We start from the raw sequence: 72,089 nt of genomic DNA, 5'->3' as shown, positions 1-72,089 counted from the left end.
CGCCACTACTGCCAGCTAAATGAAAGATTCAAACTACTGAAGGCACTAACTACTGATAGGGATAGTTAGCAAATGAAAGATATTAATAGAGAACTAACAATGTATTTACCTTGATATCATCATATATAAATATAGCAGTTCATGACAAATTTCAAAACTCCGCCATCTCTCTCCCCACATCCACCACTGCTGGCGGCTCACCTCCAACTGCACAACGCTACGCGCTGTTCACATCCAGCTGCCGCTGCCCAACACTACAATGGCAGACAACAATGCAAAACTAGCCACAGACTGCACACAGCACAGCCAGTGATTTTCATACAGAGGTGGCGTTACCAATAAAAAACTTAAACAGCGTACTTACATAGCCCCCATGCTCCCCACAAAAAATTTTACAAATTGGTTTGGGCAGTGGCCAATAATGATTTGATAAAATTTTTCATAATTACAATAACAAAGATATCAAATGCACACACTTATTGATACAATGTTGGTCAAAAGCTAAAATTTTCTCACAGTCCATAAAGACAGTCCTGATCATTCATCACGGTAAAATAGTAGTGTTTTTCTCAAAGTCTGAGCAGTAGAAGAAAATGCACACGGAAGTAGTGGATTTCCATGCAGTCTTGAAGAAGTACTGTTGTCCTTCCAACTGAAAGACAGTGCTGACTCTTGACATGCTGACAGGTAATGGGCCACAACAGAGCAAACCCACAGCAGAGTCATTCGACAGTTTGAAGAAGATTGGTAGGTAGGTCATCACAGAGCAGACCCACTGTAGTCCTGGTAGAGAGTATGGTATTGGTGGGCCACCAGAGGTGCAGACCCACTGCAGTCCTTGCAGAAATAATGGTATTGGTGGGCCATCAAAGATGTAGACCCACTGTAGTCCTTGTAGAGATTACGGTATTGGTGGGCCATCGAAGGTGCAGACCCACTGTAGTCCATGTAGAGACGGCCAGCAGCCATCTGTTGCGCCTGTGCAGGTGCACAATCACCATCGAAGAGTCTTGCGGAGAATATAGCAAGTCCATAACCACCACTTGTGCAGTCACAAAGTTTTTTGGAATTGTCCTTAGAACGAGCAATGCTTTTATCCAGTCCCTTGCTGAATTATCAACACACGTGCAAACACTAACAGTCCCTACTTCTCACATATTGTCCATATACTATGACCAACAGAAACATGTGCAGTGAAATGGAACTTACAAGTTATTTAATTTGATTAACTGGTGTCAATTACAATATTATAACACGAAAATATAATTACAAAGGTCAAAATACATCATTAAAAACATAACAATACAGATAACATTTGTAGTACAGGCTTTACAAAAGAATAGAAATAAACATATACATCAGTGTTACAGGAATTATGACATGAGTACAAAAATAAAAGATCAGAATCACTTTCGAAACATCAACTTCACACATGAGCATTAAAACAAAACAGAATAAATAATGTGTAAGCATATTTATAAGGTAAATAACATATTATTAATGCCAATTATATTTGAGGATAACAGTATTCCTCATCATAGTGAATGTAGCTTAGTACTAGAAAAATTCTACAATTCTTATCAGATAAACACATAAAGACAGGAAAAACACAAATACACAAGGGTACACAAACATATAGAGGGATGACACAAAAGGAAAGGACAAGGTTTGTTTTACTGCAGTATTTTGCATGGAGATCTCCCTTTGTTCATCATTATTCCCAACTGTACTATCTAAGCCTGCTGTCTGTATTCTGTTCACATCCTCTTTCAAAATAGTTTTTCTCCACTGCACAATACTCATTTTGGTCCAAATCTTTTTCATATAACTTCTCAAAGCATTTTTTTTCCTATTGTCCATAGTCAGTTTCTTATATAGTCTACCCCCTCTTAAGCTAACTTAAATCTACTGAGCTCAGATGCTAAACTAAGGGACGAGGCAATGCAGCATCACATAAAACAATTAATATAAACAGCAATGAAAAAAAACGCAGATTTGCGAAGCAAGCAGCATTAAGAAATTAGCAAAGCAATTGTAATATTACAACTAATGTAAGGCAATGTGCAGCAAACAATAAAAATAAATCATTAGTAAAACTGGCTTAACAGAATAATGTAAAGTCAAATTCAATAACACTATGCCTGGCAAACAGCAGCAACTTATACCTAAACATGACATAGCTCAAGCAGAAAAAATATTACAGTAAAAACAACAATGCAGATAAGGGAAATGTATATTCACATCTTAATGTCTATGTAATTAAAGTGGTGCACCACAACAACTTATTGTAAAAAAAATATTACCATGTACTTGAAAAGAAAATTATGTGTCCAGTTACTGTTACTAGTCCCTTCTTATTGTTCTTTCCTTTCCAAGTGCTCCTTTTTTTAAAGAATGTGGATTACAAAATTATCATTTAATAGATCTGTTGACAGAAAGTGTTCACATTAGCAAATGCATCTAAGTTTATTTTATAAAACTAATGCTGTAACACAGCTGGAAAACAGGTATCAAATTAAATAAGCAATTACGCAAACCAAAGCATACAAATATCATTCAATAGTCATGTGACATTTCATAAGTTAGTAGAAATTCTCTCAACTCTCGTAGAAAGACGCTTGTCGTAATCAGGTGTGCAGATGTAAAAATATTTATCGTCATTTCATTAGGCATTTCAGTAAATATCATAAATTACGAGCTCCACAGTATGGTTTCAACAAGGAAATGTCAATAGCGAAGATAATGGCCTCCCCTTTTTTTTTTCTACCTGTGCTTCCGGAAAGGCACACCCTAATGGCTTGTTCTCCAGGTGTCTGACACAGCGGTGTGCCGACGACGCACGTGCAGGTGGTCACTTAACTTTCTTACGGAAATATTTACGACAGCAGTTTCCGCTACAGTGACAGTCGCATATAAAAATTTCACAGGTCGAGAATTTACGTTGCAAATGTGTAGAAACAAAATCCTATGAATATAACAGTGTCCAAAAAAATTTTCGCCGGCATTGTGATACATTCACGCATTTACACACATTTCATAACTCTTAAAGTACGATTCTTGGTTTCCAACATCCTGTTTCACAAGTCAAGAGTCCCTAACTTCTATTCATTATTCATATACATATAAACACGTAATCACATTCGTCATATATGGTAGCATCATCTTATTGACATAAACATACCTCAACAGCATAATACACATCGTCGTCGTAAAAATAACGTCATAACACCGCAGTCAAATCTCAAAAAGGTTGTAGCTTTCTGCAATAATTTCAAACCATAAAAAATATTCTCTGCTCATTTCAATAGTGTCATCTGCCTCAAACGTACTTTAAAAATCATGATCTCATACCAAATACATCATTCAAAGCTCTCGTAGTATCACAATGGTTCCGAAAAATATGAGCAGTTCACAAAGTACAGACAAATACAATTTCATAAGTGTGAAGTTACCCAACTGAGTAATTGCGTAAACATGTGTCACTGATGTAGTAAAAAAAAAGTTTATCTCTCAGTTAAATGATCAGATAGCTGTGTAATTTATGTTTCAGAGAAATATGGTACCAATGTGTAAAGTTGTATAAGCAAATACCATATTAGCTAGGGTTCCTTGTGCTTGCCAAACACATGGTACACAAAGTAAGCATGTACCCCCCTGAGGATTAATGTAATTATACCCTCAGGTGTTACAGGTTACAGCAATGGAATGAAATGTATCACAGAAAACTTTCTTTGTAATTCAAAAATCTTTAAAAATAAATGTTTTAAGTACAAAATTAATCACTGAAATGCGTGTCCTGTAGCGCTAAATGTGCATCTTGTTGTAAGATAATCTTTGTGGAAGTGTCGTAGTTATTTTCCTCCGAAAGCTAAGTTCTGCAGAAGCCAATGTACTTACCTCACGATAAGCAAAAGTGAAATGCTTTGCGTAGAGATATCTTAGTTATTACGCTTATTGTTGTGATGATGAAAGTACTGTGCCGTAACGTATTGTTGTGCTATGGAAAAGGCTGTCTCCTTGTAGCTATACCACAAAAGTTACTAATAAAACATGTTTTGCTTTCCAGAAGAATTCAGAAAAACTGTGCAGATATAAAACAGATACACCACAAAAGCAACAATGTAAATTATGTCACACATTAGTAGTGTCGTAATATAACCGTGTAGCTGTCAAAGAAACCAAATACTAAGTCATCTTTAATCTCACAGAAAGTACTTTAAATCCCAAATGTATTTTCAAGTAAACCAAAATGTTGCATTAAAATCTCATTAGCAGTACTGGTAAATGTTCTAATGGTGCAATTAACAAGCAAGAATGTACACACACAATTACACTGTGTCGTCTGTTCGCAATAACAATGCATTCGTAATTTCTGTTTAAATAAGTTCTCTTGGTTCTTGACTGGATATTTAACTTCAAACATTGTTGCATGGTAACAGTTTCTGAAGCATACTAGTAACGTGAAGTGAAACGTTTTATGGCAAAGACAAAGTTAAAAAGCAGATTATCTTTCAATAAACGGTTTTACATGTGAAATGTGGTGTAAACCTTTACTCTTCCTAGTACGCAAAGTTTCAACTTCAACGCAATTATCATGTGGTATACGTCGGATTCTGAAAGGTCCATTGTAAACTAGAAAGAATTTGTGACTCAAGTGTTTCTTCTTATGTGACAATGAATGAGCTTTAATGAGAACTTTCTGACCAATATACAATTTCTTTGCATTTGCTTTACCGTGTAGTTTTCTCCTTTTGTCTGCTGCAGATTTTATATTCTTAAGAGCCAAATCAATTATGTCTTTGTGTCGAAGTTTACGTGTATTCGGGAAAGGTACAAGCTCTCTGATTCTGTTTGGTGGTTCTTCATTCTTCAGTACAAGAATAGGTGGTAAAGCAGTGGAATCATGAGGCATTTCATTAAGCACATTTTGAAATAAGTGTAAATATCTGTCCCAATGCTGATGCTTTCTGTGACAATAAAGTCTGCAAAGCTTATTGATTTCTTTCATAATCCTTTCAGACGGGTTGCAATGTAGTGAGTACAATGAAATAAAAACAGGTTTGATTTTATGATTCTGAAGCATGCGTGACCAAACAGCAGATCTGAATTGAGGTCCGTTATCTGAAATGACTTTACTAACGTGTCCAACTTCACGTAAGAAATTTTTAACAAAGGCGTTGGATACAGACCGTCGAGTGGCTTTACGTAACGGAGTGAAAGAAAGAAATTTTGAAGTAAGTTCAACAGCGACTAGAACGTACGAAAATCCATTCGATGTTCTGACAAGGGGTCCCAAGAGATCAACAGCAGCAAATTCTTTTAATTTAGAAGGAATAATAGGAAACAACGCAGCACGATGTGAGATAGTAGATGGTTTCGCCTTTTGACAAAGTTTACAAATAGAAAAGACTCTTAGAATTCGCTTTTCCATATTGTTAAAATAACAAGTCGTTCGAAGAATATGATAACATTTTCGTGGGCCAAAATGTGCGTAGCTGAAATGAATGTACCAAATGAGCTTATTAACAAAATCGTCTGGAATGCAAAGTACCCATAGCTTGTCATCAACAGTGCAGCGTTTGAAGAGTATGTTGTTTCTAACCAGGTAATAATGCCGAATCTGAGTGTATGTCTTTTCATGCCATTTACTTTTGATGTCTTTCCAAATCGGATCTTTATCTTGTTCATGAGCAATGTCCTTTAAAGATGTGGTGATGTAGTTTTCAAAGGCGACTTTCTGAATGTAAAGAATACTGAAATTTTTCTCGAGGTTGCCTTGTGTGTTACTTTTCTCAAGCCCAGCCGGTGCGCGTGACAGCGCGTCCACAACAATGTTCTCCTTGCCGGGAATGTAGACTATTGTAAAGTGGAATTCTTGCAGAAACAATGCCCAACGTTTTAACCTGTCATGATTTAATTTTGAAGACATAAGAAATTGTAATGCACGATGATCACTGTATACTTTTACGTGCTTACCAGAAAGAAAGAAACGGAATTTGTTAAATGCCCAAACGATAGCTAAAGCTTCTAATTCAGTAACGGAATAATTTTTTTCAGATTTTGTTAGCACTCGGCTAGCAAAAGCAATGGTTTTCTGAACAGTAATGTCATCTTCTATGGCTTCTTGAAATAAATGGGCACCAAGACCGACTTTGGAAGAATCCGTGCTAAGGCAGAAATCTTGTGACAGATCTGGATGAGCTAGTATTGGCGCGTTAAGTAGCGATTCTTTCAAAGAATTGAATTCCAACTGTGCTTGTTCGTCCCAGTTCCAAATAGTATTTTTTCCAGTGAGAGAACAAAGTTTTGGTGTTACAAGAATTTGCATATTCAGAAAACGACGGTAAAAATTTACGAGACCTAGAAAACTGCGGACTTGTTTTTTTGTGGATGGAACTGGAATGGCTCTGATTGCTTCTAACTTTTCAGGATCCGGCTGAATGCCTTCAGAAGAAATAATATGTCCCAAAAACTTCACCTTTGTCCCACCGAATTCAGACTTTTCCAAGTTAACTGTAATTCCAGATTCTGCAAAAATACGTAACAAACTGTTGAGGATGCGATTATGTAGTTCCCATGAAGCTTCTGCTATTAGAATATCGTCCACATATAAGGTGATGTGACGTTTTAAGAACTCAGGTAATATGGAATTTAGCCCGCGAATGAATGCTGCTGAAGAAATGTTCAAACCAAAGGGAAGTTTCCGAAACTGATAACAAACGCCGAAACAAAGGAAAGCTGTGTATTTTCTACATTCTGGATGAAGTTCGATCTGATAAAAGCTGGATCTGAGATCAATGGAAGACAACACTTTTACACCATTAAAATTTTGAAGAAGTTCTTCCAACGTTTGCGGCCTGTCTGTTTCAGGAATAATGATCGTATTGATTTGTCTCCAATCTAAGACAAGCCTGATCGATCCATTTTTCTTCTCAACAACATGTAATGGATTGTTGTATGAGCTTACTGCAGGCTCAATAATGCCCTCGTCGAGCATAGATTGTATTTCTGTTCTAACACGGTCCCTATAATGCGCCGGAATTACGTATGGTCTAACACAAAATTTAGTATGCTCACGAACACGAAATTGGTATTGAAATCCCTTGATTGTTCCTGTTTTGTGAGTAAAAACTGTGGAATGTGCTTGTAAAATCTCAAAAAGGTCCTGCCTATCAGTGTCATTACAATTCTCAATTGTTTGAATTTTATTCTGAATTAACTCATTAATTTCAAATATGCCGTCGATGTCATCCCTGTCAGTACTTGCAGAGTGATTGTTAGTGTCTAGTTCCGTAGAAAATTCCGAACTGTTGTCTAACAGAACGTAAAGCCGATTAATTTCCTCATCATGGTTTGAGAGCCAGTCTTCAAATTTCAAAGCTACTGACTTACCTTCTTTCTCTAAACTTATTTCAGCATCGTGAAAGCTTAAGACTGCTTTGTATTCATTCAAAAAGTCTACTCCCAGTATAATTTCCGTCGACAATAATGGAACAATAAGAAAGTTCATAGAGAAGCTGTGGCTTTGGCAAAAGAATTCTAAATTGGTTTGTTGGCGTACATCTACACTTTTTCCAAAGATTGCACCTTGTAATTTAATCTTACGTAACGGAAGTGTGGGGCAATCGTTCGATTTGTTGCATTTGCTAAAAGCTGTTTCACTAATTACTGAAATAGGACTGCCAGAGTCAAGTACTGCCGTAAATTTTACGTCATTTACTGTAATGTGAATCACAGGATATGCAATGTTGTTATGTTTTACGTCGTGTTCCTGCAGTAAGATGTCCCTAATGTCTTCCATTTTTACGTAATTACTAGCTACGGCAGCTGCGTCGTCAGTTTCATAAGTATGTTTTGTGGCTGCCAGCGGTGTGAATCATTGCCTATTGTCTCTTTGTTGGCGCGCGTCGTTATTGGGATTTGGAGACCTAACTTCTACAAATTCACCGTGACGAGAATCCCGCCAGTTCTGATATTTCAGGTCTGTCGTTACGATCATATCGTCTGTCGTCATGTCGGTAGATTCCATAGTTTCTTTCTTGTCGGTCACGTGGTGGAGAATTTCTCCCTGAGTCGTAACTGCGCGCTGGACCGTTGCGTCTAAAGTTATTCTGTCTCCCTTGATAATAATTGTTTTGGTTCCCATATTGTCTGTTTCTCTGATTGTCTCTGTGATAGTCATTACCGCGGAGAGGTGATCTTTCCCTGTAATTATTACTACTCTGCCAACGGTTGTCATACGGGTGGTGCCTGTTTTGGTCACGATTTGTGTTGTGAGAATAGCCTTGTCGCGTCCAGTTATTATCGAGGAATTGTGACGGATGTGACCTGTAATTGTTGTGTTCCTGTTTCCGCATTCCGCGATTGTCAGTGTCAATTTCCAATTCTTGTAACAGTCCCTGAAAAGCTTCAATGTCGTCTTTGCAACGTCCTGCCAAAATAATGTGTCGTAAATGTTCAGGCAATTTGATTAAGCAAATGCGGATAAGTTCTGAGGGGCTGTATGGGTTTGAAAGATACTGATTCTTATGCAACAAGTCTTCAAAATATTTCATAAGACTGGAAAATTCAGATTGTTCGAAACGTTTCATCATTATGATGCTATGTTTTACTCGGTCTTGTGTGGCTTGAGACCAATATGCTGAGAGGAAGGCATGGTAAAACTCTCCTTCACTGTGGCAATCGTGAATGACCGATCGCATTCTTACAGCTGGTTCATTCTCCAAGTAGCCACACATAAATTCTAATCTGTGTTCTAATGACCAGTTGGGAGGAAAACAATGAGAGAATTGATGGAGCCACGGTTGTGGATGAATGTCGTTGGCAGAATTCTTAAATGTTTTGAATTTACGTGTAGTAATGAACAGCTTATAATCAAAGTCATCGTGTCGGCGAGTAGCATATCGGTCATTGTTACGTCGTGTCGGCGGTTCCATCTCAAAATTCGGTCCACCTTGCCAATTCCTTTCATAATTACCGAAATGCCCTGTGTTATTATTTTGTGGCTTTTCCGTATTTCTAAGTTACTCTTCCCGTGTTGGAGCGCGAGTGTCCTCTGAAATATGTAATTCTTGTATCACCTGCGTCAACTGATCTTGTACTTCCGGGATTTCTCTTTTGTACTGTGTATTGATTTGATTTTGATTTTGTTTGAATTTTCTTATTTGTTCATACTCTTCTGTGTCAGTGAAGGCTACGGGTCTTGTGTCATTCAGATCATCATCTACATTTGTAGATAAGTTAGTGACCTGATCCGAAAGTTCGGCTACTTTCTCCGATAGTGAACACATTTCCTCAGTGTGTTTTTCTGAACCAAGTTTCAGAGTGTCCACTTGTGTTGAGATCGAATCTACTGTGTCCTTTAAGTTTTCCTGAGTTTTTGCAAGTTGTGTAACCGAATCGGTAGATGCAACTGAGTCAATTTTAGCCCACAAGGTCTCATGATTTTCATGAACAATGGTTTGCAGTTCTTTTATGGCTGCTTCGTGATTCTGTAATGCATTTTCATGCCGCGAAAAAATAGGTTGAAAATGCTAACAAATTTGTGTTTTTACGTCATTACAGACTTTTTGACATTTCGATTCAATGTTATGTAACTCAGTAGTTAAATCTTCACGTGTTTGTTCAAGCGTGGTGTGAAGATTTTGTTCCATTGCGTCTAACTGTTGCTGTGTTTGTCTCTGGTGTTGTTCCATTGTGTCTAACTTTTGAAGATTTTGTTCCACTGTGTCCAACTTTTGCTGTGTTTGTCTCTGATTTTGTTCCATTGTGTCTAACTTTTCAAGCTTTTGTCCCATTTGTTGCATTAATTGTAATAACAATAGACTGGTGTCTGAAACATGTTCCTCAGTGCTTTTCGGCAGTGAATTTGCACCGGCAACATTCACATTTTGACAAGCGGAAAATGTGTCTTGACTCATTTGAGAAAACGGTGAGGACGCAAAACCTGAATCTACAGTATTTGCAAAATTGTGTCCTGTCATTTCGGATTCCTGAGGCGAGCTGTTGCCGACCGATCGATCGATAATGCTTCCCTGTTCACTAATTGTTTCACTGTCTACACCATTGTTTGCAGCCCGCTCCATTTCCCTATGTACAGTTACCAAATTACTACTTTGAACATCAGTTAATTTATTACTCGGTGGCGCTAACACACTGCTTTCATTTTCACTGTCATTTCTCAGTTTACTTTGGAGCCTAGTATTACGTTTTTCACACGCCATTATTGTCACAGTATTTCACACGACAACACAGAAAAGCACAATTTTAAGAGCAAAAATAAGAGAACACATTAACATAGAACTGAAAATAATATCTAGTTAATTGCAGCTGCGAAATACTTGGTGCAAATCTACATGCATGTCACAACTGTTTTACTGTGCAACAATGAAAAACCACAACTACCAAGGAGATTCTCTCTACAATTACGCAATAGCAATAAACAAAATCTACACTAATTACACAAACTACAAGAAAAAAATCAGAAGATTTCAGTGAGGTATCCTGGCAGGGTCGCCATATGAAACTTCCCTTTTGAACAATTATACAAGACTGTGCTTAACCTGACACACAATATTTTTTAGCGCAACGCAATCTGACTTTCAAAAAATCCCTACGAAAAAATGGCCCTGACTAACATTAACCTATACGTTTCACAAATCACTTACCTCACAAAAATCTTCGCTACTCAAGCTACTGCAATACAGCGAGCGCCACTACTGCCAGCTAAATAAAAGATTCAAACTACTGAAGGCACTAACTACTGATAGGGATAGTTAGCAAATGAAAGATATTAATAAAGAACAAACAATGTATTTACCTTGATATCATCATATATAAATATAGCAGTTCATGACAAATTTCAAAACTCCGCCATCTCTCTCCCCACATCAACCACTGCTGGCGGCTCACCTCCAACTGCACAACGCTACGCGCTGTTCACATCCAGCTGCCGCTGCCTAACACTACAATGGCAGACAACAATGCAAAACTAGCCACAGACTGCACACAGCACAGCCAGTGATTTTCATACAGAGGTGGCGTTACCAATAAAAAAACTTAAACAGCCTACTTACAACGTGAAAGCGCGTCCTCATTATCATGTTGAGCTGTCGGACGATAGACAATCTCGTACTTGTATTAAGACAACAACAAAGCCCATCTTTGCAACTTTTGGGCAATTCGTACAGAAACCGGTTTTGTCGGATGAAACAAGGACTGCAAAGGCTTGTGATCCGTTACTAAGTAGAATTTTCTGCCATACAAATAGTGGTGGAATTTGGTGACACCATACACAATAGCCAAAGCCTCTTTTTCAATTTGTGAGTGGTGACACTGAGCCTTGGACAACACTTTCGATGCGAAAGCAATAGGCCTGTCCTTACCACCAATTCTGTGCGAAAGCACTGCACCGATGCCGCAAGAGGAAGCGTCAACTTGTAGTACAACTGTTTTTTCAGAATCAGAGTTAACTAAGCATCGATCACTGAGAAATGCATCTTTAAGTTTTTGAAAAGCTACTTGACACTCATCTGTCCAAACAAAGGGGACATTCTTGAGACGCAAGCGATGCAAAGGAACTGCTATTTGCGCAGCATTCGGTATGAACCGAATATAATAGTTCATTTTCCCTAAAACTGACTGCAATTCTGTGACATTGCGAGTGACCGGCAAATCTCGTATGGCTAACAAATGCGACTGGAGGGGATGTACACCTTGACTGTTTATGACATGACCAAGATACTGCAGCTCAGGTTTAAAAAAATCACACTTGTCCAGTCTACACTTTAGTCCTGCCTCAGAAACACACAAAGCAAAGCACGTAAATTTTGCAATATGTTCTTCAGGTGTACGACCTGCTACTATAGTTTGAGCAGTTTGGCATTTGTGCAGTCAACTGTTCCAAATACTGCTGGAAAATGGCGGCTGCGGAAGCACTGCCATAAGGCAAACGCAAATATTTAAACATTTTGAGATTCTTCATCGAGCGGTATTTGAAGATAAGCGTCGCGCAAATCAATTTTTGAAAAGTAGCGTCCAGCGCCTAATCTGTCCATGAGATCCTCTGTGCGTGGCAATGGGTAAGTATCAATCACAGTTTGTGGGTTGACTGTAGACTTAAAGTCAACACAGAGGTGAATGCGACCTGAAGATTTGAGGAGCAAAACCAGTGGACTTGCCAATTGACTAACTGATATGGTCGCAATTACTTCTTTATCTTGTAATTGTTTACGTTCAGCCGCGACTTTGCAATGCAACGGGAACAGTTCTGGCCCGGCAAAATTTCGGCGGAGCACTGTTTTCCAGCGTATTGTGTGCAACAAAATTGTTAGCTTTGCCTAAACCTTCAACAAAGAGTGCCGGGAATTCTTTCAGCAAGCTTACGACACTGTCTTTTTCATTGAATGTAGATACTGACAACACATTGTCCTGAATGTTAAAGCCAAACAAATCAAAAGAATCAACTCCAAATACGTTCTCACATTCGCGTCATTGGAGCACTGTAACAGTCACGTTCGCGCATGTGAGCGATAAATGGCTGGCAAAGTCAAACGAATTTGAAAGTAAAAATTTTATCTCCCAACTTGAAAGGAAATCCGAAGAAGACTTGGTCTTACGTTAAGCAAACGGGCCAAAGCCATCTGATCAGACACCCTGATCATTATGGCACCGAAGCGGAGGATGACCCAGATAAGGCTGAAATACTAAACGTCTTTTTCCAAATCCTTTTCACAGACGGAGGTCGCACTGTATTTCCTGCTCTAAATCGTCGCACCAGCAACAAAATGACATACTGAAATAAGCAACCATGAGACAGAAAAGTAACTGAAGATGTTCAACACAGCGAAGGCCATTGGACCTGAAGGAATACCAACACGATTTTACATAGAGTATGTGGGAGAACTTGCCCTCTGCTAGCAGCAGTGTACCATAGGTCTCTCTGGTGGAGCCAAGTGTTCTTAATGATTGGAAAAAGCCCCGATCTTTCCCATTTTCAAGAAGGGTCGTCGAACAGAAGCGCAAAACTACATGCCTATATCTCTGATGTCGATCTGTTGTACAACGTGGGTATAATTAAACTTTCGCTACTTGAGCAAGTGTAAACGGAAAACTATTTACCGTATGGGTGCCCAACTTTATAGGAATGATGTTTTCACTGTGTGCTGTAGGATTTGCGGTGGTGGTAGTGTTAGTGTAATGAGTTTTCATTAGGCGCCGATTCTAGTACGGCGACGTAGGGCTTGAAACAACCCGTGTGCACTACAGTTGCATACAGTCAACATGTGTCTGAACAAGGTGAGCAGGGTTTTATTTGTAAAGCTGTTTTATCAAAACTACAGAAATAGTGCTGCTCTCCGCAAGCGCCGACGCGTTAAAGGAATACAGAGAGGTGCTCTTTCCACACAGGGGTTGAAGAACATCATTCGGAAATTCGAATCAACTGGCGATTTGGGAATTGCTCCTGGGAGAGGCCGACGGCCAATAGCTCCGCGAATTGTTTAAGACGTTACTGTTTTCATGCCTGAGAATGCTGGACGTAATTTGTTATCTTCAAGCACTACGCAAGCTGTGTGATGGAAGTTGAACATTCCATGGTCCACCGTTCGAAAAGTGCTGCAAACAATTGTGGAATGGTATCTCTAATGCGGTTCCAGGCTGTCGTGAATGCCGATGGTCGGCACATTGAGGAACATTTGTAGCTTGGAACGAAAACATGGTACGCAAATAACAAGTGTTAACCTCCCATGTGGAAATTAAGATGTGTTTCTTTCAATGTTTTATTCGTTATTTCTCTTCCGCATGTCCTTACGAATGTCTCCACAAAGTTTCAGTATCCTATGATCAGTTGCGGGAAGTTTAAATACAGGGTGATTCAAAAAGAATACCACAACTTTAGGAATTTAAAACTCTGCAACGACAAAAGGCAGAGCTAAGCACTATCTGTCGGCGAATTAAGGGAGCTATAAAGTTTCATTTAGTTGTACATTTGTTCGCTTGAGGCGCTGTTGACTAGGCGTCAGCGTCAGTTGATGCTAAGATGGCGACCGCTCAACAGAAAGCTTTTTGTGTTATTGAGTACGGCAGAAGTGAATCGACGACAGTTGCTCAGCGTGCATTTCGAACGAAGTATGGTGTTAAACCTCCTGATAGGTGGTGTATTAAACGTTGGTATAAACAGTTTACAGAGAATGGGTGTTTGTGCAAAGGGAAAAGTTCTTGACGGCCGAGAACGAGTGATGAAAATGTAGCACGCATCCAGCAAGCATTTGTTCACAGCCCATGGGGCACTGAGAATCCGCGGGAAACAACTCAGTATGAACGTGACTCGCCTAAGGTGAACGTTTTCTGTGCCATTTCAGCCAATAAAGTTTTTGGTCCCTTTTTCTTCGAAGGTGCTACTGTAACTGGACTACAGTATCTGGAGATGTTAGAGAATTGGCTGTTCCCTCAGCTCGAACAAGAAGCACAACAATTCATATTTCAGCAGGATGGAACGCCACTACATTGGCACTTATCTGTCCGTAACTACCTGAACGTCAACTACCCGAGGCGATGGATCGGCCGCCAGGCAGCCCGTGACAAAGCACTTCATCACTGGCCTCCAAGAAGCCCTGATCTTACCCCCTGCGATTTTTGCTTATGGGGGTATGTTAAGGATATGGTGTTTCGGCCACCTCTCCCAGCCACCATTGATGATTTGAAACGAGAAATAACAGCAGCTATCCAAACTGTTACGCCTGATATGCTACAGAGAGTGTGGAACGAGTTGGAGTATCGGGTTGATATTGCTCGAGTGTCTGGAGGGGGCCATATTGAACATGTCTGAACTTGTTTTTGAGTGAAAAAAAACCTTTTTAAATACTCTTTGTAATGATGTATAACAGAAGGTTATATTATGTTTCTTTCATTAAATACACATTTTTAAAGCTGTGGTATTCTTTTTGAATCACCCTGTATAACCATCCAGCAGAATTTTGGAACTTGTTTTACTACTCTCTCCTCTCTCTTAAAAAAAAAAAAAAAAAAAAAAAAAACTCTACGTGGAGAAGATGATGTTGCAATTGTGAAGGGTGAGAATTCTTGCTAAGTTCATGGAGAAGCAGGGAAAAGAGCATATAATTTCCCTCCTTTTGTGTACAAGATGTACACTTGTGAACACAAAGTTGGCATCGGCCGGAGTGGTGTCTTTGTGATTGGTCGACATTGTGCACTAGTCCTGGCGAAGGTTCGACTCCTCCTTCGGGCATGGGTGTGTGTGTTTGTCCTTAGGATAATTTAAGTTAAGTAGTGTGTAAGCTTAGGGACTGTTGACCTTAGCAGTTAAGTCTCATAAGATTACACACACATTTGAACATTTTTTTGACATTGTGCACCAAGAACTCCGTCCAGTGACTCAATACTATTAATTAAACCAAATGTTTAGAGCAAACGCAACAGACTCTCCCACGGTAGCAAGTTGGTAAAGCAGCATCTGAACCCTTGAAGTCACGCAGAAAAGAATTAAAGTGGCGCTCCATTATTCTCTGGGGGTTGTGGGACAGCTATGGTGTACACTGACCCTACTGGTGCAGGCACCAGCGTCTCTTTCAGTCGCTCTGAACCAGGTCATTGTTCAAGTTCCACGATCTGTCCATTCCCACGCCCCTCCCCCCTCCACCCTCCCCAAAGTAGGCCCACTCGACCTAGTGAGATTCAACGATTGAACACTGTTAGGTCCTCCGCCAAAATTTCGGCTTAACTTATCCGCGGCTTTAGACACATTTCAGCGCCTATAACGATTTGAGCATCAGTGCTTTCTATTAGTGCTTGGAGCTCTGGTACTTTCCCGACACAGCTATGACAATTTACACTTGTTATACCGATGGTTCCAGATCTAAGTTCTTTCTGTGTTTGCCGGCCGCGGTGGTCTCGCGGTTCTAGGCGCGCAGTCCGGAACCGTGCGACTGCTACGGTCGCAGGTTCGAATCCTGCCTCGGGCATGGATGTGTGTGATGTCCTTAGGTTAGTTAGGTTTAAGTAGTTCTAAGTTCTAGGGGACTGATGACCAAAGCAGTTGAGTCCCATAGTGCTCAGAGCCATTTCTTCCTGTGTTTGATCTGCACCCTTTGAGACTGAAGTCCTTTTTGTATTTTCCAGAGACCCTCTAACCTAAAAAACCATCGAGTCAACGCCACGCAGTCCCATCAATTGTCTACCCACCTCCTGCGTGTTATGGACTGCTGATCTATTTAGCGGAACCCCAGATCCCATGTTTAACTTTTTACCGTCCTCTAGTTCGGTTTTAGGAAATCAAACGGAGAAAACGTTTGGCGACATCGTCTCTGGTGTGCCGCTTGAATTTGCGCGCTCTGCGTCCTCATTGGCTAACTTCAATGCTAATTAGCTCGGAAACGGGACAACGTATCGAATCTCTTTCTTAACAGTTATTTCTGAGCACAACCTACCCTGCAACACCCTTACAAGTTTTTCAGACTGTTTCTGGCCACCCTGTAGACGGTATGAACCGGAACTCAACCGACAAACTTTCAAAGATCGTGGTATGGACCAAAAGAAGAAAAAAGTCTAGCAATCGCGTACCTTAAGAGCTGTGAGCACTTGTTCAATTTCAATACTGTGAGACACAGCTCTTCTATCGCAAGTTCTTTGCTTTCCATATTTTGGGAGGAGGTATTATGGACCAGAACAAGGAAAAAATGTCCAGAAACATGCGCTCTAAAATGTATACCTTACGAGCTATGAGCACTTCTGCTGCAGAAGAGATGTGTTTCACAGCAGCGAAGATGAGAAAACTGTCATATATCTTAAGGTATGCAGTTTAGAGCATTTGTTTAGTGGACTTTTTTTTCTTGTTTTAGTCCATACTGCCAATTTTCAAAATATGGAAGTATGGAGAGCAAAGAGCTTTCAATAGAAGAGATGTCTCTCACAGAAGCGAATATGAACAAGTGTTTGTATCTCTTAAGGTATGCATTTTAGAGCCTATGTTCAACAGACATTTTTTCTTCTTTTGGTCAGCACTACCACCTCTGAATTTTTGTCGCTGGAGTTCACGTTCACCCGGTATATATTGTAAACTGTAACTCTCCTATCACAGTCCTTTGAGGTACTACTGAAATTATCCTTACGTCTGTCGATTTTGTTCCGTTAATAACGGCGTGTTGTGCTATATCTGCGAGGGTGTCCTGAGTCCCATCAAATATCTGCTCCGATACACGGTAAGATCGTAGTTTTTTCACTAAACGACAGTGTTTAAATGTTTGGAATGCCTTCATAGAGTGCAGGAACACTGTAGCAACGTGTGTGCCGATGTCCATGGATCTCTGGATTTCTTTAACGAACAGAGCGAGCTGAGTTTCGCAAGATCTCTGTCTGGAGAATCCATGTTGATTTTTTAGAGACTTTTCGCGTTCTCGAACATCGTCGTAGCATATGAACACAAAATATATTCCAATTCATATATAAGGCAGGATCAAGAAGTTTCCGTTCGAAGCCCGTACAATCCAGATTCGACATGCCGATCAGACAAAATCGCCGTGAACATTGAGGCAATTATCCTACCGAACCAACCAGTTCAGTACACCCGTTTGGTGAAACACTGTGTTCTGTTGCGTGAAGAAGTCTATAACTGTCCGGTGCACGTCCTCGTTTGATAGAAATCGTTGATCCTTCAAGCCCTCTGGGGTAGGTTCTCGATTGTCTCCCACCTGAGTTGGTGTAGCTTCTGCGTTAGGGCATTTGGAAATGGTGACGTGAATTATCATGAAACAGCGGCACCCCTTGGCACTCCATTCCACGACGGTGATTTTCGACAGACATACTGCCCCGTACACATTGTTAATTCTCGGAGCCGGCCGCGGTAGCCGAGCGGTTCTAGGCGCTACAGCCTGTAACCGCGAGACCGCTACGGTCGCAGGTTCGAATCCTGCCTCGGGCATAGATGTGTGTGATGTCCTTAGGTTATTTAGGTTTAAGTAGTTCTAAGATCTAGGGGACTGATGACCTCAGAAGTTAAGTCCCATAGTGCTCAGAGCCATTTGAACCATTTTTAATTCTCCGATAAATTCCTGCATGTGTTAGTTCTTCGGCAGCCAAGAAGAGAATAACAGCACGTAGATCCTGTTTGGGCGCATTTGGTAATAATGTCGCTGTAGTTGTCGTTTCCGCATTCACCGCACACTCTTCAGAAAGGCATGACTGCCACACTGATACTTTGTCTACGTTTCGGTGCATGTACGCCCATATCAGAGTCGCGCTAAATTGCATATACGCTGTAGCAACGCACTCAAACGTAACCTGTTTGTCTGCCCCTTATAAATACAACAGGTCGAGAACAATTATCTTGTGATTTATGTGGACAAAGCAAAATCAGTGTATTCTTAGATACATAAATATTTTGGAGACAGTTGTCCATAAACTCAATATAAAAGGAGTAGGAAGAAAGAAAGAACACGATTTAAGATTCCGTCAATAGCGAAGTCCTTGGAGATGGAGCACAAGATGTTCAGGACCAGTAGAAGGAAGGTAAGCTGCTGTGTTCTTTCAGGGAAACCCTCTGGTCTTCACTATGAAATGTTAAATTATTTTAACTTTGTACTGATGTAACTATTGCTGGTTGTATGGTCAATGTTTCCTAAAGCCAAACTAAATAAATAAATAAAAAATTTAAAAACTGCGTTTTGTCTTAAGGACTGAGGGAAATCACCGCATAATTTAATGTGGGTCGCTGTATCGTATCCGAAATAGTGGAATGAGGAGAGAGAAGAAAATAAGACAGTAACCGCATTTTGAGAAAAGGAGTGTGAATATTTGTACCTCTGTGACATGTAAGATATGCGAATATTTACCGATTGAAGTTTAAGAAAGTATATTTAAGATCTTTCTCAATTACGGGTGAAAAATTTCTTTTTCCTTCAATCAAATTGCGTGCCTAAGGAGTACCGTCTCAGCTATACGAATTGATTCGTGGTTTCCTGTCATAAAAGTTACAATTCGTAGTAACTGACGGGAAGCCGTAGTATGGGTGTGTGAAATCTTATGGGACTTAACTGCTAAGGTTATCGGTTCCTAAGTTTACACACTACTTAACCTAAATTATCCTAAGGACAAACACACACACCCATGCCCGAGGGAGGACTCGAACCTCCACCGGGACCAGCCGGGGAGTCGTTCACTAAATCCGAAGTTATACCTAGGGTTTACCAAGGAACCGTTACAGGCCCTTTGCTGTTCTTAATCTACACACGAAATCACAAGCACCAGTCTTTTCCTCCGAATGCCAAAATATATTTGTGACCCCCATTGTGATAAAATAAGAGAAATCAGAGCTCACACGAAAATATTTAGGTACCTGTCCATCTTTCCCACGTGCTATTCGAGAGTGGAACGGTCGATAAATAGGCTGAAAGTAGTCCTGTGAACCCTGTACCAAACTGTGAATTGCAGAGCAATCATGTAGATATTGTTGTGGATCGGCCCTTAAGGTAACAACATTGTATTCTAAAAGCGAGGTCAGGAGACCGCTATCTCTAATAGGCAGTTAAAATCCTCCTCGATGGAAGTTGTGAGACAGAGATGAGAGCCGTAGTTCGCTCCAGAAACTTTCCGTCCACATCCGGCTCTGACTCCGCGTCTAGATCTGCAATCTCAGCCTTGAGTGTTGACCTGCTTCGCGCGTCATCCGTGTTATTTGCACTGCCCGCTGGGCGTGTCATTTGGACATGTGTCAATCAGACTTTGAGCCTTTAAGGCGCTGCGAACATTCATCTCCTTAAATAACTTCAATTCTGGAAATAAAAGCATTTCGACATGCACAAGACAAGATATTTGGCAGGAGATAAACGGGGCGTGGTGTTGCCCTCGCAGAAAGGACTTTGAATTTCCGTTTCGCGGATCGCAGTAAACTTGGCAGCAGGCTATATGTGCGTAGGTATTGCTCGGCTGGACAAACCGTTACAGATGAATCAAAGACACTGGAGATAAGATTCACTTTCTACTCAAATCGGAACCTGAAAACTTTAAATCATTTTGAAGAGTTGCATGTATGTCGTGGGTCAGGCACCGGGGTCAATCAGTTATCACTTTCGTACCAAACGCTTGTTCTGTGGTTCTTGTTTCGAATAGAAGGTACTGCACGAGGTTGTTATTGTTGTTGTTATTATGTTCAGTCAGAATACTGGTTTAATGCAGATGACCACGCTACTCTATCATGTGCAAACCTCATAATCTCTGTGTAGTTACTGCAACGAACACCCATTTGCAGCTGCCTACTGTAATCATCCCTTCGTTTCTCTCTGCTATTTTTACCACCCACAATTCCCTCCGCTGACAAATTGACGTTACCTTGATACCTCAGGATGCCTCCCGTCAACCGGATCCTTCTTTTAGTTGAGTTGTGCCATATTTTTTTTCACACTTAGTTTCAGCACCTCCTCATTAGTTGCTCGATCTACCCATTAAATCTTCAGTGATCTTCTGTAGTACCACATTTCAAAAGCTTCTATTCGCTTCCCATCTGAACCGCTTATCGTCCACGTTTCACATCCGTACAAGGCTACATTCCAGACAAAGACCTACAGAATAAACTTCCTAACATCTAAATTTATATTCAGAGTTAATCAACTACTTTTTTTTAGAAATGCTTTCATTGCAAACTGCATTTTGTATCGTCTCTGCTTCGACCAACATCAGTTATTTTGCTACATAGCAAAACGCCTCTGCGCCTTTAAATATGTCATTTCCTAGTCTAATTGCCTCAGCATCGTCTGATTTAGTTCAATTGCATTCCGTTCCCCTTATTTTACTTTTGATGATGCTCATGTTACAACTTCTTTTCAAGACGTTTTCCATTCCGTCCAGTTGCCCTTCCAAGTCCTTGGCGTCTTTGAGTGGATTACAACGTCATCACCAAACCTCAAGGTTTAATTTCCTCTCCCTGAACTTTTATTCAATTTACATATTTTTCTTGACTTCCTTTACTGACTAGTCAATGTACAGATTGGATAACATTGCGAATAGTCTAACATTCTGGTTCACATGGTTCAAATGGCTCTGAGCACTATGCGACTTAATTTCTGAGGTCATCAGTCGCCTAGAACTTAGTACTAATTAAACCTAACTAACCTAAGGACATCACACACATCCATGCCCGAGGCAGGATTCGAACCTGAGGCCGTAGCGGTCTCTCGGTTCCAGACTGTAGCGCCTAGAACCGCACGGCCACTCCGGCCGGCTCTAACATTCTGTCTCACTCCCTTTTGTATCACTGTTTCCCTTTCAACAGCACGATGTATACCTACACAACGCAACTTGGTAGATAATATTAACCTTCCAACCACAGGTAAGTGTCGGATCCCACACATCTTGTTTGTTTTCGTTTGCACAGGAAACATAGTGTACGCTAGTGTGTGATATTTATGTAAACCAAATGAATCTGCTTTATAAGGGGAAAACTGTTTTTTAACTGAGTGTCGTATACAACACGGCCTTGTGACATGTGTCCCGATATTCCACCTTGTGGCAGGAAGGTTAATAAAAACCTCAGACTTTACGCAGATGAGGGAGCTATCTATAATGAAGTACCGTCTGAAAAAAAGCTACACAAATGTTAAGTCTCATCTTGATGAAACTGAAAGTGGTGTAAGGACGGCAACTTGCTGTAGATGGTCAGAAATGTAAAACTGCGCGCAAAACACATTAACGTAGTTATCCTATGCTACAACATCAATGGGGCACATTTGGTGTTAGTTGGCTAGTAAAAATACATGGGTGCAGTAATTTGTAGGGATACAAAATGGAATGATCACGCAGACTCATTTGCAGGTATGGTAGATGGCAAAAAAGGCGGGTGTGAATTCGTAAGGGACTGATCTGATGGGGTCATCGGTTCCTCGACTTACACACTACTTAAACTAACTTATGCTAAGAACAACACACACACCCATGCCCGAGGGAGGACTCGAACTTCCGACGGGAGGGGCCGCCGAATCAATGACATAGCGCCTCTAACCTCGCGGCTACCACGCGCGACGTAGATCACAAACTTTGGCTCATTTCCAGGATACTTGGAAAATGCAATCAGTTTTTATAAAATAGTTGTTCTGCTTCAATAACTTTATACTAACATTTGTTAGCTCGACGCGCTTCGGCTTCATGCTGTCACCATCAAGCGCTTTAAGTTACACGTACAAAACAGTAATTTTTAATTATAGAGTCTTTTAAAGTATATTGAGGTCTATTTGCTGGGTATGCCAGTGACGTCATGTACAGGAATTATGGCACCATGCTGACTAAAGGCGCCGTGCTAGTAAATATTGCTAAAAATTAGCTGAATCAGAAGCATTATTTTATAAATTTTATAATGCAGATGCTGACCTCAACAAATTCCATTTAACGAAGATGAAGTTAAGGGCAATCTGTCTACCAGAGAGACTGCTTACAAATTACTCATGCGATCCATCCTAGAATATTACTCACTTGTGTGGAACCAGTGCCAGGCAGGACCAACAAGGAAGGGCAGCGCAAATGGTCACATGATTGTTCGACCTAAGGGAAAAAGTCACAGTGATGCTCAAAACCCTGAACTGGCAGAGCCTTTGAATCGATACAGTTGTAGCAACAAGATAGGAAAGCTGGAGGGAAGTCGCTCTGTGTTGAGCAGGCAAACGCGAGCTAATGGAAAGGATGGAAGTTATGTGGGAAGCTCATCTCGGATCTTACACAAAGCTAGAATCTGTACAACTCCATGGAAATATCGCCTCGAATGGTCGTTGATTCCGATAGTAAAGATATGGTGTTCCACGGCAGCTGTTAATTAGCAGATCCATTCAGCAGAGGCTGAAAATACACAGTATTCGACGAAGCTGACGTAGTGCTTCGCATCGATTCCCCCAAAAATTAACAGAGTTCCTTAGTATTGTAAATCACATGGGGCCAGTATTTATTGTGTGTTCCTGTATCATTTTAGTTTAACTTATGTGTGCGTGCAGACTGTTATTGGCCCATGTCATGCTACTTGTAATTGGTTCCTAGCCCTACTCCTTAAAGTTATCTTAGCGTCATAATTTTAAAGAGAAAACCGTCTTATTTTCTTAACGAAGACTGTTGTAGATTAGTGTTGTTTTGAACAACTTCTTAAAGATTCAGTCTCGTTTGAAAAAAAAAAAAAAAAGGCAACAGATGTTGCCTGTTGTGCAATGTTGCGGTAGCATCAGATTTTCATGAGAGACGACAGAGTAATCTAAAAGTAAATGAATTCTGAAAGTATTATTCATTGCCGCGCAGGATTAGTTGAGCGGTCTGAGGCGCTGCAGTCATGGACTGTGCTGCTGGTCCCGGCGGAGGTTCGAGTCCTCCCTTGGGCATGTGTGTGTGTGTTTGTCCTTAGGATAATTTAGGTTAAGTAGTGTGTAATCTTAGGGACTGATGACCTTAGTAGTTAAGTCCCATAAGATTTCACACACATTTGAACACTTTTATTATTCTATAAAACACTCAAGCTAAAAAGTTAATTCGTTTTTAAGTGTGGTGAATATATTTGTTCATTTATGTGCACGTGTAACTATGGGATATACATCTAAAGAAAATAGAGCTGCAGATTAATTTCTTCGGTTACTTTAGTTGATGCTTTGTTCAGACCATATAGGATATTTTTGTAGCCGTTAATGTGAGAGAGGGATTTGCTGATGAATTAGAGTCTACAGTAAAGTACATAGTCAATACAACACGTAAAATTTGGTTCAATAGCTTTTTCACGAAATAGTTAATAGACACAGTTAATTAGTAATTGAAATTTTGGGTTGAATTGCTCCATTGTCTTTACCCATTAAAAAGTATGATCGAATGGGACTGGTGACCGTAATTTTACCTTGCTATAAAAAACGATTTGCAACCTTCATTGTTTTGTACACTAATTACGGAATGTTTTGGAGAAGAGACATTAATTTTGTGTCCTACTGCCTAAATTAAACATTACTGAGACGATCATGCCCAAACTTTTAGTAACATAACAACTCACACGGCTTGTATAGTGTCTTCTAAAGGAGAGTATCACATGCACATTGTTAGCTCGCAATGCATGTACGGAAAACGATCGGGGAAAACGCCTTCGCAAAAAGCGGCGACGCTTTTCTGTTAAGAGCATTATATTTATCGACGGTGATAAGAAGAAAGGAAGGGCAGTGCTGCCGGAAAAAGCGGCGGTACGCGCAAGGAAAATATTAAAGTTGAGACAGTCGATAGTGTGCAAATTACGTCAGGGAGACGCGATTCTGAGCGGAGTGGCGTTCTGTTATCTACCCCAAAGAAAAAGAAAAGAAGTGCATTAGATAAATGTCTTAGGCAGCAATTATTGCGTTATTATGAAAGTTAGTTAGACAGTTACATGTTCCAGAGACAGTTTGAACGATTATTTTGTCGTAATGATGTGGAACGAGTCAGTTTACAGGATATTTTTGTTCCTACTCATGCGGCTACGCTTTATTCATTTATGTATTTGTTTTACTGGCTACCAGCTTTAAAGTAACAGTTTATCGATGGAATAGAAAGAGATACTCAGTAGAAATTATTTTAAACTAGATTTAAAACTGCGTCGCCACCTGTCAGATATTTTATTTTATTGGGCAAATGATCAAAAGTTATGGTTGTTGCTTACGGGGCTCCTTTTTGAGCCACTAACAGCTTTAACAATGATTGATAACGGTCATTTTTCTTTCTAGTGTTGTAGGTATGTACGTCAGTGTTATTGAAAAAATGTTCAGATATGTGCAAATTCCTAAGGGACCAAACTGCTCAAGTCATCGGTCCCCAGACTTACACACTGCTTAAACTAGCTTATGCTAAGAACAACACACACACCCATGACCGAGGAAGGACTCGAACCTCCGGCGGGAGGCACCGCGCAATCCGTAACATGGCTCCTTAAACCACGCGGCCACTCCTCGCGGCTGTTACTGAACCTTACGTCGGTTCTTGGTAAAACAACAGGATAATAAATAAAAAGCGCTAGTTTCCTTTTGTTCTACAATACTACTTTTATTGTGTCAACCGGTTTTTGGCTTACAAGGCCGCTTTCAACTACCAGCCAGAACCCTTTGCCCTTCACTTAGCAAACATAGGCCAAAAACTCAACCTGCTGGAAGCCCTGGATATTAACCAACATCTAGCTCATAGTCCAGATCTAATCTTAAATGACCAGACACAGCTTAGGGCTTCGCTTTCCTATACTTCACAGCCGGCCTGTGTGGCCGAGCGGTTCTAGGCGCTGCATTCTGGAACCGCGCGATCGCTACGGTCGCAGGTTCGAATCCTGCTTCGGGAATGGGTGTGTGTGATGTCCTTAGGTTATTTAGGTTTAAGTAGTTCTAAGTTCTAGGGGACTGATGATCTCAGATGTTAAGTCCCATAGTGCTCAGAGCCATTTATACTTCACGCAATCCTCTGTGTTTTTCATTACTTTCCTCACTGTCTGTGCCTACACTTTACCCCATTTTGCTCTATTCAATGAGTTCTTTTATTCTATTGAAATAGTCTATGTAATCCGTACGGACTGCAATTCAGTCTTTCTTTTAACTGGTACTTGTACTATTTCCATGGTTAATGTCTCTTTTTGTTGTCTGATCAAATACTGGTTTTAATTTACTTGGTTAATTTATTTAATGTAAACTGTTACATCGGCACAATTTTGAGTATAGTGTTAATGTTTTTCCTGTTCGCTCCTTTTATATTTGTACTCTGTTCAATTTTTTACTTTTTAAAATACAGTAGCACAACACTCTCAAAGATGGCGTTTACTGTATGTTCCCTCAGACTCTTCCATTTTCCCGAATTTATTCATTTCTGTTTATCTTATTCGTATTGCTGCAGTTCCTTATATATTCTGTAGTTACATTGATAATTCTTTCTTCTTTTTATTGGTTTCTGTATCACTCTCCATGTTTTATACGTCCTTATGTAGCGTTGACAAGTTCTAATTTTATTTTATTTTAATGGTTTTGTTTAATAATATAAACTATAATGTGGGTTGCTGTTCCAGTTTTGCGTTAAATTTTTCCCTGCTTACTCCGTTTAATTTATTTACGGGTCAATGTTTCACTTTTTACATTGCATTACCAGCACACAGTCAAAGAGGTTATTTACTGTGCGTTTCTGCTTCAGTCTAAATGTGTAGCTTCTTTTCCAATGTCGTGTGCAAACATTTTAACTTCTTTGGCGACAATAGTCAATAAAAGTCTGAAGATGACCTTGTAAGCTGAAAACCGGTTAACGAAATAAAAGTAATACTGTAGAACAAAAGCAGGCTAGTGTTTTCCATTTATTACATCACTGTGCTTCTCAAAGTGCGGTGTATTATTTATGACGAATTTCATTAGCGAATATATGTATTGTGACGTAGCAGTCATAACGCCTAGCTCCTTGAAGACGTATCTACATGACGTTCGCGGGTGAATTCTACATATTATTCTTCCTGCTCGCTTTTGTGCAATCAGTTCTTTCTTTCTGAGTGATGAGTTACCCCAGAAAATAATACCGTACTAATTATTGAGTGGAAATATACAAAATATATCAGGAGGTTGATACGTTTGTTTCCAAGATTAGCCATTGTACTAAGAGCAAAAGTGAGTGATCTTAATTCTTTGAGAAGGTCGGTAATAAGCTTCCGGTTCAAGTTTTCATCAGTATATACACCCAAAAATTTGAAGCACTGTACCCTATTTACTGACTCCTGCTCATGTGCTACATGAGTTGTTGGTATGACTATTTGTTGCACAGAAATGAATGTAATGTGTTTCTTTTTTTCAAAATATTGGGACAGTCCATTTTCAGAGAACCACTTAATAATCCTTTGGATAATATTATTCGCCATCTCTTCTGCTGCTTCATCTCTAAAGATATTTTCTCTAACACTAGTCTCGTCTGCAAAAAGCATCAATTTTGCTTCTTGAATGTTAAGTGTAAAGCCATTCACATATATAAGGAATAGGAGAGGACCAAGACTGAACCCTGTGGGATTTCTTTGTGATGCAACGAAATGCTAACGCTGCTACAACTTCACAGCTTTTTTCTCCCGGAACTGAACTTCAAGGTTATCAAGGAAACTCCGGGAAAAATTTTTCTATGTGTGTCCTATGGTTTTAAAAGGTGCCACAGAAAACGAATCTTCATATACAAGCGGGATGACGCAGTTACAAAGAAGGCATACTGCGTCAGATATTTACGACAAAACGAATCTTGCACGCTTCACTAGCATAAATACGAATTCCAGGGACAAAACGTTACTCATTTGTTTCCGGAATTTTGAGAATAAAAGTGTGAATGAATCGATGTCAGTGTTTGCCGGTGTCGTAAAAAGTAAGTAACTGCGTATTTGTATTTCATATTTTTATTTTGTGTTATAATCATGTTATATTCGTTGTATTTTCATGTAGTAGTTACGCAACAAAAATTAAATACTGAGAGGAGCCATTATTCGATACTTCTGTTAAAGAACAAAAAGCCAAGAACGATTGAATTTTTAGTAGTTTTCATTATAAAAATATTTGTTTACTCCACAGTGGCGAGTCATTAAAAGAGAGATGTATGACTGATCTGCATATTTGTAGATATTTCAGTGTCCTCGTAGCTGCTGATGCTAAACGACAAAAAACATTTGGAAATGTATTAAAACATAATTAATTAAAAAACATTTTATAATACAATAAAATAGGTTCAGCCTTTTTGTGAAAGCCTCTATATGGGTGTTAAAGCACAAGTGCAGCGTAACACATGTTCCCGCTGTTAGCAGACACAAAGACTAAGCCACCAGTTTATTGTAATACTGGCTTGTTTATAAATTTAGCTATATACTAAATTTATAATAAATAGCTTTCCAAGCTTCTCAGTCTTATTGTTTGTATTAACAATAAGAATAAGTACTAATCAATAAGTCGTTGCTCTTATTGAGTGCAGTACAACTAAATAATAATACAGTCCACTAATAAAGAGAATCTATGCTGATGAAACGAGGCATTGGTCTCCTGAATTAGGTATATATTTTCTTTAATCATTAATTAAAAACTGGCTATTTAATCTCGTGGCCGATAAAGCTTCGACGATTAAACAATGAGTCTTAGCAGTTTTAAAAACAGTTTTTACGCTGGCATTTTGGTTTTTTCATTGCAGTAATTAATTCTCTTCTATTCTGTTTAAACAGACATAGCCTGTTAAAATCGCCTGATGATTCCTAAAACAAACATTTTTTTCTTTACAGGTTACAACTGATACGAAAAATGGCTGAATCTAAGAAGAAATGTCGACAATACAGTGTTGATTATTTGAAATTTGGTTTTCCTCCATCAAAGGCAGACAAACGATTGCCCATCTGTCTTTTATGCAACAAAGTTTCGAGCAATAACTCTATGAAACCATGGAAGCTCGAAGATCATCTAAGATAGTGTCATCCTGATGAAATAGGTTAAGATTTGAAATACTTTCTTACATTGGCTGAAAAATATGAAAGGAGACCCACGGTGGACAGTATGTTCGCTTCAACATCTCAAAATGACGATGATGGCTTGCGGGTATCTTACAATATCTCATTGCATATAGCGAAATCTGGAAAAACGCACACCTTCCGAGAACAGTTAATTTTACCCGCTATTGAATATGTTTTAAAAACTGTTCGGCACAAAGCTCCATTTGACGTACTCAAAAGAATTCCTTTAAGTAACAAAACTGAACAAAGACGTATTGTTGAAATGAGCTCTGATATTAAAAGCATCTTATGTAATTATCTGCAAACCACTCATTTTTCTATTCAACTGGACGAGTCGACTTTACTTGATAATGAAGCATTATTACTTGCATATGTTCGATTTTTTATGGACGAAGAAATCCATGAAGAGGTGCTATCCGCGAAAACTTTGAAAACGGACACTAAAGGCGAATCAATATTGAATGTCCTGAGTAACTTTTTAAGGAAAATCGATTCCATTTAAAAACTTTATTTCGGTGACAGCAGATGAAGCTGCTGCCATGTTTGGGCGATATCGTGAGTTTATAAGCCATCTTAAAAGAATGATATTAGAACTAACTGCAGTTCACTGTGTCATCCACCGACAACATCTTGTAGCGAAAAATTTGGGTGATAAATTGCACCAATCGCTGCAATGTGTGATTAACGCAGTTAACAAAATAAGAAGCAATGCATTGAATACCCGTTTCTTTGTACTATTGTGCGATGAAAATGATGAAGATTTCCAACGAATGCTCTTACATACTGAAGTATGCTGGTTGTTATGGATGCATGTTTACCAAGATTTTACTCACTTTTCGAATCAGTTATAGAATTTCTGGAAACTAAAGATCCAGATTTAAAAGAAAATCTGATCAGATTTACAGCAGACATTGCTTGACAGATTTGTTCAACAAATTTAATGACGTTAACTTGCAGTTACAAGGGGACAGCCTAAATATAATAAAAACAGAGGGTGTAACTTCGGCTTTTCTTGGTAAATGGAAATTTATGAAGTAAAATGTTAGTCGGCTCGAATTCTCCCAGTTTCCAAACATGTCACAGGCAGAATGTCTTGATGAGGATATTCAGACGTACATTACATTACTCATATTAAGTATATATCATATTAAGTATATAATCATAGGTATTATTTTAATAAATAGGACACAAGAACATGTGCTATTTCTATTTTTATTTTTACCACTCCGAATTTAGGGTTGGGACTCGACTGTGACATTTTTTAAGAGTTTTGGTAATATAGTAGAAATGCAGCAGCTGGGGTCTACCGAAAAAAGTAAAACTCTGAAAATGGTCTACGAGAGAGAAAGGTTTGGAAACCTCTGCCCTAGCTGATCCGAGATACAATGTCACTACATGTAACACAGTACTCTGTTGGGAGTTGACTCACCCACCTAAACAGTGGGGTGCTGCTGAAGAGAAAAGCCTGCACTACATCTGAGGGTGATAATGGCACTCTTGGAGCACATCATTCGCTGAGTGGTATCGTGAATATCCCTTGTGTGCTACACTGGCACGGTTTTCCGAGATGGAAGTAAGATGGTCATCTACAGCACTCAGCCAAATACAACACCTTGACATCCAATTCATGTCTACGATCCGATAAATGGAGGCTCCAGTTATATCAAACTCTCTGAGGATATTAAGAACAAGCGGGCTTGTATTAACGTTCAAAATGAACAGGATAACGCTTGTTTTGCATGGTCAACCCTGGATTGCGAGAGAAATCACAATATACATCCACAAGACACATCTCGATATGAAATAGGTCGTAACATCTGTGGATGCTATAACCTTGACAGTATCGAGTTCCCTGTAAAGATTCAGGACATACCTAAATCTGTAGCACAAAATCCCAGGATATCAGTTTATATTTATGGCCTGGAGAAAAAAGCAAGCCAGATGAATAAGACCAGAATACTGTAGTTGGACCACTCCATTTTTCAAAATATGCAGGTAAGTGTCATTTTCATGCAAAAATGCTGCTCTTCTCTGAAGGTCATAATATTCATTACGTATGGATCAAAGACATGTCCCACCTTCTCACCTTGCAGATGAGTAAACACAACGGCAAACAGCATATTTGCTTCAGGTGTCTAAATACCTTTTCGTAAGAAAAGTATTTAAAAAGGCATTTGAAGGACTGTGAACCCAACGAACCGGTACGTGTTGTGACTTCAGAAGAAAACAAGATCATTAAATTCCAGAATGCTCGCCACTGGGAGCGATGTCCGTTTGTTGAATACACTGACTTCGAATGTCTCCTTGCCCCTATCGCCCAATGTGAAGGAAGCCCCTTAGCCTCCCATACCACCTTCACACAAAAATATGATTCAAGCCCTAACCGCCATGAATCGTATTTCAGGGATAATCTTGCAGTTTGGTTGCTCACTGAGCTTGAAAAACTCCCATGGGATGTTGATAGGATTTCAGCACCAACATCCCCATGACCAAATTGAAGGAGGATAAAAAATTATACGATGATACGGTTAACTGCCATATTTGTGGGCTGCCATTAGATAGATATGCTGAAACTCGCCATAGAGATCATTGTCATCTTACAGGGAAGTTCCTAGTGCAGTTCACAACACATGCACTCTGAGGTATAAGTTACCACAACACATACGCGTTTGTTTCTATAATTTAAGCAGGTATGACGCTCACTTTCTAGTTGAGTGGATACTTGATTTCAGTATGAAGAAAGATCAGATCAGTGTCCTGCCTGAGAGTGTAGAGAAGTGTATTTCTTTCTCGAAACAAACGACGCCAAAAGTTATGCTCTGCGTCCTTGTCGCTTTTCGTTTCATGCCGACTTCGCTTCAGAAACTTATTGATATTCTACCTCTGGAGGATATGCACATCACCCGATCTGCATACCCCGATGGTGGGAGTTTCAACTTGTGACTAGGAAAGGAGTTTTCCCTTGTGAGTATCTGGATAGTAAGGCGAAACTTGACGAAACCAAGCTACCCGACCTATTTGAACTGATCAGTACTCTCACAGGCGATGCCATAACTAGTGCAGATTATGAGCATGTCGTGAATGTCTGGCGGGAATTCCACATTCCCAAATTTGGATGAATACGCAAGACTATACATGGACACCAACGTGAGCTTGCTTGTGGATGTTTTCGAAAAATTGCAGAGTGCATGCATCGCCACGAATTCTGTGGACTCAGCCTCACATTACACGACACCTGGGTTTCCATGTGTCGCAATGCTCAAGAAAACGAGGTCCAGCATCGAACTTTTGGCTGATGCTGATATGCTTCTTTTCTTTGAGCGAGGCATTTGTGGGGTACCTTGCCAGTGTATCCATAGATACGCCAAGGCAAATATTCCTCATATGGGTGTGGGTTTCAATGCATTCCTCAAGTTATATCCTGTATTTGAATGTGAATAATCAATATAGGCACACTGATTGTTGGGTTTCAATGCGTGCCCAGAAACGAATTAGAGGTATCAGGTGGAAAAATAACACTAGTCAACAGCAATTTTGCATCTGGGATGTGATACATCAACTAGTATGTATTTTGGTGTGTAGAATCCGAATATACCCTTCAAAATGTTCTAGCAGGTATCATTTTTGTGTTTTTAAAGGTTTTTTTTATTTTTCGTATTCAGTATTTCGCTTTTTGCTGTTCTTCTGTTTTGATGTTTAATTGTTTGTTTTTGATTTTCAGAGGAGAGCTAGAAGATCTACAAATCGTCAGTAAATGGTTAGTGTGGTAATCCAGTGGTGTGAAAGAGATCCTCGGTGAGTGTTTCCTGTGAAAGATACTGCAAACATTTTGTGTTTAAAACTTACACTAAGAAAAATGGCAACTAGTAAATCTCGTTGCTGTCTAAACCACACCGACAGCTTTTGTTATGTGTGTGGGAAATTCACTCCAAAAGCCCAAAGAAAACCAATCACTGATTTGGTTAAGAAGGCATATAAATTTTATTTTGATTGTCCTGTTGGTGACCAAGATAAAAGTTTTGCGCCTCATATTGCCTGCATAAGCTGTACTACAACCTTAACCAAGTGGTTGAAAGGAAAACCCCGAGCCATGCCATTCGCTGTTCTGGTGGTGTGGTGTAAACCTAATGACCATTATTCAGACTGTTACTTCTGTCTTACAAGTATTTCGGGACATTCAAGCAAAACTAGACATAAAATAAAGTATCCAAATGTATCTTCAGTACATTTGCCTGTGCCCCATGATGAGGGGTTGCTTGTTCCTGTCTGTAACTTGAAAGCCACGGTACCAGACACTACGTCAAGTGAATCAGAAAGTATTGAACATACAGAAGAGTACGGCTCTCAATATCATGACACTTCGTCTCAGCTCTTTAATCAAGAGGAATTGAACGATTTGGTTCGCGATCTAAAATTTTCTAAACAGCAAGTTGAAATCTTGGGGTCGATACTGCAAGAACGAAACCTTCCAGGAACAAAAATTTCTAGTTTCAGATCAAGAGGTGCTTCCTTCGCTCAATATTTCGATATGCAGAATTCATTGTGTGTATGTAGAGATGTCAATGGTGTACAACGTAATCCACAGGAGTTGCGACTATTTATTAACTACAGTAAAACCAGCTTGAAAGCAGTACTACTGCATAACGGTAATGCATTTCCATCGGTACCTTTGGCTTTCGCAGTAGAAATTAAAGAAACTTATGAAACCATGGCTTTGCTGCTAGAGGCAGTCAAATATAGGGATCAAGAATGACAGCTTTGCTGTGATTTAACAGAAATACTGCTGCTTTTTGTGTCTTTGGGACAGACGTGACACCAAGAACCACTATACATTCAAGGAATGGCCTGTAAGTCATATGTTCCTGGAAACGTAAATGTGAACAATACCCCATTGGGTGATCCCGATAAAATCATTTTGCATCCCCTTCATATCAAGTTGGGCCTTAACAAGATCTTTGCAAAAGCTCTGGATAAAGAAGGTGAGGCCTTCAACCACTTAAAAGAAAAGTTTCCCAAATCAAGTGAGGCAAAGCTGAAAGAGGGTATATTTGTTGGACCACAAATAAGAAAATTGCTGAAAGATCCAACCTTAGATATCAAACTCACAGATGTCCTGTTGCCTGCTTTGTCTTCTTTTAAAGCAATTGTGAAGGGCTTTTTGGGTAACAGAAAAGACAAAAACCATGTTACCACCGTGAATGGCCTGTTGGACAACTATAATAACATGAGGTGCAAAATATCGTTTAAAATTCACTTTTTACTTTCTTACCTTGATTTCTTCCCGGTAAATTTGGGAGCCGTAAGCGATGAGCATGGTGAACGCCTTCACCAAGACATTCTTACCATGGAACACCGTTACCAAAGCCATTGGAATCTTTCGATGATGGTTGTACTGCTGGGGTCTTGTTAGGGAGAGTGATGAAATGGCAAACAAAAGAAGAGCTCTGTCGTCGCATTTTTCAAAAACCAAAGACGATTAAAGGTGAAAATATCTTCTGAACTAATGTGGACTTATTATTGGCATCATGCCCATGTATACATACAAAATAGTATTGATCCATTTTTTATTCTGTTGCATATCTAGGAAATGTGACGTCATGGAGAAAAACTGACTTTACCAGTGTATTACGCGCCCCAAAATTAGGTAAATCCACCCATTTACAAATAAGATCCAGAAAAAAGTTTAAATCTGTTAAGTAGTGTAATGGGCCTGGCAGCTGATTCTGTTGTAGGATATGTGGTGGAGGCACATGTCATATACCCTGTTACTGTGCATGAAATGACAAACGACTTGCATTTTTATCCAGTGCAACAAGTCCCTAAACTAATTACCACTGTTGAACACAAGCAGAGATCTATAGTTCATTATTGTAATCTGCAGCAGTGTCTTAGCTTAGAGATGGAGCTAAATAGGATCGTCTGAGGTATCTGTTTCAAGCAGTCCTCTTGGTTGAAGGAGTATATTGAATCAAATTTAGGTAAGAGGGCGGGCCGACTAGTGATTTAAAAAAAGATTTTTGTAAATTATTAAATAATTCCATTTTCGATCAAACCACGTAGAATATACGAAATGTACGCGGTATTTTGATTAGGACCGAGTGGTGTAAGAAATTGATTCGCCAGACCAAATTTTAAGCGAGTCACTATTTTCAGTGAGAATTTCGTTGGTTCGGAGACGTTGAAGGTTTCAGCAGAGTTTATGAAACCTATCTATTTGGGGATGTGTATACTGGACATCTCCAAATTCCATACATACCGGTTCAACTATGATTTTGCTAAAACTCATCTCGTGGAACCAAAGTTACTTACAGATAGCTTCATCTATTGGGTGGAGAACTGCAACCGATATGAAGTAATGAGGTGTCACGGTAATGAATTCGACACTTCTGGATACTCAGCCGATAATCATTATGGTATGGTTCCTCAGAACAGGAAGGTTATCGGATTAATGAAAGATGAGTCGAATGGATTGCAATTGTGGAGTTTGTGGGTCCAAGATCACAAATGTATGAATATCATGCAATAGATGGGGCCACCCAGAGGTGGGCTAAGGGTCTGCAATGTGCAATGTCATGTGTCTTCGCGGGAGAAGAGTACTTGCATTGCCTGTACAGTGGTGTTCATGGTGATCCACTGCAACCTCTGCATATGGTATAGCAAACTAGCATTCGATCACGAGGTCACAAGATGTAAACTGTACTGCAGTCTATAGTCAGATTGTCACCTCTTGATGATAAAAGAGCCATTTGTGATAACGGGATCCAAATCCTCCCATACTCACACTATTTACGGGAGTGCGAGACTCCAATGGTGTGAATGATAGAGAGGGCGAGAGAGTGAGTGACTGGCTGAGTGAGAGCTTGTGCTGAATAGTATGGCTCTTTTATCATAGCATAAATATTGCATATGTGTAATGTATGGTGTGCCTGCACATGTGATGATTTGTGTCTGTGTGTATGCATGTGAGTGCATCTGAGTGTGGAAGCCTGTGTAAATATGTATGCCTGCGTGTAAATACATTCCTTTTTTTCTTAATAAATAGCATACTATGTTTTCAAGAATATACACTCCTGGAAATTGAAATAAAAACACCGTGAATTCATTGTCCCAGGAAGGGGAAACTTTATTGACACATTCCTGGGGTCAGATACATCACATGATCACACTGACAGAACCACAGGCACATAGACACAGGCAACAGGGCATGCACAATGTCGGCACTAGTACAGTGTATATCCACCTTTCGCAGCAATGCAGGCTGCTATTCTCCCATGGAGACGATCGTAGAGATGCTGGATGTAGTCCTGTGGAACGGCTTGCCATCCATTTCCACCTGGCGCCTCAGTTGGACCAGTGTTCGTGCTGGACGTGCAGACCGCGTGAGACGACGCTTCATCCAGTCCCAAACATGCTCAATGGGGGACAGATCCGGAGATCTTGCTGGCCAGGGTAGTTGACTTACACCTTCTAGAGCACGTTGGGTGGCACGGGATACATGCGGACGTGCATTGTCCTGTTGGAACAGCAAGTTCCCTTGCCGGTCTAGGAATGGTAGAACGATGGGTTCGATGACGGTTTGGATGTACCGTGCACTATTCAGTGTCCCCTCGACGATCACCAGTGGTGTACGGCCAGTGTAGGAGATCGCTCCCCACATCATGATGCCGGGTGTTGGCTCTGTGTGCCTCGGTCGATGCAGTCCTGATTGTGGCGCTCACCTGGACGGCGCCAAACACGCATACGACCATCATTGGCACCAAGGCAAAAGCGACTCTCATCGCTGAAGACGACACGTCTCCATTCGTCCCTCCATTCACGCCTGTCGCGACACCACTGGAGGCGGGCTGCACGATGTTGGGGCGTGAGCGGAAGACGGCCTAACGATGTGCGGGACTGTAGCCCAGCTTCATGGAGACGGTTGCGAATGGTCCTCGCCGATACCCCAGGAGCAACAGTGTCCCTAATTTGCTGGGAAGTGGCGGTGCGGTCCCCTACGGCACTGCGTAGGATCCTACGGTCTTGGCGTGCATCTGTGCGTCGCTGCGGTCCGGTCCCAGGTCGACGGGCACGTGCACCTTCCGCCGACCACTGGCGACAACATCGATGTACTGTGGAGACCTCACGCCCCACGTGTTGAGCAATTCGGCGGTACGTCCACCCGGCCTCCCGCATGCCCACTATACGCCCTCGCTCAAAGTCCGTCAACTGCACATACGGTTCACGTCCACGCTGTCGCGGCATGCTACCAGTGTTAAAGACTGCGATGGAGCTCCGTATGCCACGGCATACTGGCTGACACTGACGGCGGCGGTGCACAAATGCTGCGCAGCTAGCGCCATTCGACGGCCAACACCGCGGTTCCTGGTGTGTCCGCTGTGCCGTGTGTGTGATCATTGCTTGTACAGCCCTCTCGCAGTGTCCGGAGCAAGTATGGTGGGTCTGACACACCGGTGTCAATGTGTTCTTTTTTCCATTTCCAGGAGTGTATAATACAAGCACCACATGCTAGAAAAAGTTTAAAAAATACAAACATTATAAAAAAGTTAAAAATGTGCAGTGTATATACAAAAAGTTTAAAAAGTGTCGAAAAATCATCAAAAAGGTTAAAAATTGTAAATGGAGAAAAAATATAGTTCTACAGTATTTCTCTCTTTTGCACTTCATGTGTATGTGTGACTGTGTGAGTGCATGTGCAAATAGAATAGTTTTTAATTTTCACCTATCGCTAGCTGTCCAAGTCATACTAGTTTCAAGTGTGAGCTCTACCCAGTTCATATTGGTGCGGCTGTTTGGGATGGAGGTTTTGCAGCCACCCATTTCATTCCATAACTAAATTATTTCAGCTGCTTGAGGTGGAAAATATTTAGAGCCACCTACTTCAACGTATAAATTAAGTCTTCTGTTTGGATAGAATTTCATTAGTAATAGTAATAGTATTAGTACAAGAGAAACTGAACCTCTGCAATGGCTGTAATCAGTACAGAGTTGTAATGTGTACATTTTCACCAAGTATCATTAGCGATGCAGTAATATTCAATCAGTTCTTCGAAGTTAAGTAAAAAAAACTTTTCAACCAGTACTATTATTTGTAAAACCTAGAACAGTGAATGTGTGTGTGTGTGTGTGTGTGTGTGTGTGTGTGTGTGTGTGTGTGCATAGGAAAAAATTCAAACAGCAACAAGAACTGTGAATTTAAAAGCAGTGTTAATTCATGTGTTGTAAAAACAAGATGATTTGTGAATGTAAAGCAATATTACTATTGTGAATATTTATGTCTGAATAAATAAAAATTGCTATTCGCTGCCATATGTCTTTGTTGTTATTTCACAAATCGGTACCCTCACAAAGGTATATAGAGGCTGTGCAAGATGCACAAGGAATTAGTTTGAAGCATGAGGAAGATGATGGTTAAAATGGAGAAAAACAAAATATATAAAATTTTGACATGGGACTTTGCCTATTGTATTGCCTGTATTTGGCTATGCAAGCAAATAGTAAGTGACGGTGTCCACTTTGAAAGAAATATAGGAAACATGTCTGCAACCATATTTCCAGAGCTTGAGGAAAATCACAGACTCAATATCTGGGCTAAACTACATGGCTCAGGGTGAAATCAACAAAAAAAAAAAGTTCACACACATTATGAGGTAAAAATTCATTTATTTCTCATCCAACTTAAAAGCAATTTTACATTTTCATAAACAGACACAGTAACAATATTTTCACACATCTTCTTCTTGAGTTGATGGAGAGTGGGACACCTGTAGAATTCCAATTATTGAACAGCTGCATACTTGAAGATTCAATTCATCCATGAGATCTTCTCCTTCCCCTTCATGTAGATGATTGTATCCATGTCGTTGTATAATCAAAGTGATGACACCATATCTTTATAGCGTATGCCACGATCATCCCAGTGAATTTGATGGTAGAAATGTGTTAACCACTTTCCACTCTTCTGTGTTCTAGCACACTTCATATCCTTGAAAGACATCAGAGACACAATATTTCCTGAGAATATCTCTATTATTCTGCCATCTTCTTATGATACAACTGCAACATCTTTAAATATGAGCTGTCTACACTCATCATCATAGAAACCCTGATGGTCTGCAGTGATGTTCACACTCTGAGATACGATTGTGGAATGCTCTGGGTATGGTGTGGCACCTTTCATTTACACAGCTCGTTACACAACACCGGTGAGTGGGCAGTAGTTAATCACATGGTCATGTAGAACTGGAGCATACACTGCAGTGTGTTCTAGAAAATTTGATGAAGATTCAAATTCAGTTTGTACAACTTTACGTTCTGATTTAATTATCTCATTCTGTTTTGAGCAGTCTGTTTCAATGATTAGTGGTAGCTCCTTGAATTTCTGTGGACTGAGTAGATATCCTTCTCCTTCTAATGCTAGACTGTAGACATTACAAAACTAAGTTGTCATATGGGTAGAATTCTGAATTCAGGTAGACTCTGTCATTAGTTAAGTTGCAGTTGTCGAATACAGTGGAATCGTTTGCTATATTCCCTCTTCAGTCAGTCTGAAATGCAAGAATGATGAATCTTGGAGTCTCCAGCTGAGAGGAATTTTTAATAGCCCACATTTGCCTGCTTGCAGTAGGCAGCACTGGGTACTTGAACACCTCCTAAGTGCAGAATGTTAGTGATAGATATGTACCAGCATTCAGAACATTTAAAAATTTCAAATGTTCCTTGTCTGATACACAGGTGTAAGGTATTTTCCATATTATCTTGTTGATCGTCATCATATTCTTCTCTTGAACTCCTTGAATGCATGAGTTATTATCTGTCGCACTCTGTATCAGAATAAGTTCCTGTTTAGCATTCATAATAATCTGCTTTATGTCCTCAAAGTAGCCCATAACCATTTTTAGAAGTATGAATGCAGTAAATCGTTTGTACTCTGCAACTGCTCTATCCACCAGATCATCTATGAACCATCCTGCATTTTCTAAACCATTCAAATCCGTGTTTGGTGCAGAGATGTATGTTTGAGGGTTGATGTTATGCCAACAGTGTTTGTGTGGTCAATCTCTGGTCCATTGTGTTCACAACATATCTTTTGCAACAGGAATGCTAAAGCACTATGTATAAATTTTCTTCTTTAGGGCGAGCAGTGTAATACACTCCCGGAAATTGAAATAAGAACACCGTGAATTCATTGTCCCAGGAAGGGGAAACTTTATTGACACATTCCTGGGGTCAGATACATCACATGATCACACTGACAGAACCACAGGCACATAGACACAAGCAACAGAGCATGCACAATGTCGGCACTAGTACAGTGTATATCCACCTTTCGCAGCAATGCAGGCTGCTATTCTCCCATGGAAACGATCGTAGAGATGCTGGATGTAGTCCTGTGGAACGGCTTGCCATGCCATTTCCACCTGGCGCCTCAGTTGGACCAGCGTTCGTGCTGGACGTGCAGACCGCGTGAGACGACGCTTCATCCAGTCCCAAACATGCTCAATGGGGGACAGATCCGGAGATCTTGCTGGCCAGGGTAGTTGACTTACACCTTATAGAGCACGTTGGGTGGCACGGGATACATGCGGACATGCATTGTCCTGTTGGAACAGCAAGTTCCCTTGCCGGTCTAGGAATGGTAGAACGATGGGTTCGATGACGGTTTGGATGTACCGTGCACTATTCAGTGTCCCCTCGACGATCACCAGTGGTGTACGGCCAGTGTAGGAGATCGCTCCCCACACCATGATGCCGGGTGTTGGCCCTGTGTGCCTCGGTCGTATGCAGTCCTGATTGTGGCGCTCACCTGCACGGCGCCAAACACGCATACAACCATCATTGGCACCAAGGCAGAAGCGACTCTCGTCGCTGAAGACGACACGTCTCCATTCGTCCCTCCATTCACGCCTGTCGCGACACCACTGGAGGCGGGCTGCACGATGTTGGGGCGTGAGCGGAAGACGGCCTAACGGTGTGCGGGACCGTAGCCCAGCTTCATGGAGACGGTTGCGAATGGTCCTTGCCGATACCCCAGGAGCAACAGTGTCCCTAATTTGCTGGGAAGTGGCGGTGCGGTCCCCTACGGCACTGCGTAGGATCCTACGGTCTTGGCATGCATCCGTGCGTCGCTGCAGTCCGATCCCAGGTCGACGGGCACGTGCACCTTCCGCCGACCACTGGCGACAACATCGATGTACTGTGGAGACCTCACGCCCCACGTGTTGAGCAATTCGGCGGTACGTCCACCCGGCCTCCCGCATGCCCACTATACGCCCTCGCTCAAAGTCCGTCAACTGCACATACGGTTCACGTCCACGCTGTCGCGGCATGCTACCAGTGTTAAAGACTGCGATGGAGGCCGTATACCACGGCAAACTGGCTGACACTGACGGCGGCGGTGCACAAATGCTGCGCAGCTAACGCCATTCGACGGCCAACACCGTGGTTCCTGGTGTGTCCGCTGTGCCGTGCGTGTGATCATTGCTTGTACAGCCCTCTTGCAGTGTCCGGAGCAAGTATGGTGGGTCTGACACACTGGTGTCAATGTGTTCTTTTTTCCATTTCCAGGAGTGTATATGTCTTATAACAGCATTATTATTAGAATAGATGCACCAAATAGCTGCTTATAATAAGTAATCCTTATTCACAATAGACTATTTTGGCCATTGTCAAGTACATCTACATTCATGTGATGTCCATATTATGTCGTTAGCGAACTGTCTGCCCCAGAATGTATGCAACCCGCAGTAACAAACTGGTGTAGAACGCAGGTTTACCTACTACTCACTTAGTGTATAGCACCCCACACAGCAAAATGTTTTGCACATAGGGCAATTGTATGCTGCTGCATGATTATAGACACAGCATTGAAAATTATAAGTGTAATACTTGGACTATAATGAGAGAGGTATAAGATAAAACGGAAACACAGTTTGAGATTACATGTACACATTATTTATTTAATCACCGTACATTGGATGCAATATTTCAAAGCAGTCATCAGTCTCTTTCACTTTCCTTATCTTTTTTGCACCTGTACAGTATTTCCCAAATAAATAGGACGTTTTATAATTCATGTTCCCTACTTCCAGAGCTTCATAGGGTTGATTTATGACTCCTGGCAGTAATCGGTCCTTCAGAGAAACCCTTCCCCTCCTCCTCCCCTCATCCTCATCGAGACAAGTACATTTTTAGGCCTGAGTTATTCGAATAGCCTCTTCTCAGACTATAGATTTGATTGACTAATTAATTAAATCGCTAAATTAATTAACCCCTCCCCCTCTGGGAGGTGGTTCACATGATCTTCTGGCCATAGATTCTAAACTAGGTCGTATTTGCAATGCAATTGTAAACTCCTAGCCCAATTGTGTGGAAGGTGCCCATCGGGGGGGGGGGGGGGGGGGGGGAGACTGCCCTTCACGAGTACCACCCTGTCCCACAGTGCACAATCCCGTTATCACGCTCGGATACAACACTACACTGCTCCATCCATCTACTGCCTTGTACCACCCCACCTGAACTCATGCCCAGGTACAGTGCTATACTCTGGTGTATGAACACTGTGCTGTACCACCCTGTCCTAAACCACGTACAGGTACAGCTCCATACTCGACTGTGTGGATATTTCGCCGTAGTATACTCTTCAAAAACACTTGCAAGTACAGTGCTGTACTATACATTCCTGGTTAATGCGTTGGTTATATCCCATACATAATGGTGATACTTGTGAGGGGCAGTCTTCCTCCCTCCCACAGACACCCTGCACACAAAATAGCACAATTGGGTTAGGAGTTTACAATTGTATTGCAGTTGCAACCAAATGTAGAATGTATGACCGTACAATCACGTGACCAGACGTGGCAGCATCTTGGATCTTTAGAGTATAAAAGAAGACCTGACAGCCGCAATTGTCTGTCTTCTGTGGTAGTTGAAAGTATCTACAAGGATTCCTCCAAAGTGCTTAACATGCCCCAGCTGTTAGTGAGGTGGAAGAGACCAACCGCCAAATGCTTTGGTTTACTGTGACTCCTGTTGAACCTAGGCAATTTTGTTTCTGACGATGGCAACATAAATGACACAGAAAATGGTACGCTCCTTAGCAAGAAGAATTTAAATGTGCCTACTCCTATTGCGAGATTCTGGGGTGGAGAAGAGCTTGTACCTCTTTAATTCCGGCAAATTTTGCATGAGAACTAGACATGCACTCGACCACCTCATTACCTACCACCTAATTAATTATGTGCACAACGATAACGAAAGGAATTGATGGTGGACGCTGCTAGTTGGTAAAATAAGGAGTGCACACTCACAATAATTTAATAAAAATCGTTATCTACTCAGTTAAAAGAAAGGGAATTTCATCGTAATAAACGACAGGAAATGGGATTCTGCATTTATCTACGAAATAGTATGCGTATTAAATATTACAATGAGAATTATTATAAATCAGAGCACAAAGGTACTTGATTGTCTATACAAACAGTAAGCTAAAAGATAGGATATACTGAACTATTACGAGAATAAGAGTTGGCTCGAGAACAAAGGCCTCCTTCTCTCTGTGATACAATAGATTGACGATAATGAACGGAAGTCCTAATGAATCAAATATTACTCCCGCGACTATAATGCAGTATCGCTATTAGTAGTGAGAGCTCAAATGAGAACACATGGAGAAACACAGAAGGTGGACTTGTAGCAAAGCGAGCGCGCGTGTTGCTGAGGACTTCAGTATAAAAATGATAGGTCCCACAATGCCGGAGCCGCAAAATACTTTACCAGTCCTGAAACCTGCATCACGTCGTCGGTAGGCAGTGTTCTGATGATGTAGGTGCGGACTCCTGCTGTGCAGCAACTCTCTTTCAACCCGTGGCCTCGAATGCCGTCCGAGAATACCAAGTTCTGCTCGCGTGGCCGAAGCAGACAAACTCTTGGATGCACAAGGATGCATCTCTAGGAAGAGACACAGCAAAGCCGCCTAAACTCGCCCTGTCGGTACAGTTGCGAAAACACAGAGCAAGATTCCGGGTCTTAAGTCGCAGAATGAAACTGGAGTATGACCAATGCCACGCTCCACAACGATTCTGGGAAAGTGCGACTAAGTCACAAGACCGTCCGATTGCGACGAAGATCAGATCCTGAATGCCCTACGGCCGCGCAGTGCAACGAAGCCAACGTTATTTAACTCCCCACTACCTCGAAAAGCCGCGAGTCAGCATTCAGTGCTGATTCCAGAATTCCCCCACACTGTCTTAGATCATCATTCGCGCCAGTAGCGACCGTTCCCTCCAACTTCGTACAGGGCTTTATGACGTCAGCTAGCCTCAGTTTAAGTTGACTAATCGTGCCTCAGCTATTTAGGTAGGAGCACTGAACTTGTCATTTGACCGGCTACGAAAAAGCATTCCAAGACCATCGGCCATCCAGCGCCAGATAGTCGCAACGAGCAGGCCACCGTCCACAAGAATTCTCAGAATCATGAAGACAATACAGTCAGTCGGCGCCAGCAGTCTTCGTTGCAGACACACCAGAACGGTAAACACATAAACTATGGCGACACTCAGATGGCTCGCAGATCGTTTCACCCTCCATACAGTAGGTGAAACTCGACCAAGGTCAGTCTCGCCCCGCGAGGCGCTCAAGCTAGTTGAATACGACGCTCTCCGTATTCGCGAAGTGCAGATCCCCGACGAAAACGCAGTGTGTCGCGTCGTCCGTGCTCACCTCGCAACAAGCCACACAGGGAAGTAACAAAGAAAACTAAAAGCGATACCACATACGGTACCCAACATGCATAGTAGCCAAGTGAAAAGTAATTTGAGCTCTCAGTACAAATACTCTCACCAGAATAACCTTATTCAGCCCATTCCCACCGTGAAATGATATAAAACATTAATGAAATTGATGAAAATGAGAGGCGACATACAAAAAAGACACGGAACCTCTCACTATTACAGAACCGTTTTGGGATAACATTAGGGTAGTTAAAATCTGTGATCAGGTGGACTGCCAGGAACAATTAGAGAAGGGACGATGTTAAAGAAAGAGATGTGTGGCTCATTTAACTATTATATAAATAGAAAATTCCGCAAGATCGTCACTGCAAGACAACGTGTCAAGGCGAAGCTACCATTTCTCCTACAAGAGAGCGACAGTGTGACGGCAAGAGGAATATTGGACAAGATCGGCACGCAAGCACTCGAAACTATTTCGAAATGGGATAAAAATCTTGTGGCTATACCACATAAAGTGGTGTCACCTGATGTTAAAGTCGATGTTCTAGTGGAGGACCTGTCTGGAATATTGCAACAGCTAAGTGTATACGATTATTACGTTTTTGTTTTGGATTTCACCGGGATTTTGAATCAAATAGAGATTTGGGACTATCTAATATCAAACCAGGGTTTCTACATGGAAAGAGACCGCCATGGAAACAGTAGTGTGACTGTGGACAATGATAAGTCTGTTGGAATAGACTGTTTAACGTGAATGACCTCCAATTGTATAGTAAAGATATATAACAAAGTTATATGTCAGATCACAAGCGCAGGTATAAACTAAATTATTGGTAACCACCTTATAAATTTTATAAAGTGTCCAGACATGCCACTACTACTATTACGTCCTTCTTGGGTAAACAACATGGTATTACCATACTGGAGGCTACAATATACAATTACAGAATGGATGCTGTGTTTGACCCTCTGAAAGACTGTTTAAGTGTTTTAAAATCTATCAAACAGTATTTACAATGTGCTTCAGGGTACTCTAAGCCAATCACATCCATGTGGTGTCAGTTAACTAATAACTTAGAGAACAGCTGCTGTGTGGTGGTTAATAACGTTCTGCAGTTCAGCAACTGAGGTAACAAGAATACCTGCAAACTGACGGCGTGCTGGTAAGTCTGCCACACTCTCAAGACCGAGAAAATCGTGTAAGTTCTAAACATTCTGCGTGGTGTCTGTTTGTTCTATATCGTATCTCCCTACCACTTTCGCGCAACGACGCTCTGAGCGTGTTTTTTAGGGAATTGACTAGTTTGAACCTGGGACCTGTTGCTGGTAAGGAGACGCCAGACCACACATGACATGTAGAATTCAGAAGAGTTCAGTGAGACTAGCGATGATATAACCAAATACTTAATGATTTCAGCGTCAGTCCACTGCACTCCCTGTAAAAGAATTTTAATACTAACTAAATTTAGTGGAAGGGGTTCAAGGCTTTCCTATTCTTAGTTAGCTGGTAAAATAACGTCGAAAAAGCAGTTAAGTTACCATTGGAAATTTTATTCTACTCACAAAACATTGTTTATAAATTGCACTATTGATAAAAGGAAATGTTTTAATACAGGATGGTAAAAACCAACTGCGCTCAACAAAAATGTGAACAAATATTCCCTGAATGGGTTTCCAAGTTCTACAATGGATCGAAGGATGACCTATGCCATATCACATCTATAATCTAGGTTTAAATTAAGTTTCACAAAAGACAAAACTATCAAAATGGTCTACAGTGACCCTCAATTATCTTTAATTACTTATCTAACTTGTCGTAAATTACAGTGGCTGGTGTGGCTTCTCAATAACTATCTAACAGAAAAATCATCGCGTTTCAGATTTTTACTTCAAGTGGCAAATGTGAACACCATGAGCTTTAATTGACAATCGACACTAGTATTACGTAAAAAGGGGGTGTAACAGATGAGACTTCTGCAGTTCTGAGTGAAGCTTTATGCGCTGTTATGCGGCATCGCGTGCGTTAATTACCTTGTCGGTGTTCGTCAGGGGGCGGCGGTCAGCACAGCTCCACTCACCCCGCCGTCTCCAAAGCAACTCTCCTCTAACTTCTCCTTACTACACTTTACCGAAGTTGGTTTAAAAAAAATTATCTGGCTGTGTTTTCATCTGACCAATCAGGGTCTCGATGTTAACCTTAAGCTCCGCCTACAAAAATTCTGTCTATCCAATGAGAAACGCTATACTTTTCGTGGTGGGGCAATGTTTTTAAAGTTTGCAACGTAAGAGAGAAGCGAGAAAGTCTCACGCTAAAACTTGCAGCTGGTGTGGTCCTTTTAGCGTTATCGTCAGATCTATACTGTTCTTCTGGAGGGCTCTATCTTTGAGCATGGGCTGGGGGGTGGTCCTAACGTAACAGAGACGCGAAAAAGTCTCACGCTAAAACTTGCGGGTGGTGTAGCCGTTTTTGTGTTATCGTAAGATCTATACTGTTCTTCTGGAGGGCTCTAGTTTTTAACATGGGCTGGGGGGTGGTCCTAACGTGACAGAGACGCGAAAAAGTCTCACGCTAAAACTTGCGGGTGGTGTGGTCCTAGCAGTTAGCTGGCGACGTGGGTGTCCGTCCGTCCCTTATCGTAGGGCCTTCCAGCTTGACACGGTTCTGCTCTCGGCTTTTGCTCTCGTTTCTCCCCTCGGAACTGCGTCTGTCCCACGGTGGGAAGGTATGACATGCATTTAGGCATTCTTGTGTTAGTCTGTGGTATTCCATTTGCTCACTCGTTACTCGTATTACTTTGGTTAATTTAATGTCACGATTTATTCGGAGCTATGTGACATACTACTGGATTTGCTTATCATGTCAGGGTTTTCATGGAAGGTGTTGGATTTGCCTGACACCTTACAAAGTTATGCGCTGTCTGCATACAGTTTTAATTACCTACGTGCAAACTACGTGGAAATTCCTAACATTAACTCCAACAAAGACAATGTAAGTATCACACTGAAGTGCTACATTAAAACAGGAGAAACATATTTCTCCCAATCCAGGACATTTATCCCCACAATACCTTCAGATATAGATGTCGCCGAATTAGGTCTGGTATCCGCAAACAATGTTATCACACAGGACTCAAGGAAAAGAAACAATGTGTCGAACAGACTTAATCCATTCCCCAGTAAAGAAATTATGCCTTTAATTGCACTTAATGTGGCGTGTGTACGAGAAAGAAAACTGGAAATGGAAGAGATCGAAGCAAAAAAAAAAAAAAAAAAAAAAACCAAAACTGGTGTATATGCCGATGAAAACTGCCGTAAGGGATGAATATAAGGTGCAAATGGTAAAGGAAGAAGCTATTGCAAGTGTCAGGCAAGGATTACATATTGCTTTAAACATAGTGTGTGGCGAAATCTGCCTACCACTGGGACATGTAACATATCAACATTTATTGTTAATATCGATAGTAACTGGCCTTATGTTGGAGTCCTGGCCGAAAAGGATGAATTGGAGCACGTTTACCACATTAAAGGACACACGAAAAACCCGTTTATAAAGCTCTCTACTTACCTGGATCTGTTTAAAAACGATGGTTACATTGTATTTAACTGTGCTGGACTGGATTTTGTCCATTTAGCAACATAAAAATCGTTTTCAGAGGTTAAATCCGATGGCATAATGACATATAATGACCACTCATTTGCAAAAGGTGTAAACATAAAGTTCTACACGGAAATTCCTCAAAAATATGCATACACCCAAGAAGATGTGGAGTATTATAACAACAATGTTGCCAGCCGCTGATGGCCCAGCGGTTCTGGCGCTACAGTCTGGAACCGCGCGACCGCTACGGTCGCAGGTTCGAATCCTGCCTTGGGCATGGATGTGTGTGTTGTCCTTAGGTTAGTTAGGTTTAAGTAGTTGTATGTTCTAGGGGACTTATGACCTCAGCAGTTGAGTCCCATAGTGCTCAGAGCCATTTGAACAACAATGTTACGCAATAAATAAGAGGCAAGATTAAAATCGCTGAATGCTCTTGTCTGCTGGATGGAACAGGGTTATTTGTTAAAGCCATAAAAGACATAGTTTACGGGAAAGAAGTGAAATATGTTTAGGAATTCGGGAACATTCCTCTTAGTATCTGTAAAATTACTGCTTGGAGAAGGAACTAATAGAGCCCAATGTAGATTTAAATTATAAAATAAAAATTAAGTTGCATGTTGTTGAAACCACACTGAGCAAAACTAAAGAAAGAGCTGTTTCCATGTATAAATATAAATGTAGAAGTTAATAAATATTTTGTTGAAAAATGTTTGTTTTCAAGTTCTCTCTACCCTGCCAAAAAATACAAGGAAGTGCACTACTGTTTACTATGATCTGCTTGAGAAAGATGTGGGTAGTTGGATGACCTTGAAAAGTAGTTGAAACTAGGTAGTTGAAGTCAAGGCAAACCTTCGTTTCTTACCTATATGAGCAAGAGGAATCCAGTCCCTGTGAACCGAATTTTATAAATAAACAATATGTCCTTTGCTATGTAACTAAGTTTCCTGTCTTGGGATCCTTCCTCTCCAACACAGACCTACCAATTTCCAGATGTGGTAGGGGATGGGGGAAGTGAGTCAGGGGAGGGTAGGGCTGGGGATCCCTCAGAGAGGAAGTGGTTAATTAATTCATCGATTTAACTAGTTAGTCAATCAAACTGATAGAGTCAGAAGGGGCTATTCGAATAACTCAGGCCTGAAAGTGTACTTGTAGTTTATAGGGGTATGGGGGGAGAAGGGGTGGGGGAAGGGTGGGTGTGGGGATGTTAGGACGACAGTTATCCCCAGGGATCATAAGTCAACACCAGGGGTCATAAACCAACTAGCAAAACAGTAGGTTAAGGGGAGGGGAAGGGGTCATAAATCAATCAAGTCAGCCTCTGAATGTATGCAAGCCACACAAACAAAGTGGTGTCGAACACAGGTTATCTTACTACTTTCGTGAATGTACACTCCTGGAAATGGAAAAAAGAACACATTGACACCGGTGTGTCAGACCCACCATACTTGCTCCGGACACTGCGAGAGGGCTGTACAAGCAATGATCACACGCACGGCACAGCGGACACACCAGGAACCGCGGTGTTGGCCGTCGAATGGCGCTAGCTGCGCAGCATTTGTGCACCGCCGCCGTCAGTGTCAGCCAGTTTGCCGTGGCATACGGAGCTCCATCGCAGTCTTTAACATTGGTAGCATGCCGCGACAGCGTGGACGTGAACCGTATGTGCAGTTGACGGACTTTGAGCGAGGGCGTATAGTGGGCATGCGGGAGGCCGGGTGGACGTACCGCCGAATTGCTCAACACGTGGGGCGTGAGGTCTCCACAGTACATCGATGTTGTCGCCAGTGGTCGGCGGAAGGTGCACGTGCCCGTCGACCTGGGACCGGACCGAAGCGACGCACGGATGGACGCCACGACCGTAGGATCCTACGCAGTGCTGTAGGGGACCGCACCGCCACTTCCCAGCAAATTAGGGACACTGTTGCTCCTGGGGTATCGGCGAGGACCATTCGCAACCGTCTCCATGAAGCTGGGCTACGGTCCCGCACACCGTTAGGCCGTCTTCCGCTCACGCCCCAACATCGTGCAGCCCGCCTCCAGTGGTGTCGCGACAGGCGTGAATGGAGGGACGAATGGAGACGTGTCGTCTTCAGCGATGAGAGTCGCTTCTGCCTTGGTGCCAATGATGGTCGTATGCGTGTTTGGCGCCGTGCAGGTGAGCGCCACAATCAGGACTGAATACGACCGAGGCACACAGGGCCAACACCCGGCATCATGGTGTGGGGAGCGATCTCCTACACTGGCCGTACACCACTGGTGATCGTCGAGGGGTCACTGAATATTGCACGGTACTTCCAAACCGTCATCGAACCCATCGTTCTACCATTCCTAGACCGGCAAGGGAACTTGCTGTTCCAACAGGACAATGCACGTCCGCATGTATCCCGTGCCACCCAACGTGCTCTAGAAGGTGTAAGTCAACTACCCTGGCCAGCAAGATCTCCGGATCTGTCCCCCATTGAGCATGTTTCGGACTGGATGAAGCGTCGTCTCACGCGGTCTGCACGTCCAGCACGAACACTGGTCCAACTGAGGCGCCAGGTGGAAATGGCATGGCAAGCCGTTCCACAGGACTACATCCAGCATCTCTACGATCGTCTCCATGGGAGAATAGCAGCCTGCATTGCTGCGAAAGGTGGATATACACTGTACTAGTGCCGACATTGTGCATGCTCTGTTGCCTGTGTCTATGTGCCTGTGGTTCTGTCAGTGTGATCATGTGATGTATCTGACCCCAGGAATGTGTCAATAAAGTTTCCCCTTCCTGGGACAATGAATTCACGGTGTTCTTATTTCAATTTCCAGGAGTGTATATATACATCGAATAAGTGCTTCATGAACTGTACAATCGAATTTTCAACACTAAAGAAAAATTTTGAACATAAATATCAGACATTAGAACACAAACATTTACAGTTACATCGTAAATGAGATGTAGAATCAAATGTGTCGCTTCCTCATTGGAGAAACAGGCACACGTGATATTTTTCGATCTCAGCGCCATCTACCACCAATAGAAAACAGTTGCTTGAGTAAACCGCACGTATTTTTTTGCGTAGAATCCGAATATGCTATGAAAATGGGGGTTGACATTTGAAAATATAAAGCTGATCCCGCACACGCAGAAGGGGTGGTTAGAAGGTGACCTGTTGTAGCACAAACGGATGTTCCATATACTAATATTAACTTTTCATCTTGAAAATTTTTTTCGTACAATGCATTGTTTTAGAGATATTTTAAGTTGTCTCAAGTTTAAACAAACACACTGTAGATTGTGGGTGTCTCTCCTAAGTCTTCAGGCACATTTCCTCTGGTGTTTCAGCAGATAGTTGCAATTTCTTTTTTGTATTGTGCAGCTGAAGTTACACCAAACAAATAGTGCTCATCACGTCTTTCATGCGACGCCCATTGTCGACGGAAAGCGTCGGTTTGTTTCCCATTACACAGACAATGATTTTTAAAGCGGTATTTTACGTGCCTATTCGATAATGCGGTTCCAAATTAGTCTATATTTGTTATATCGATATGTACTGACATGAACGTTAAAACACGAAGAATAACCAATACTCCAACAGCGACAGCACTGCTCTGGCCTATGCTGACTGCAGCCGCCAAGCATCCAGTACTGCTAAGTCGCTGCTCGATTGCTCTTTATTCTACGTATGTTAATGTCCCTGTTAATACATATTGACAAAATGAATATCTGACTAGACTAATCTGAGAGCGCTCTATCGAATGGGCACGGAAAATTCCGCTTTAAAAAAGATTTCTCTGTTGTACTGGGAAACAAACCGACGCTCTCTGTTGTTACTGGGCATAGCGTGAAAGACGCGACGACCAGCAGTTGTTTGGACTGATTCCAGCTACACAATGCAAAAACTAAATTTTAAATGTTCGCCGAAACATCAGAGAAAAGGCGCCTGGCGAAACATAAGAGACACACCCGGTATGTCTACTGCACAATCCACTATACAAAGCATAGCTGTCTGCGGCTGTCGGCCCAGTGACGCCTCAGCACTTAGCCTTGGCTGACCGAGTTTAACGCCGGAGCAAAATACACCTCTAGAATATTCCAGATAATTCTGTCATAAAGTCTGCCAACAACCAACATTAAAACAACAAATTTCAACACATTTCTGAAATACATATTAAATATAATTTAAATAAATAAATTTCGTTTAGAAAAGCTGGTTAGGAACAGAAATTTACTTTTAAGTAATTAATTCTTATGTTTATCCGCTTTAATTGACACCCTCCACTGTCTTCTTCTTCCTTAACATGCTATCCTATGTCAACATCGCAAAAACAGTTACAAGAACCCATTCGCTTTCCATCATGTAGAGCTACTCGATGGCGAATATTCATTATTCCCAGATTGACTCGATGCATGACAACTTATGCGTCTGTCCTATGCAGTGACTTCTCGACATGATGTAGTGACTATTCACGATGAACATCATATGTCTGTACTTAACAGCTGCCGCACTCTGCATCAATAGAAAACATATACAGGGTGTTACAAAAAGGTACGGCCAAATTTTCAGGAAACATTCCTCACACACAAATAAAGAAAAGATGTTATGTGGACATGTGTCCGGAAACGCTTAGTTTCCATGTTAGAGTTCATTTTAGTTTCATTCCAGCGTGATCAAATTGTAAATTTTCACAATCAACATGTGTGGGCTGACGAGAATCCGCACGCAATTGTGGAATCACGTCATCAACACAGATTTTCTGTGAACGTTTGGGCAGGCATTGTTGGTGATGTCTTGATTGGGCCCCATGTTCTTCCGCCTACGCTCAATGGAGCACGTTATCATGATTTCATACGGGATACGCTACCTGTGATGCTAGAACATGTGCCTTTACAAGTACGACACAACATGTGGTTTATGCAGGAAGGAGCTCCTGCACATTTCAGTCGAAGTGTTCGTGTGCTTCTCAACAACAGATTCGGTGACCGATGGTTTGGTAGAGGCGGACCAATTCCATTGCCTCCACGCTCTCCTGACCTCAACCCTCTTGACTTTCATTTATGGGGGCATTTGAAAGCTCTTGTCTACGCAACCCCGGTACCCACTGCAGAGACTCTTCGTGCTCGTATTGTGGACGGCTGTGATACAATACGCCTTTCTCCAGGGCTGCATCAACGCATCAGGGATTCCATGCGACGGAGGGTGGATGCATGTATCCTCGCTAACGGAGGACATTTTGAACATTTCCTGTAACGAAGTGTTGGAAGTCACGCTAGTACGTTCTGTTGCTGTGTGTTTCCATTCCATGATTAATGTGATTTGAAGAGAAGTAATAAAATGAGCTCTAACATGGAAAGTAAGCGTTTCCGGACATATGTCCACATAACATATTTTCTTTCTTTGTGTGTGAGGAATGTTTCCTGAAAGTTTGGCCGTACCTTTTTGTAACACCCTGTATTTGTCGTTACACTCTATTCGACAACATTCCGCAAGAAGCCCTACCAGCTGCTCGTAATGAGTCCAAGGATGACGAGAAGTTAATGGGAGACTGATAAGCAGAATCCCGTTACGCTGACTGTGTCATGTCACACGGGAGGAAATAGAGTGGCCGGCATAGAATCTAGAGGGTGTATTCTGCTCCCCGCGTTAAACTCGGCCAAAAATGGCTACCTGCTGCGACGTCACTAGGCCGACAGCTGCAGACCGGACTTAGTCGCTCGCTGCAGTACTGCTTTCATGCGCGGATAGTACTGTCATTTCGTTGTGATTACTACTTTTACAGTGAATACTAAATTTCTAGTGAAATAAATAAGACCACGTGTAGTTGGGCTTCTTCTAACTGCAACGAAATTGTCTATAAAACTCGGGCTGTTATTGTTCGGAGCAGGTGGTTATCTCGATGTAAACGGGCAGAAAAAGCAAATGCCAAACAGGAAGGAGGTCAGCAATCAGTCGCAGTTCAATCTGTATTTTACTGCAGATCTTATCTAAGTATAGCTATCATCAGTGCTAGAAAATATAAGAAATACAAAGGAATCAGACACTGGATCGCACGAAACGAGATATGTATCACAGTTACACAGTACTCGAGACTCATTAGAACGTAAATACCGTATGGAGTGATTCATGTAGACTCAACAGGCTTGTAAATGCACATGTTATTACACGTCCTTAGCAAGTACGTAGCTTCATTCAAGCTGAGGGTGTTGTTTACAAACCTATACGACGAGGCACACTATACGTCACAGAAGATGAAAAACACCCTCCACACCGACATCTGTGTAAGAATAGTTGTTCAAACAAATTTTGCATTAAAATAAAAGAAGACAAATACCAATTGCAGTAATATAACAGTTTTGCGTTAAACAGGTGACAAGGTAGAGTAAGGCCAGCATAATGACGAAAAAATTGATCAGGCGAATATCCGCAACTGAGAAACACACAGTATTTATAGAATAATAATCCGTTTCACTTGCTAGTAATTTTCTTAATTCATTCCATGACCGGTTTAGAAGCTTAAAGCTTAAACTTCAGGTGCCACCAAATAATTATGACAACATGAATGTGTGGCAACTGGGCCACTCAGTCATTGGGGATCACATACACGTCAAACAAACGCATTGGAGCATAGGATCAGCAACCACAACGCCCGCCTGAACAGCACGGTACGAAAGTGGTTGCTGGTCCTACGCTCCAATGCGTTTTATTTGACGTGCGTGTGATCCCAAATGACTGACTGGCCCGACCGCCCCATGTTCATATTTCCATAATTATCTGGTGGCACCTGAAGATGAATCTTTGGGCTTGTAAACCGTGCGCGGAATCAGTTAAGAAAAATTACTAGTAACTGAAGATTTTTGTTCTATAAAAACTAGTGTAATGATTTGGTGGAACAGCTGACTAATCACGATGTGAAACGTGTGACTTAAGACTAATGTTAAAATTTTTTTAAAGAGAACTTTTAATCATGATTAAAAGTTAGGTGTGACCAAATCATAGTTATTATTTTTATTTTTAATTTATTTTACAATGTCTTGAGTAAAACAACAAAAGCTACAAGCAATCATATTAACAACAATGTCCGACCAGATGATACGTTTCCATCGATCCACAGTCCAATCTCGATGATCCTGCGTCCAATGCCGTTGCAATTGACGGCATCGTTAGGTCAGCATGGAAACACGAAAGGATCTTCCGCTGCAAAGCCCCATGTTCAACAATGTGCGCTGAACGTTGTGCTCTGAAACACTTGTGCCTGCACCAGCAATGAGCTCTGTCGTCAGATCTGCCACAGATCGCCGCTTATCTTGCTTTACAAAGCGGCTAAGCCTCCGGTTGTCACATTCTGTCATGAGGAGTGGTCGTCCTACATTTTGTCGTCTGCTCGTGGTTTCACAGTCCTTCAACCACTTTCCATAGATATTCACGGCACTACTCCTCGAACATACGACCAGATTCACCGTATCCGAATGCTCGTTCCCAGGCGGCGGGCCATAACAATCTGCCCTTGTCAAAGTCATTTATGTCAGCGGATTTCCAGAGCTGCGGTTCGTACCGCAGGTAGAATGATAGAATGATTCCCCATTCGTCCCTGCTCCGCGTTTTGGCTTGTCAGCTACGTAGAAACTAAAGAAGATCGTAACTTATATTGCTCACAATAAAACTTTTGGAAACAAACGACAATCGTATGCGGCCAAGTCGGGACTGTATGGTGCATGATCGATGACAGCGAACCCAAGGCATCGGTTTGTTGCAGATGTCGCAGCGCTCGTGTGTGGTCTACCACTGTCATACTGAAGGAGAGGATGCCTCATGTGTGGACCATCTCTTCCAATTGACGTTCAACGGGAATTCGCCATACCCACACCCTGCCACCGGATCGCCACATTATGTACCGTAATTCGTCACTCCACACAACGTTTTTCCACTGTTCAATCGTCCAATGATTACGTTCCTTACACCAAGCGAGGCGTCGTTTGGCTTTTACCAGTGTGATGTGTGGATTATGAGTAGCAGCACGACCATGAAATTCAAGTTTTCTCACCTCTCGTCTAACTGTCATAGTACTTGCAGTGGATACTGATGTAGTTGTGGTCTGGATAGATGTGTGACTCTTACACATTACTACCCTCTTCAACTGCCGACGGTCTCTGTTAGTCCAAAGACGATGTTGGCCTGTACGCTTTTGTGCTGTACGTGTCCCTTCACGTTTCTACTTCGCTATCACATCTGAAACAGTGGACCTAGAAATGTTTGGGAGTGTGGAAATCTCGCTTACAAACGTATGACACAAGTGACACTCAATCACCTGACCACGTTCGAAGTCCGTGAGTTCCGCGGAGCCCCCCGTTCTGCTCTCTCATGATATCTAATGACTACAGAGGTCGCTCATATGGAGTACCTGGCATTATGTGGCAGTAAAATGCACCTAATATGAAAAACGTATGTTTTAGGGGGTGTCCGGATACTTTTGATCACATAGTGTAGCTACCACGCATCCTTCTCTCCGAAGCAGAGAACAAAGGCTCAATAATATTGAGATGTGGTGACTGTGGTGGCAACGCAAGATATGACAGTTCATCCTCCTGCTCACAAAATGAGCCCTGGACAATGTGAGCTGTGGGAACGGGGGCCCTGCCAACTTTAAACATAGCATCACCGTTGAAGAACAAGCATTGTACCGTGGGATGGACCTTATCAGCCAAAATGGTCACATAATCATTGGTAGTAATGCGACTCCACAGAGTAATCATAGAGATCATGGAATACGACGATATGACTGCCCAAATCATCACCGAACCGCCACTATGTTTCACTCTTGGGACATAAACTCGCCTAGAAACTGTGCAGGACTATTCTCATCTGACCAGATGACTTTCTCCCATTGCTTCATAACGAAGGTTTCATGGCTTTAGCAACTTCTTTACCTGTTACGGTCATTTATATAACTGATGAGTGGTTTCGGAATTCCAGCTCGCTCTGTAATTCCCCGATTATGAAGTTCTCTTCGTGTTGTTTTGATGCTGACAGGGTTCGCGACTGCGACTTCAGTTTTGCAGTGAGTTTTGCAGCCGTCGTCCTCTCATTTTTCGTCACAATTCTCTTCAATGATTACTCAACATACCCTTTCTTCCTTATTGTGACTTAGCAGATAATGTTTTTCCTCTTTCCCTGCATGTGGTAAAAAGCTTCGATATGGCACTGTTTACGCTCACTGAGTTATAGACACTCACTCAGTCACAAGCAGTCGTCGAGAAAGGCCAAACAATAACGAAATCTGAATCACATACTCATGAGAAAATAATCCCAGCTAGTCATGTAACATATCATTTCCTAGCCGAGCCTTTGTGATTGACCAGTATCTACCCATCCATTCTGGTGCCCGTTGACCAGCCAGTGCCGGGTAGGGACTGGTATGATACTTCTCTAATTACACGGAGAACAAATCATACATGTACGTAGACTATTATTACGATATGGTCGCTACTCCCTAAGGCATTTTAAAGCTGCTGCCACCCCCTCCCCCCTCCACCAGGGAGGAATCCGTGTACCCCTTCTGTCAGCGTGTTGCGTATAGGGTGGTTATAATTAAAGTTTCGCTACTTGAAAGGGTCATCGTGAAAGGCCAGCGATCGTAGGACAATGAGACTTTTTGGAAACAGTTGTAAGGACATACAGAAGACAAATAATGAATAAACCACTGAAAGAAACACTTTTTAACATCCACATGAAACGGTAACACTTGGCAATTGCATTCCACGTTTGCGTTTCAGGCTACCAGCTGTGTTCACTATGACGACCATCTGCATCCACGACAGGCTGCAACCACGCTAGAGACTGCTCTACTGCTGCCGAAAACGATGTTGGACCATGGTATACTCAGCTGCCGTGACGCAGCTCATGAACTCCTTGCAGATCGCACATTGCATCCAGCATTCTCAGCAATGGAGACAGTAACTTCGTCAACAATTTGTAGCGCAGTTGACTCCCAGGAACAATCCCCAAATCGCTGGTTAATTCGAACTTCCAAATCACGTTCTTCAACCCTGCAGCAGAAAGAGGATCCCTTCCTATTCCTTTCATGTGTCGATACTAGCGAAGAGCAACTGCTCCGTTGCTATAGTTTTGATAAAACAGCTCGCCCAGACCCGTGTTGACCGTCTGCAACTGTAATGCACACTGATGCTTGTGTTTCAGCACTACGTCACTGTACCAGTACCGACGAGTAACAGCATGTGAGGTAACGGGCGAGTCGTCGTGCTCTGAAAATACTCAAAGTTGGAGGAAGCAGTGGCCGCACTGGCCGCTTGGCGGGCGCGGGCCCCTCGGCAGGCCGACCACGTTGTGGCAGACGCTGGCCGAAGTAAGAGGGTCCAGCCGCGTGGCTGCGAATTCCGTGGTGACGCTATGTTGATGAAGGAGACACGCCTGGAGTTCCAAAGATGGCGGACTTTGTGAGACCTTAATGGCAGACTTTTCACAGGTCGTATAGAAATTAACAGTAGGCAGATGAATCATGACATCTCAAAAAGAAACATGTATATTACTATTATTTGCACGACGATTCTGATGGTGTAATCAGATTTTCAATATCTTTATTAGTTTAAGTTTAGTATCTGACGGTAAATTATACAAGTAACAGCCAGCAACGAATTTCCAAAATCTAAACCCTTCATCCGATTTCGTTGATCGTCGTGTCTTTAGAAAGCTATTAGTGTAAACCTAAATTGGTATGAATTACAGGCATGTAACTTGAATAGTGCATGAGTTATTGGAGGTCAAAGTGGCCGATTACTATCAATTGCGTCAGGCCATAAGTACTCCACAGTTACACGAAAAAACCGTAGTAGCATGCTTATAAATATATTTATTCATCTATATCTCTGTTTATATCCGATATATACTAGTCACGAAGAAACTGATTAAATATTTACTTTGTTTTAGAAAGCACAGAGACATTAGACTACTGGCCTACCTTTTGTTCTGTGCCTTTGATATACGTTTGTTTAATTTTTTTATGTGTCTAATAATGTGTGTTAGTACGTGTTTATGGTCCAGCCGTATGAATATTTATTTAATTTCAAGTTATTTAAATGTAACTCCAGTATTTCGTAGACTATGTTTGTGTAGGTGCGTTGGACTGAAGACATGGCCCGAGCGCTCTAGCCAATCACAGCGCTCGTGAATGGGGAGACTGGATGGAAGCGAGTTCGGGAGAGAAGACAGGGCAGGACGGCAGGGGACGGGACAGGAGAAAGTGCTGGACGCGACGGCGCGACGGACGCGGGGTCGCGGAGAGACTGAGAGTGTGGAGCAGTTTGCGGGTGGTCGCGACAGATAGAAATACTTCGGCGTGCCGACTTGTGCACCTGTGGGATTTCCGTGGCTTCTACAGTGAAGACGTAGTGTGCGTTTAGAAGTGAATATCTCGCGAGCTATGTTGTCGTTCATAACTAATTACGTGCAGTAGGAATCTATTGTTTTCTTGTTATTCAACCTATATTTTATTTAATTGCTGGACCATCGACAACAATAAGTGCTTTGCAGAAATATACCGCATTCACAAAAGTACTTCTACTATCGCACTCACCATTTAAAGTCGTTAAGACAGTACCTGCAGATTTTATTTAATTGTAATCTTTCATTCATAAACTTATATGTTACATTCATTATTCGCAATTGCCGAGTGATAGAAACCTTCAACCATTCGAGTCATGTGTGTATTCTTATCGTATAAAACGGCTGTGAGCACTATGGGACTTAACAGCTGAAGTCATCAGTCCCCTAGAACTTAGAACTACTTAAACCTAACTAACCTAAAGACATCACACACATCCATGCCCGAGGCAGCATTCGAACCTGCGACCGTAGCGGGCGCGCGGTTCCAGACTGAAGCGCGTAGAACCGTTCGGCCACCACGACTGGCTCTTATCGTATACTGTAGACTCAGCAGTATTTGGCCTGTGATGCGGCAACTACGATCCCAGCCCCTAGACAACGAAACCAGCCAAAACTTTTAATATTGCAACTCTGAGTCAGAGGGTGCGTAGTTGAGGGCCTCCACCGACACACCATCACATTTCTTATTGAAAGCCCGCAAGCAATTCATGGCACTAGCATTACAAACAGTGCAAATCCTGCAGCGCACGCTCTGAACATAATTCCTATAAAGTTTGGTAACCATACGGTAAACAATTTTACGTCTGCACTGGCTCAGGTAGCGAAAGTTTAATTATTACGAACCTGTACATTGTACGGTCAAATGGCACAATGTTTTTCAATGTGTTTGTGAGTGATATAACTGAGGCAGGACTTGGGAATCAGACTGGTATTTACATCAACTGATGTTGAAAACCTCCAGCTTGTGAGCCTTCCCTTGTCCTGGAAACGGGGACTTCAAGGCGTTTAGCTGTCCGGATGGCTAGGTAGGTGGTTGTTCAGTAGCTGTTGTAAAACTCTTGGCCGATTTCCGAGATCTGGAGGAAGGAAGCTTTTGTTGTTCCTCGAGTGAATGAGCCAGTCTTCCCTTAACCTTGCCAAGGTGGTGTTGGTGGTCGGGCTTTTTTTTCCCTCAGTTACTTGCTGGATTAATTTCAATATCTGTCTTATCCTCTACAGCTCCCTCTAGTACCATGGAAGCTATTCTCTGACGCCTTAACAGACGTCCAATCATGCTGTCCCGTCTTCTAGTCAGTGTTTCCCATACACTTCTTCCCTCATTCCTTATCTTATCAGTCCAACTAATTTTAAACGTTTTTCTCTAGCATCACATCTCAAATTCTTCGATTCTATTCTGTTCCGTTGTTCTCACAGTCCACGTTTCAATATCATATAATGCTGTGCTCCAGACGTACATTCTTAGAAATTTCTTCCTCGAATTAAGGCTTATGTTTCATACTAGTAGACTTCTCTACAGCAGAAATGCCCTTTTTGCCACTGCTATTCTGCTTTTTATGTTCTTTTTGATTCGTCCATCATGGCTTATTTTGCTGTCCAAGTAGCAGAATTCCTTAACTTTCTCTACTTCGTGATCACCAATTCTTATGTTAAGTTTCTCGCTTTTCTCATTTCTGCTACTTCACATTATTTTCGTTTTTCTGGGTCTAACATTCTGTTACCAAGGTCGAGTGGTTTCCTTTGAATTACGCATGTTTTTCACAGCCCGTGGCTCAAATGGCTCTAAGCACTATGGGACTTAACATCTGAGGTCATTAGTCGCCTAGAACTTGGAACTACATAAACCTAACTAACCTGAGGACATCACACTCATCCATGCCGGAGGCAGGATTCGAACCTGCGACCGTAGCGGCCGTGCGGTACCGCCCATGGGAAAAAAACCTGAAAAAACCTGACAGGAAGTAGCTCATTGTTCAGTTGTATTAGTGGGAACTGTAGATGCCCAATGGAAGTGTTCTTATTCTGTTCTTGAGACTGATCGGCCGAAAGTCCTGAATCTTAATATGATTTTGTGGAGCGGTTTTGGAGCTCGCAAAATCAGAAACCTTTTATCAGTTCTCGTCGGGTTCCGTAGACGACTTTTGAGTCCTCTGGAGTGGAAGTGGTGTAGTAGTGTGTATTACGGAAGTTAGTAGTCAGTGATCACCATAGTTATTCTACGCGTCAACAAGGTTTCAGGAGAGTTGACGATTACGTTCAAGTGCACTACCGTGGAAACTGTCTTAGTAACTTACCAGTTTTCAAGGTGGATGTTGCTGCTTGCTTGTCGTAGACGTACTCTTCAGTAAGACGCCACATAGCAGAGCTGATAATGCTGCCTCACTCGAACATCGGCGTCTCCGTGCCCTTCACAGTGACCACTCAACATCTGACGCTTTTCACGTCACTTATGTACTCGTACGCGACCAGGTTTGGTAACAACACTAAATACGAACAACAGTAATGCCCCCTGGCGGCCGTTCTATCACAGAGAACTGCAACTCTAATCATGTACATATCTGCCGACGGTGTATACATGTAGGAAGTTCCATTGACGTCCGACCCTGTTCAAATGGTTCAAATGGCTCTGAGCACTATGGGACTTAACATCTTAGGTCATCAGTCCCCTAGAACTTAGAACTACTTAAACCTAACTAACCTAAGGACATCACACAACACCCAGCCATCACGAGGCAGAGAAAATCCCTGATCCCGCCGGGAATCGAACCCGGGAACCCGGGCGTGGGAAGCGAGAACGCTACCGCACGACCACGAGATGCGGGCTCCGACCCTGTCTTCTGGGTGCTTCTCTCTTTTTTTTCCGACAGTGTAAGTTCTTATACGTCCATACAAATATTGCTGGTATGTGTATTGGAACAGCAATTTTATGCACAGTCGCATAACAGTAATAATTAAAGTGATCTGACGCACAGGACCCGTAGCCGTTGCTGCAGCAGTGAGATGGGGTTACAATAATTAGAGCCAATGGAATCTAAAAATCTAGGCAGTAGCATCTCGTAATATTAACAAATCGCGTTCGTTCTCTGCACCCGTTAATTCATTTAAATATCTCTCCAAATAACAACTTTATAAGTTCTCGCTCATACTTCGCTGGAAGCAGTAGCTTAGCCATAGCACATGTAGTGATCCTCATTATTTGCTCATTAAGATATTTTGTAGCATTATATCTCCTGTACCATAACAGTAGTGGGGCTAAGAGAGTCAGAACCAAAGATGCATTGTTGATAGATTTCTGACATCATCGATGTTGTCATCATGTGCCGTTGCTAGATTTCTCCCCTCTGACATCACAGGCCAACTGCTCTGGAATGCGCAGGAATTTCAAAAATTAGTGGGTTTCGAAATATCTTAATTGTACTTCAAGGTTTTCCTCCACTCTTATGACTTCACTGTGGATGTAAAGTACTTGTCTTAAGTGTAAATTGGTGGGAAATCCAAATATCCAAGATCGGTAGTTATACTATTGGCTGAAGATGCATGAAGAGAGATATGGGCCCAGCCTGCATGGTTGTCAGATTAACCCCACCGTATGATGTAAGAATCCAAGACGGCTGATCTAGACATACAAGCCCAGAGTGTATGGTTGCCAGGTTTCTTGAAGTCTAAATTCTGGATCCGAAGTATAAAATGGTGAGAAATTCAAAAACTGGCAGGAATTCAAAATAGTCCAGTTGTGTAATAGACATATTCGATGTTTAAACAATTTTCCCTACCCCTCTGATGTCACAGCTTGCCAGCCTAAGTTTAAAACTAAGTGTTGTTTAAACATTTATAGCAAGAAAGTTTATGTATTTACTTAAACAAAATGTCAGTGGGGTGTCCCCTTTGACAGTTTCTGTATGTGCCGATCATGAGGTTTTCTGCCAGTAAGGTCCCACATATCCCGCCCTGCCAAGCAGGCTGCCATGAGCCACACCTAAATCCTGCACCTAAGGTGTCGAATTCCCAACTGAGAACTAGATGCTCCAGTGGGCCACTTGTCCCTATGCACCCAGCTGCTTTCACTATCACAATACATTTCTTAACCAGTTGGCGCCACTTCATGCACCTAGAATGTGGGTAGGTGTTTGTCACCTGCACCCTCACCACAGTCAGCTACATGATTTCACACTTGGAGTGCTCTAATCCTAGGACTGGATACTTTCTGCCATCCTACTCATTCGGAATTCATAGCTTCCAGACCCATTTCTATGACCATAACAATGTCTCAATTTTAGAACCTGATAGCGGCTTGCTATACCAATGGACATCTAGGCTGACTGCAGAGACGAGAGAAAACAAAGTCGCAGTCACTGTGTCAGACCACACCTCTACTAAATGTACGTAAATGCAGTAGAAGTAAGTGATACGTTAGCTTGGTGTAGGACACCACTGGTTCTTGTCCGTTTAGCAACGATTTTCCCTAAGTTTTAAACTACGCTTTTACGGTTGTGAGATGTACAATAGCACTTACAGCATACCTTAAGACTATTCAGCAAATATGACCCCAGTACAGTTTGAAAGGATTATGTTAATATAATGGTTTGTTAATGTTTTTGCAATGAAATTTCTCGAAAAAAATGACAAAAAATGTGTCATTCAATACAACTGATGAATCTTTTGGTTATAGGTTATTATTGGAGAACTTCATCAATCTAGTATAAATTGATAGCAAAAATCGCACTGAAAGTGGCATGTTCCTTAGTAAGAAGAGCAATTTAATCGTGCACACTTCCATTACAGAACCGGTTCGTTCCAATATCGTGGTAGGTAAAATTCATGATCAAGTGTGTTGTCATGAAAAATAGCAGAAGAGTCAGTCTGCCATGTTAAAGAAGAAAATATGTGTTGTGCATTTAACAAGTATCTATGAGAAAAATTCTCCAAGTTCATCTCCGTCACAGACAATGACAAGATAGAAACACCGTTTCTCCTACACGGAAATGACACCGTGATAGTAGGAGGAATACTGGGCACAATCAGCAAGGAAGCATCTAAAAACTCAGCAATCAGACCATATACAGTAGAACTGGTTGACATTATATGGGTGTTCTGATGGAACAGCTATCTGTAACATTGCAGTAGCTCTAGGTTCTTCTTGTATGTACTATCATGCGCAAAAGTATCCGAACGACCTGAATTGTGATCCGCTTGATTTTCACGCAACCAACATAACGTAGCCGTCTAGCGTGTCCTCTAATTGCTTCGCGGTACAGTCGTTCGACTATACAAAATGGATACGACGAGAGACCACTAGACAACAATGTTCTTTAAGGCAATCAGTGCGATGTAACATCACACCATGATACTGCAAAAACTAGAAAAACACGTAATTAATGATGAGTTAGTCCCTAACGCTTGTACAGGTTACAATGATTTTCAAAAGCGTTACCATCTCATTACAATTTGAAACAACTGACTGTGGCACATAAACGATGTAGCAATTCCTAAACAAAGTAAATGTTAGCATGAACAAGATATTCTGAGGCAATGTCTGGACTTATAAAGGTCTATGACAGTTCGAAGTATTTTTCCTCTGTATAAGGTTTTCCCGCACCTATTAAATGTCCCAGTGACGATTGGTTTTTGCATAAACTGGTCGTTAAAGGAACTAGTTAAAGAAAACACGATAAACAGCGGCAAACGCTCTATAGAAACTGCAATATTAATGGAGTATAATCAGTAACGTCACTGTACTAATTATTCATGAAGAATTATTTGCCCACATGTTTGAACTATAATTGACATGACGAAATGAATAATTTTGATTCCAGGAAGTTCGTTTCAACAGAAATTGCAGCTGGTTCCGCTATTTACGTCGCTGTTTACCTGACGAATCTACGATTGAGGCGACAAGAAGGCAAGATTTGTAGCAGATGGGTGCCAGCGAAGGTGTATAGTGTTTCTACGTGAAATGGCAAACTGCGTATGCTGTCGGTTCAAACCGCGTGGCGACAATATTTTTTGATCCTCTGTAAAATAGAATCTCGAAGGCACACCAACTATCAGTAAAGGCTTCGAATGAAAACCTATCTGCCATTATATCGCTACCTCTGTTGTCTAGTCTGTAGATGTGTAGACAAAAGATTTACAGAATTGCACACATGCAAATCCATTTTTTTCTGCTTCATTCAATAATGTTGACTTAAGTGTGGCACTGAATGATTTTTTAACTTTCTCTTGCTAATTCCTAATGATTTGGGGTATTCTGCCTTAAGAAGGCAGACTTTTTTGTACCGTTATCATGATAAGTTGTAAACAATTTTTTTACTATATTGCACACTGCATATGGTCTTTTCGGTAGTTTATGAAACACGACATACAAAAATGAGGGAGATATTAATCAGCAGCAATGTAACTCCCATATGATTCACAACAGTCTGACCAAGTCATCTGTTAAGCATACACTTGACATTTAAGGCCAGACATTAACATCCCTGCATTTTAAATAGTGTTTTACCTAAAGATTTCGCGTTTTACAAGCATTGTTGCTAAGCGCAAATAAATAAAGAAAAGTTATATGATTTCTGCTCTCAAACAAAGTTTTCAGCAATTAATTTCATTTTAATGTAACGAAGAATTGGAGATTTCCGACATTAAATCGAAAAGTATTCCCTATACATGGAAGGAACTACATAATCACTACATTTGGGCAGATGGTTCTAAAAATGATCAAAGAGCATATACCCTTCCTTCAAGCACATGTGCAGTAGCAGCATAATGAAGATAATAAAAGCAACCATGACAGTAATCATCGAATTATCAGGTAACCCCACATGCTGCAGTTGTATTTCTCGAACTAAAACATTAGTTGTCACAGAAAAAATTTCATATTGGCATCAAATCGGAGCTATGAAGACCAGAATGGTCCTTATATCACGCTGTCATGAGATTAGAATAATACCCGCATTAGAAACTAGCAGGTAATTAACCAGTTAATCGAGAGAGCCGGATTTTTTCACAGCTTCTAGGCCCGTCGTCCGACACAACACCACAATCAGGACGTTGCCAACTTTGAGTTGCAGTGGGCTGCTGGCTTGATAGTAGCTTGACGATTGCGGGGTATAGGTTCGATTCTCACTCGTGGCGTCCATTTTTAACATTCACGAAAATATCTAATTCATCTATGCTAACGCCAAGTCCAGAATGTTAGGTCGCATAGTGGTTCAGAATCTGCATTAAACACAATGTCCCTTCACTACCATCAGCGCCAGAGCCTGTTTAAATGGCGCCATAACAAAGGCGGCAGCCGCCGAAGGCACAAACTCTGTCGACAGTAAATTAACACTAAAAAGTTTATTTCATTTAATTTAGGAATATTTATTTCGTTCACAGTGTTCATATTTAATTCGAACCTGAGACGTTGCAACTTTTGGTCCTCGACTGGAATTCAAATTCGGATCTCTAGGAATGGAACGTATCTGGGTTGCAATACTGGTCCAGCACAAACATATTGATAATTTCATTTTAGGCCATAGCATGTGCACACTGACCTACCACCGAAAAATAATTTGCATATTTAATGTCTATTCATGAATAGTCAACAATAACGATAGGTATCGTTATTTCTAGTGAAATATGCGAGCATCTCACTAATGGTGAGCAAGCAGTTGATACTTAACATTTATTTATGGATGGAAAACAGCGACAGTATGCGCCGGGTTCGATTCCCGGGCAAGCAAAACAAATTGTAGCCTCATCTCATATTGATACAGCTCGCTGCTGGTAAATAAATTCGATTTCTAACATCTGATTTTACTTAGTTAACAATCCGATAACGTGCTGGGTAGAAAATCCAGTCACAACATTTTAAATCATAGCATTCCAATTTTCAGCACATGCATACTTGGATACTTGTGAAGGAAAATATATTAAACGTCTTTCGTGGTTAGTTAACAGGGCGATAATGGTTTTAATGTAGTACAAATAATATCGTAATTTAGTTTCAAGTTCAAATTTGTTAACTAATACTGGTGAAAACCTTTATATTTCACGTCTCTTTACGGCTAGTCAGCATTAATGATCGTTGCCTTGATCAAGTACCGGGCAGGTGCGAAAGTGTATTTCAGTTAGTAGTGGCTACGTGTGCTGGGTTTCTGTCCAGATCCAGGACAAAAAATTTCGCCATGTCATTTATAGTTCAAACATGTGGGCAAATAATTCTTCATGAATAATTAGTAAAGTGACGTTACTGATTATACTCCATTAATATTGCGGTTTCTATAGAGCGTTTACCGCTGTTTATCGTGTTTTCTTTAACTAGTTCCTTTAGCGACCAGTTTGTGCAAAAACCAATCGTCACTGGGACATTTAGAAGTTGCGAAAAATACTTCGAATTGTCATAGACCTTTGTAAGTCCAGACATTGTCTCAGAATATCCTGTTCATGCAAACATTTACTTTGTTGAAGGATTGCTACATAGTTTATGTGCCACAGTTAGTTGTTTCAAATTGTAATGAGATGGTAACGCTTTTGCAAATCATTGTAACCTGTACAAGCGTTAGGGAGGACGACGGTTCAATCCCGCGTCCCGCCATCCTGATTTAGGTTTTCCGTGATTTCCCTAAATCGCTCCAGACAAATGCCGGGATGGTTCCTTTGAAAGGGCACGGCCGACTTCCTTCCCTGTTCCAATGGGACCGATGACCTCGCTGTCTGGTCTCCTTCCCCAAAACAACCCAACCCCCAAGCGTGAGGGACTAACTCATCTCTAATTACGTGTTTTTCTAGTTTTTGCAGTATCATGGTGTGATGTTACATCGCACTGATTGCCTTAAAGAACAGTGTTGTCTAGTGGTCTCTCGTCGTATCCATTTTGTACAGTCGAACGACTGTACCGCAAAGAGATTAGAGGATCCGCTAGACAGCTACGTTATGTTGGTTGCATGGAAATCAGGCGGATCACAATTCAGGTCGTTCGGATGCTTTTGCACATGTAGTACAAGTTCAACTCAGACGCAGGAGGACTAGAAACTGTCTTACCCCTTTTCAGTCCAAGCATCTCCCTCTTGAACTTACATTTTTACGATTCCCTAGACGTTCCTCTGTATGTTTCTTACTACCAATATTTCCCTGTAGACTATGCTGATTTTTCTTAGAACTTCAATTATCTATTTACTAAGTCATCAGAAATCCTATCCTCTTCACAGCTGAACGTGTCACACACTCTTCCCACCACACCAGTAATGTGATAAAAAGATGCTTGACAATGGTCATCTGTTGGAAGAACCTGAGAGAATCTATACCAAAAAAATTATCTCTTAGACCTTTCGTGAGAATATGTATACCGCAATCGTTTTGGGTATCATTTGTCAAAAGTACTTAAAGCTTTGTTCCCTAACATTAAAAGGTGCACTTGGGTCTACCACTGATCCAACTTGCAAGTTAAAGTGCTCTTTTGAGAGACTAATTTCTGCTGTCATACAGTGGAAACTACATAGCACTTCAATAAAGTAGCATGCTGAGCACTAGTAATACACTTTTGTATAGGTAATTAGACTTTTAACTGTCTTCATTCCACTACTTTTCAAAGTCACTCAAACATCGTAGTATCTCCATGCTAGGGGATTAGCCAGTGTCACGTCAAGATTGTAACAAATTACGCCAGCTACAGCGAAAATTATAACAAAACTACCCCAAGTTGCAGCAAAAATTGTAACAAAACAGCCTATGTTACAGTGAAATTGTAACAAATTGACCCATATAAATGGAGAGAGACCCTGGTAGGATAAGTGACTCTCTCGGATTTTATACTTAACACAAGTGCCCACTTGGATATTAAACTAAGCACATGTAACCTACCTCCACTGAGACATCAGCAAAATCTAGTTGGAGCCAAGAAAAATCTGAAAACCATAGAGTTTGTGCAAGCAATGGAATATTTGTGAGCTAGAGAGCTCATGGAATGTGCTACAGATCTGTACAGATTAGAATCTGTAGGCTGCGTCACAGAAATACCATTGGCCCAGTAAGTGGTTTACTATGTCACATTTCTGGCGCGTGAATAACATGTTTGCAGGCTTGAAGTAGTATCGGGGAAAGTCGGTCAGCCCCCTCCGACCCAAAAAATGAAGACCACTTCAGCAGTATGATAAATCTTTATTTATGATCTAACTAGTTTCGTCGCATTAGAGCCACATCTTCAGGAATAGAGATTTATAATATATTACAAATGATAAGCATTAGATGACCCAAAATTCTTTACTCCATTGTGATAAACCTGTTTAACAGTCAAAAGGTCGGTAGTTTAATTTAAAATGAAGCAGAATGAAGGGAACGTCATTGCGATACAAGAAAAGTGAGGGTTAACACTGTTTCGACATGAGGTTTGCAGTGACCGCCTAGATGAAACCCTAAAGATGTGGTTCAAACGCTGCGAAACCAGTTGGATCAGATATAAAGATTTATCATACAGCTAAGGGCGTCTTATTCATCATGGTTGAACTCTATTGCTGTCGATACCCACAATACAACATTTTTTTTTTGCAAATTCCATAAAATCAGTACATGTAAGACCATCATACATTGGATGGCTTTGCTGACATACATCAGGTCTGTCAATGTGGATTCCTGAAAGTATGTGCGCTGCATGATTATCTCGTTGTTGTTGTGTATTTCACTGCTCCTGGGTAGTCCCTAAGAGAGCTTGTATGGAAATCCAGTAGCACTGTCAAAATTTGAGAGTTGAAAATTGTAGTTATTTGTGTTGAATTCTAGCATAATTGATACCAGCTATAATATGACAGCACTACTTTCATGTCACTAAATCGTGGATTTCCGAAAATTAACAGAACATCGAACTCTCGATCTGATAACAAGCCTACAACATCACATTTAACACTGCAAGGGATAACATCATGATCAGCAATACACTATGCGGTGCTACGAGCTCGATGAGTGGTACAGACGATGGAGATACTGGAAACTCAATGTTTGGAAACCACTCTGTGTGTTCCACTCCAAAATATCAGAAGCTGCCTGGTGGAACTTCTATGGAAACAGTTTTCCGTCCTGCTCCAAAGCATCAGTCGATGCATCAGAGGGTCCGTCTGTATGCTGCGTTGATTTCTGATTTTGAGTTATTATTCCTATATTACATTTAGCATATGAAGTTTCCTCATGAACTATCCATTTTGCTGTAGCACTAGATACAATATCTCTGTAATCCACTTGTATATTTGTGACGATTGTCTCCTATTTTACCCCCAGTCAGTTCCTCATTTTATGGATCATTAACGGCAGCAGACACGCTCAGAGTTGCAGGATCAAGTCTATGTCTAACAGGTAATCCTAAATTACTTTCTTGAGAAGAGGTCGGCTATTGTCAACTGTTATAACGCACTGTGTATATTAGTTAAATATTTCTCGACTAAAGACTTAAAATGTTTCGCATAAGATGGTTTTAGAATGCCTCAAACTCATTTCGTACACTGCGTACAAAAGGAAAATAGCATTTGACTCTTCCAGATCAGAGAATAAGATTTTACAGCCTTCTGTAAGGTTTACCCATTCAAGATTCCATACCATGCACGACAGCCGCTTTCACTCCATTATGGTGGCGTATGACGACAGTTAGATGCTGACGAGTGGCTACGTCCTTCCAGAGACGGAAAACCTCTCCATAAACCGTTTACTGCCATTTGGTGTTTCCATCAGACACCCACCCCTTGATGGATAAGTGCCACCGATCTGCATGTCTTCTTCAATCGCACCTGCAGCACTTGTCACTATTCATGTAGTATGCAGCGAGGCAAGGTTTTTCACCAAGCAAAAGGTCTACTCTGACGTGTCTACATCTATTTGCGGTACTTGTAGGAATGAGATTTTCGCGCTACTTCTATCAGACTACAAACTGTGACCTTATAAAAGTGACTGCGTGTAACTTCATTGCTTTGGGCTGGATTTGAAGCGCTGGAAAACCCACTTGTAAGAAGGTTACTCCCTTATCTGTACATATCACGGCCAAGTTGCTGTCTAAAACCAGATGTGTTGATGTAACCACGGAGATCGAACCAATGTTTATGCTGCACAGCTTAGAGTGGGCATCTTCCTCGCAAGGAACATGCAACTGAAGATTAAAAATGGGACCATGTGCCTACCGGCACATACCCTATCAAAATCATTGCCATTAAAAATCTTCACACTCAGTTAGTTCTGATCGATATGAAAAGGATTCGAGAGGAGACACTGACTTCATAGGACTGAAAGGTTTATTGTCTCTAGTACAAGGCACGTTACACGTTCCTAACGTTTCTACGCACGCTTACTGACGTTCACTCTTATTTCGGCTTGTTATTACTTTTCTGTGGTAACCATTGCTTCTACCGATCTTTGCTAACGATTTACTTCTAGTGCTAATGTGTTCTTAATCCTATCCACGAATATTGCAACATTTAACGGATTTATCGCACTTCTCACGGCACGCGGCCATGTATCGTCCAACCACGTCTCGACATCCGTTGGCGTCAAACCGATCTTCTCTATCATTGGGGGCAGTGCTCCTGCGATAGGCCGCTACGTGTACGGTAGATATCGATGCTCAGAGAGTAGCTGTATCTGTAACCTTACACATTTCAATTCAAAATTCCTTGATATCGTCACGCAATTGAAAAATCAAGTTGTACTGCTTATTGATGTTGGAGTCTGTCAAACAGTGAAGCTAATTGGTGACGTGGATGAAGTATGTACACCGTTTGTCTTTCACATTTTACCCATTTTATACAGTTTCATGAAATGTGTTGTAACACTGCACCTGTCACTTATCTGGTTTTGGTGTGTGTTCACCCCAGGTAATTGACTAACAGATCAACACAGAGTGCAAAACTGCTGCAATGTCGGATAACGCAAAGAAAGTAATAAGGCCCTGTGACTCCTGATTGAACTGC

This window comes from Schistocerca serialis, chromosome 3, assembly GCF_023864345.2.
Source record: "Schistocerca serialis cubense isolate TAMUIC-IGC-003099 chromosome 3, iqSchSeri2.2, whole genome shotgun sequence".
Lineage (NCBI taxonomy): Eukaryota > Metazoa > Arthropoda > Insecta > Orthoptera > Acrididae > Schistocerca > Schistocerca serialis.
Note: the sequence above shows the minus strand (reverse complement) of the source record.